At 43.8% G+C, this 59,659-nt stretch overlaps 3 protein-coding genes and 1 long non-coding RNA gene across 10 annotated transcripts; 2 read left to right on the top strand and 2 right to left on the bottom strand.

Annotated features, from left to right (window-relative positions):
* The first annotated feature begins 21,163 nt into the window (after positions 1–21,163).
* Positions 21,164–25,713, top strand: LOC103699387 (probable alpha,alpha-trehalose-phosphate synthase [UDP-forming] 9). The gene is made up of 3 exons (XM_008781408.4): positions 21,164–23,488; positions 24,285–24,558; positions 24,979–25,713. Exons 1-3 carry the CDS (start codon positions 21,504–21,506, stop codon positions 25,297–25,299), a joined length of 2,580 nt encoding a protein of 859 aa, XP_008779630.2. The 5' UTR covers positions 21,164–21,503; the 3' UTR covers positions 25,300–25,713.
* Positions 25,714–32,191: 6,478 nt separating this feature from the next.
* LOC103699398 (protein transport protein Sec61 subunit gamma-like) lies at positions 32,192–36,796 on the bottom strand. 2 transcript variants are annotated; one of them, XM_008781420.4, is made up of 3 exons: positions 36,597–36,796; positions 36,337–36,452; positions 32,192–32,517 (listed from the first exon to the last, which is right to left on the bottom strand). In XM_008781420.4, the coding sequence occupies exons 1-2, from the start codon at positions 36,688–36,690 to the stop codon at positions 36,337–36,339; spliced, it is 210 nt and encodes a 69-aa protein (XP_008779642.1). In that variant the 5' UTR covers positions 36,691–36,796; the 3' UTR covers positions 32,192–32,517. The 2 variants fall into 2 exon arrangements, with proteins under 2 accessions (XP_008779642.1, XP_008779648.1); XM_008781426.4 differs by lacking the exon at positions 32,192–32,517 and adding an exon at positions 32,647–33,055.
* A 9,673-nt stretch (positions 36,797–46,469) lies between these two features.
* LOC103699372 (serine/arginine-rich splicing factor RSZ21A) lies at positions 46,470–54,256 on the top strand. 6 transcript variants are annotated; one of them, XM_039125548.1, is made up of 8 exons: positions 46,486–46,769; positions 46,878–47,109; positions 47,207–47,296; positions 49,201–49,289; positions 51,606–51,822; positions 53,162–53,278; positions 53,393–53,920; positions 53,997–54,241. In XM_039125548.1, exons 3-7 carry the CDS (start codon positions 47,208–47,210, stop codon positions 53,430–53,432), a joined length of 552 nt encoding a protein of 183 aa, XP_038981476.1. In that variant the 5' UTR covers positions 46,486–46,769; positions 46,878–47,109; position 47,207; the 3' UTR covers positions 53,433–53,920; positions 53,997–54,241. The 6 variants fall into 6 exon arrangements, with proteins under 6 accessions (XP_038981471.1, XP_038981476.1, XP_038981480.1 ...); XM_039125543.1 differs by lacking the exon at positions 46,878–47,109 and having other exon boundaries at positions 46,470–46,612; XM_039125552.1 differs by having other exon boundaries at positions 46,486–47,296; positions 53,393–53,550; positions 53,701–53,920; positions 53,997–54,256.
* Positions 54,257–56,513: 2,257 nt separating this feature from the next.
* LOC120104036 lies at positions 56,514–59,195 on the bottom strand. The gene is made up of 2 exons (XR_005506425.1): positions 58,915–59,195; positions 56,514–57,631 (listed from the first exon to the last, which is right to left on the bottom strand). It is a non-coding gene; the product is annotated as an uncharacterized LOC120104036 (long non-coding RNA).
* Positions 59,196–59,659: the final 464 nt, after the last annotated feature.

The raw sequence follows: 59,659 nt of genomic DNA, 5'->3' as shown, positions 1-59,659 counted from the left end.
AAGGATAGAACTTTTTATTAAGTGTATTTGTCAATCATGTAGTTAAAAAAAATAAATAAATATGTTGAGAGAGATCATCTGCATTTTTTTTCTCATCAAATTTTTCCATCTATTCTCTTTCTTCTTTTTCCAAGTTCTTTTCTCTTCCTTCAAATTCTCTTCTATTTTTTAAGATTTGTGCATCTAAGAGTTTAGCAAAATCTAAAAAATAGTATGTATATTATTTCTTATATAAGACAAAGCTAGAAAATTATATACTGGTGTTGATGAACACTATGTTCTGAAAACTATATATCGATTTATCTAGAGTTATATATTAGCTTGCTAGATAACTAATTTGTTGGTGTTGATCGTCTGTCTATATGGTGTATACTTATAGAAAGCATATTCTAGAAATTATATATCAATTTATTTGGAGGCGTGCATTGGATCACTACTAGGTATGCATCAAATAAGTTTGCGGAATGTATCAAAAAGTCGACGAGTATGTATCAGTGGCCATATAGCTGATGAATATAATGTTCTGAAAATTATTTATCAATTTGCTTGGAGGTATATATTGGGTTCTAGATGACTAATTTACTAAATGGTATCATTTGGCCGTGTACTGTATATTGATGAATATTGTTTTAGAAACTGTGCATTGATTTATTAGATGTGTATTGACTTGCTATATGACTAATTTGCTTGGTGTGTATTACTTAGTCATGTAGTATGTATCCATAAGAAAAAGCATATTTTAGAAATGAGAAAAAAGAAATGTAATGCGCAATTTTGTTTTTATATTTTTTTTAATCATGGGACTAAAGATTCTGTTAATAGAAGGAGTTTTTAACTTTTAGGTTTCTTCTTTAAGATGGGTACTAGAGAAAACATGGTAAAATTGAAAGATATAAAGGCGCTGGCCGGGGGTTATGGGACACTTATGCAGAGCTAAGATAGGATAGATTCTACTATTCTCGTCCTAATGGCAGCAGCCCGGAGCAGCTCTTCATGGAAAATTATCTGGAGTGGACTGTCGATCTCTATCAGTTCCAAACTTGTTGGGCGTCGGGCAAGAGTTCGTCTTTTGCCGCGAGGCCTTTGGCAATAGGATCTTATAGCTTCTTTTGGAAATATCCATACCCTCGAATCGTGCAATGACCTTTGGCAAGTGTTCTCCAATTTGTCTGGATAAGTCCCATACCCTCGACTGACGTAGCCACTGGATGACGGACTCCCGAACTGGATCGGTGGCATGGTAGCTCGAACAGCTTCTTCCCTTGTCCTGTGGGAAGTTGGAACTTGCCGACATAAGATTCTACGGAAAACACGGTAAGGTTAGACACTCCTAACAAAGTGCCTCTCTCACCGTTCTCCCTTCTTCGTTATTGGATACCCATAAAGATGCTTATCTTTTTATTATTTTTTTTTTTTTACTAGGATGAGTAGATCATATCTGACGAATACGAATGCACCTAATAAAATTAAAAAATAAAATATTTTGGAGTGCCAGAAGCATTTTTTCATCTCCAATTCATAAAATGCTATCGGAGTGACTGAAACCATCCAATCCGCAGAGCTATTAAGCCGGTTGTTGCTTTGGCTTCAAGGCCATGGTTCTGGATTGGAGAGGAGGAGAAATCCCACATTGTCTCGGGCAGGGCCCCACAACCACTCGATTTGCCACTCTGTCCCTGCCACTGTCTGCCACCACATGGGTCTCTCTGGCGATTGGTTAGTCTGGCCTTCGGCTGGAAAGTGGGAGGAAACGTCTTGTTATTGCGCTGGAAGGGTAAAGACCTTGGATATCGGTATGGATAGGGAACCCCCAATCGCATTCTTTTCATGGTTTTTTCTTTTTTTAATCTCAAATGGATGGCAAAACGAGTGGGTCCTTATCATCTGGCTTTTCTAAGGCTTTGCAATTGCTTATTTTCCTGTATGGAGGATGGAACGTGATGAGTACTTCCATATATCATGATCTTTTACTTTGGTGGGCAAAATTTCTACCATACCAAAATCCATGGCACAATCAAGGCAAAGATCTTGTTAGGCTGCCGGCCCACTAATTGACTTGGATAGCTGATAATGAAATCCATCCACTCCTATGAGGATTTTTCCCACTCTGGATTGGATCGTTATCCTGCATCCCTTAGTCTATGGTCAATTGATTTACTTTTCCAATCTTGAAGCAAGTGCGACCTGGTTCATGTTTCATCCATAGTGTCACCTCATAAAGTGGATTGGCTTGAAACCGCAGCATCTTGTTCATGGAAACGGTGCAAAAGTGCTTGCTCTGCCTTGGGAAAGCAGGCGAGGCATGGTCGTTACCACCTCAAATCAGGGGATCATTTGCAGTTCAAGGCAAGAATTCCATGCAACCGACGACACATGATTCGACCAATCACGATGATCGTGCACCCATCGCTCTCGTGTCATTAACCAAATCCACTGGCTAATCATAAACTATTACAGAAAATGTGGCACTCTACCCTTTACCCTCAATGCAAGCTTTCTTCCTATTTCTCACTTCCCACTCAATTAAAGCCCCTTTCCCACGCATTACACTTAAGAAAGTTGCATTAGGTCTAGAAACAAGTTTGCAAACTAGAACTAATAATAAAATAAAATAAAAAGACAGTGCTTTTTCCTAAAAGCTCCTAATTTTTTACTCATATTATATAATTTAAAAAAAGGCAATCAGAAGGATTTAAATTAATAGATCCATGTAAACCTTTACTAGTATCCTATTTGGATGATACCAGCCCCACCTCCATGCTTTTGAAATGCATGCCTGCACTTATTTAAGCTTATCCCTAGTTTTGGGTCTTAAATATTTTTACTTGGATTAGCTGCATGGAGAGCATGATACCTACTTTGAACACTCCTAACACCCCACATCTACAGGTTGGACTAATAGGATCGCACCATGATCTTAATTTATAGGATCACCAACCCACCAATTCCCCTATGAAAAACCCCAATTATTTCCTTTGGATTCCACTTTGAAAAGTATGAAATCAAATCAGACGGCTGCGATCTTCTGGACCACCGTCTTAATGGTGGACCCGCACAAAGCCTGACTCTTATCCAAACCCCACCCTTGTCGAATTACATTAATGGCTTCCACCTAAATCTAGGAGCCTACGCCTAATCCTCGTCCTCGAAGAATAGAGTGGATTGGATACCTTGCTTGTCCTCTTCAGCCCGGCGGAACACCGTTGGATCCTAGTTGCGTTGCCAGAGCGAACCGTTGCTCCCAAGTTCGGATAAGTCTGCGTTGTGGGGAACGTAGACCCTGGGATCCTAGTTAGCCTTATGGATCCCTGGGAGTAGCATATCGCCAGAGCGAACCGTTGCTCCCAAGTTCGGATAAGTCTACGTTGTGGGGAACGGTGGACCCGCACGCGGGATGGGGCGAGGGGTTTGGTTTGGTTTCGGATAGCCATCCGCGCTTCGGGCCCCACCCCCGCCCGCGGCCGAAGCGGTCAAAAGGCAACGCGCCGAGTGCCACGTGTGAGTCTTACGTCATCCCACGTCACCCCAAACTGGTCGGTGACGTGTCCTACGTCCGAGTAGGGAGGGGGGGAATGTTGCGGAGTTGGCTAACTTCCGGCAAAAACCCTATCCAGAAACGTTGACCGCATAGATCTCTCCATGCGGACAGAGTAGCCATCGAGCGGAACGAGAGGGGGAAATCACGATCTACGGTCAAAATCCGGGCGGGTCACGCCCGTCGCACGCGCCGGGCGGACCACGGCTTCCGGGAGGATGGCGCGGCGGAGTGCCGGCGACACGTGGCGGGATCGTGGAGGTCGGCGGGAAGGGGATGGGAGGGGATATGCTTTCGTCTCGTGGAGTAGTTACTCCGTCCAGCTGGAGCTTATCCTGGGTCACTTGACCGGGAGTACTGCCACGTGTCTGACGGGCTTGGTTCGAGGAAGTTTCAAAAGCCTTTTATATGACAAAAGTACCCATCGTACCTGAACAGTGGAGCACTCCTCCTCTTCCTCCTGGTTTCTACTTTTTCTGGCATTAATTTGAAAAGTCATGGGTAGGATCACCTACGGCAAAATTATTTGAGCTCCAAAGCTCTAACTTGAGTCAAAAAGCCAATAACCAAGATAAATCCTACCACTCGCCTCCGCAAGGGAAGGAGCTTGCTACCAAATTTCCCCAATGTAATACCAAATATAGATTTAAAAAACTTACTGTTGCTGGAAATTGGACCCGGGGGCAATCTTCGGCCGAGGAGAGGGAACGACTGTTAGTCCTCACGGCGGGGCGGCGGTCTGTCGGCGGGCGGCGTCCTCCGTCCGGGGCGGTCGGAGAGAAGGAACAGCAGGTCCTCGCAGCGGGGCGGCGATCCGTTGGCTGGCGGCGTCCTCCGTCCGGGGCGGTCGGAGAGAAGGAACAGCAGGTCCTCGCAGCGGGGCGGCGATCCGTTGGCTGGCGGCGTACTCTGTCCGGGTGCCTGCACACGAACCGGTGGCCGGGTTCTCCGGCGCCGGCCCTCCGACGCTCAAGTCAGGGAGGGGGCAAATAGTGGGGAGAAGGAGATAAACAGTGATTTTTGGGTGTATGAATGTTCCGATCCTCTCTTGGGAGGCCAAGGCTCCCTTTTATATGCGGGGGTCGGTTTACCAGTGATGTAACAGGGTGAGGCCGTAGTACGGCTTGGCATGTTGTTCAGGTCGGCGCTCGGTCAGGCGAATCATTGCACTGATGTCGGCGGTATGGCCGAGATCAGAGACTTATCATAGTCGACTAGACCCTGCTGGGTCGATTTGCCGTGAAGAGCTAGGGATCCGTAGATGTCAGGAGCCATGCGCATTTATTGTGGAGTAAGTCGGAGACCCGCATTTATTATGGAGTAAGCCGGAGATCCGCATTATTGGTGGAGTAAGCCGGAGATCCGCATTTATTATGGAGTAAGCCGGAGATCCGCATTTATTATGGAGTAAGCCGGAGATCCGCATTTATTGTTGAGTGTGCCGGAAGATTACAGCGGCCATGCGCAATAAATGCCGGAGGGGTGTTAGAGTACGGTCCTCGGACATCGGGGTTTCTCTTAGGTCGGAGGTTTCGGGGTCGGTCGTCTTGTGGCCGAGCGTTCCGAGGTCGGACGCTGACTTCGGCTGTCCGGGGTCGGAGGTTGTACGGCTTCTTAGGGGCATTTATGTCATTTGGAGAAAAACTTTATTCCCCCCAACACTACCCCCCGACTTTCGAGTTCGAGCGGCTTGTGGGGCTCGGACGTGGGAAGTAAAGTCTGTCACTAAGGTTGGGGGGAAGGTCTCGCCCGCCCCCTTGTGCTTTCCGGAGCTTTTATGGTGAGATATGCGCCCTTTGGCGTCTCGAGGCTGCTTTATTCGGTGAGCTAATGATGGAGCTCGTATCATCATGCTTCTTGAATCGCCAGGATCATTTTACGGCGGATTAATGATGGGGGACCTCGAGCTCGTCGAGGCGGTGTCTCGATTCCGTAATCGACGTTTCTGGCTCATTAATGAGTGTGCCGTTACGGGGTTTGAAACGGACACGCGGCGCGACCCGAGGTCGGACGCTTTCGATTTCATGTTACTGGATCATAATTCCGAAGAAGTGGAGGCCTCATCGGGGCTCCACGTGTCCCAGATCTTATTAACCGAGGGGAGCGGGGGTTACGTCCGCTCGTTCCTCAAGACGATTTGATTCTGTGGACCCATGATGAGGCCCCGAGATCCGATGGGACAACGCTTCGATTTCGTATCCGATTTATTAAACCGGAGTGAATACGGTGCCTCGGCTTCCGAGGTCGACACGTGGCGCAACCCGGTCGGGGGGACGGGAACCGACCCCGTCGATCTGGGCCGTCAGGGGGGTCTATATAAACCCCACGAGTCTGCCCTAAAGGTCTTGTTTGGCTGCCTCTTATTTTCGTCGTCTTTCCCCCCTGCTTCCTCCCTCAGCTGAATCTTGCTGGTGGTGCCCGGAGCGATTTCCGGCAATGTCCAGTAGGTTTTCTTCCCGTTTTCACTAGGGTTTCCTCTTTTCTCCTCCTCGTCAACCTCCATTTTCTACTCTTAACTTTTGCTCCACTCTTCCGTGAGAATGGGTTCCGGTCCCGAAGAGGTTGGGTCGAGTCTGTCGGAAGAGGAACTGGAGTTAATCCGCTCCCGTTTCTTCTTCCAGCCCGGGTTTCGCCTTGAAACCGCAGGGCCGGAAGACAGGGTGACGCAGCCGCCCCCAGGTCGGATCGCGGTTTACCGCGAGACACTTTGGGCGGGCCTGCGTTTTCCCGCCCATGAGTTCGTGAGCAACTTGCTGGCCGAGTACCAACTCGTCCCGGCGCAGTTGGCTCCGAACTCATGGAGGACCATAATTGGGTTTTTATCCCTGTGCCTCGGGCACGGAATCCCGATTTCGGTAGGCCTTTTTCGCCGGTGTTTTCTGTTAAAGAAAAATTCGGCGGACGTAGGGTGGTTATATTTCGCCTTTCGGGGCGGTATGTCACTCTTCCGGGGCGCCCCTTCCTCGATTCACGAGTGGAAGAGGAAGTTTTTCTTTCTGGCGTCTGCGGCGCCTTGGGGGTTCGAGCCAAGGTGGGGACACCCTCGGCTGAAGGCCCTCAACAAACTCTCCGAGCCCACGGGGAGGGAGCTGAGGACCCTGGACTCTTTGCGAGCCCTCGGGAGGGGCAACGACCTGACCGAGCTCCTGCGGGAGGACGCCCTGGCGAGCGTGGGTCTGAGCTCGGCGCGCCCCGAGGGTAAGGGCAGTTGCATTATTCTATTTATTTATTTCTTGTTCTCCGTCTTTACGGTCACTGGTCTGACTCTTAACAAAATTCTTGATTTCAGATATTCCACGCATGCCGACCAGCAACACATCACTTTTCTCTCGCCTGAGGAGGCGAGAGGCCGAGGCCGGGGGTGTTGTGCCCCAGCCTCGGAAGAGGGCGAGGACGGACGGCGCTTCTTCGTCGGCCGGGACGAGTGGCCCCGAGGCGGGGGCCCCTGCAGCCGACCCGAGGCGGGAGCGGGTTGTTGGTGATGCGGGCCCGTCGGCCCCTCCTTGCCCTACCCCCCTTTCCCAGCGGGGGGAGCCGTCCGTGGTCCGGCCGCAGCAGCCAGGACCCGGGCTTACCCGAGACACCGAGGCGAGTGGCTCCGGGACCTCGGGTTCGATCGTGCCGAGCTCTTCTCGGGCTTTCCGAGAAGAGTCGGCCGAGCCGGACTCTTCTATTCCCGAGGGGCGCTCGGCCTTTCAAGATGCCGAGGTCGCACGCTCCATGTTGCGGCGTGCGGTGCTTCCAGCGGACCGGGCCGTGTTCCGGGGTATTTCGCTGGAGGAGGTCGTCGGCAGTGCTTACTGCAACACTGCCCGGGTAAGCTTTCTTCTTAATTTCCCCGAGTTTTTAGCGTACATATGTGCTTTTCAACTCACAATACCCTCGTTTCTTTCTTTTTAGCATATTCTCGAGCTCGACACCATGGCGTTCATCGCCCATGGGAAGAAGTTCAACAGCTCGGCCAGCAACTGGAGCCGGCCAAGAAAAGAGTCGCCGAGCTGGAGGCGGCGTTGGCCGCGGCCGAGGCTCGGTGGACAGCCACCGAGGCTGAGCGCCTTGCCATGGTGGGGGCGCTCGAGGAGGAGAAGGCGGCTCATGCCCTGACCAGGGCAACCATGCGCGGCACGGAGGCGCGCTTAGGGGAGGTCCAGGCCAGGGTCGCGGCCCTCGAGTATGAGGAGGGGGTCTTGCGCCTCCGACTCGGGCAACTTGAGGCCCGGGAGAGAGGGCCCTCGAACGAGCCGAGCATGCTGTGGAACTCTTCAAAGAGTCGCAAGAGTTCCGCGACATGTTGGAGGAGGAGACGGTCGACGGTTTCCTTCGAGGCTTCGAGAACTTCCGGGAGCAGGTGCGCCGGTACTGCCCTCAGTACGACTTCTCGACGGTCCGTCCGAGGGAGGACCGGGGCTGGGGGTCCGACGTGCAAGCCCTTCCTGCCATCCTGACGTCCGAGGCGGGAATATACGAGCAAGACCCCGCCGAGCCTTCGACGGGGGTAGCCGAGGCGGACGGTGTCATGGAGGCGGCTCCGGCGGCCGAGATCGATGCTGTCCCGGAGGCGGCGCCCGAAGCTTCTGCTCCCGGCCCCGAGCCTGTTCCGGAGGAAGACCATGAGGTCATCAATGTGCCGGATGACCCCCCGGATGTGGCTCCCGCCGCTTAGGACTTAAGCATATTTTTCTTTTCTTTTTCATTGTATCCGGGGTCGGCCCTTGAGTGGCCGACTTCCAATTTTGTAATTGGCCTTCCGGCCCTTTGTTAATGAAGAAATGTTTGTCATTCTGTGTTCATCTTTCCCTCTGTTGTCGTGGATGAGGCTAGAGCCTTGGCTAACCGCCTCGACGACCTCTAACTTCGTATTTTAATCTTTGGGCTGCTTAACGAAGCTGCCCTTTTCCCTGGCTATATCTTAGCCTTCTCGGATCCCAGTCGTCTCGACCAAAGGGAGCTCCGAGCTTAGGTTTCTAGAAAATTTCTCTAAGTCCTATAACTCGGATCTTAGAGTCGTGGGAGTTGCCACGTTTGGCCTTTAGGAAAATCTTAAGGCACCGAGGTCGGGCCTTAGCCCTTCAAGTGGGACCGGAATAGGTCTATTCGTGCCGCTATTCGGGGAGTTTAGTCGGGTTTCCGAACTCAACTCCGAACCTCTCATAGGGAGCGCGGGCTAATAAACAAGTTATTGCCGAAGGTTTTCATAGTTATCGTCTTCGGACCCTGCCGAGATTTCGGTGAACAAGGCTGGGATTCCCAAAGATCGCCTTGGTACCTGTGCTTGGCTGGTACATTCGTGGTCGGGACCACTTTTCCAGCTGGACGTCGGAGTTTACTTAGAAGAGCCGAGTTGGGCCCTACTTTATGAAGCCTTAGTACGGATTACGGGGACTTGACGAACAGAGCAGGCATAATGAGGTTGGGAGGTCGGTCTTAAGCCGACCCAGCGAAGAAGCCCGGCTTTGGGGCAAAATAAGACTCCAACATTGGACGAGATCCCGCTCGGCAATATGTAGATAAAATTTGACAAGGAGGGCATCTAGTTGGGTGTACCTCTTGCATTCTCGGGGTCATGCTTCGCATGGTGGAGTAGGTCGCTTCCCTTCCTCGTCGACCTCCGGGGTCATTTTTGACTTGTAAAAGGGGCTCGGGCTTCCCATGGACCCGGCGACTCCTGCCGGAGTTGAGAGGATCTGGGGAGGCTCTGTTGATTTGTAGCCCTTTTTGAGATCGAGGGGGCTTAAGATCCTATGGTCGGACCTCGGAGCGCCTCAACCTTGGTCGAGGGATCTCACATCAGGTCGGCGGGTTCGTGGACGCTTTGCTGACCTGTGATACCTCCCGAGGTCGAGGGAGTCTGGTTCTCTACGGTCGACCCTCGGAGCATCCCGACCTTAGTCGAGGGATCGTTCGTCAGGTCGGCTGGTCTGGGCACGCTCTACCGACCGGCGACGCTTTCCGAGGTCGAGGGAGTCTGGTTCTCTACGGTCGACCCTCGGGGCATCCCGACCTTAGTCGAGGGATCGCTCGCTTCGGGGATCGTCGACCGCTCCCGGGGGTCCACTTTGTGGCGCCCCGGGTGGAACCACCCTTTCCACCCTCACGGCGCCTTCTCGAGGTCGAGGGAGTCTGGTTCTCTACGGTCGACCCTCGGGGCATCCCGACCTTAGTCGAGGGATCGTTCGTCAGGTCGGCTGGTCTGGGCACGCTTTACCGACCGGCGACGCTTCCCGAGGTCGAGGGAGTCTGGTTCGCTACGGTCGACCCTCGGGGCATCCCGACCTTAGTCGAGGGATCGCTCGCTTCGGGGATCGGGGATCGTCGACCGCTCCCGGGGGTCCACTTTGTGGCGCCCCGGGTGGAGCCACCCTTTCCACCCCTCACGGCGCCTTCCCGAGGTCGAGGGAGTCTGGTTCTCTACGGTCGACCCTTGGGGCATCCCGACCTTAGTCGAGGGATCGCTCGCTTCGGGGATCGGGGATCGTCGACCGCTCCCGGGGGTCCACTTTGTGGCGCCCCGGGTGGAGCCACCCTTTCCACCCCTTACGGCGCCTTCCCGAGGTCGAGGGAGTCTGGTTCTCTACGGTCGACCCTCGGGGCATCCCGACCTTAGTCGAGGGATCGTTCGTCAGGTCGGCTGGTCTGGGCACGCTCTACCGACCGGCGACGCTTCCCGAGGTCGAGGGAGTCTGGTTCTCTACGGTCGACCCTCGGGGCATCCCGACCTTAGTCGAGGGATCGCTCGCTTCGGGGATCGGGGATCGTCGACCGCTCCCGGGGGTCCACTTTGTGGCGCCCCCGGTGGAGCCACCCTTTCCACCCCTCACGGCACCTTTCCGAGGTCGAGGGAGTCTGGTTCTCTACGGTCGACCCTCGGGGCATCCCGACCTTAGTCGAGGAGGCGCTACGGGGGGCCGCGAAGGTACTACCCCGTTGTTGGTGTCGAGCGCCACGGGGGACTGCGAAGGTACTACCCCGTCTTCCCGAAGTGTCGAGGGGTCTGGGCACGCACTGTCGACACTCGGGGCATCTCGACCTTAGTCGAGGAATCTTGCACCAGTCGACGTTTCACCGTCCTGCGATTCTTCCCGAGGTCGAGGGAGTTTGGGACTCTACGGTCGAGCCTCGAGGCATCCCGATTTTGGCCGGGAAATCTGAGGATCACAGACGACCCAATATTAGAAGAGGATTACAGTCATCAAAATGAGAGAAATATTTGCAGAAAAAGGAGCTGAGTCCATTATCCTGATTATCTTGAACCCCTTGGGGTTTCACTGGTAGTACATTCGTAAATTCTCGGAGTTCCAGCTTCGTGGGATCAGAGTCCCTTTCAGGGACTTCAATTTGTACGCCCCTGGCCGTTGTACCAGGGCGATTTGATACGGTCCTTCCCAGTTTGGGGCGAGCTTTCCTTGCTCGGTTGGTTGAGAAGCCTCGGCTTTCCTGAGGACGAGGTCTCCTACTTTGAAGAGCTTGGGCTTAACTCTGGAGTTGTAGTATTGGGCCGTTCGCTGTTGATATCTCGCCATGCGCACCCGGGCGACCTCTCTTGTCTCTTCGACGAGGTCCAAATTGCTCCTGAGCTGGGAGGAATTGGTATCGGGGTCGTAATGCTCCACCCTCAGAGAAGGCAAGCCGATCTCCAATGGGATGACGGCCTCAGTGCCGTATGCTAGGTTGAAGGGGGTCTCTCCCGTGGGCAGTCGGAACGTGGTCCGGTACGCCCAAAGGACATTGTACAAGTCCTCGACCCACTGTCCTTTGGACCGATCAAGCCTAGCTTTGAGTCCCTGCAAAATAGTTCGGTTAGTTACCTCAGTTTCCCCGTTTGTCTGGGGATGGGCAGCCGAGGTGAAGCGATGATCAATGCCGAGCTCAGAGCAAAACTCCCTGAAATGAACATTGTCAAATTGTCGACCATTGTCAGATATAAGGATACGGGGTAGTCCGAATCGGCAGATTATAGACTTCCACACGAAGTCCCGCATCTTTTGCTCGGTGATCCGGGCAACAGGTTCGGCCTCGACCCATTTGGTGAAGTAGTCGATGGAGACGACCAGGAACTTTCTCTGTCCGGTGGCCAGGGGAAAGGGCCCCAGGATGTCGATCCCCCATTGGGCAAACGGCCAGGGGGCGATGATGGAGGTCAGCAGAGCTGAAGGTCGGCGCTGGATATTGGCGTTTCGTTGGCACCGATCGCACTTGCGGACGAAATCCGTTGCGTCCTTCTGGAGTGTGGGCCAGTAGTATCCCTGCCGCAGGATCTTATGGGCCAAGGCTCGACCCCCCAGGTGATTTCCGCAGATCCCTTCATGGACCTCTCGGAGGGCGTAGTCCGCCTCGGAGGGGCGGAGGCATCTGAGAAGGGGAGAAGTAAATGATTGTCGATAGAGTTTATTCTCGTACAAGACATACCGGGGAGCCTGGCGCTTGATTCGGTGAGCCTCCGTCTCGTCATGAGGTAGAGTTCCGTCCTGAAGATAGCAGACGAGCCCGTCGATCCAGCTTGGCTCGGAGTCGATGCACATAGTGGGCTCGGGTTCCTTCGTGCTGGGGACCCGAAGATACTCGAGCGCTGTTCCCTTGGGAAGCTCGCTCATGCGGGAGGTGGCCAGTTTGGATAGCTGGTCTGCCCTGAGGTTTTCCGCTCTGGGAATATACTGAATATTGAAAGAATTCAGGGCAGATGTGAGTTCCCGCACCTTTTGGAGATACTTTTGCATGGATGGCTCTTTAGCTTCAAAATCTCCTTGGACCTGGTTCACCACCAGCTGGGAGTCGCTAAAGGCCGTCAGGTCTCCCACTTTTAGTTCTTTCGCCAGCTTGAGCCCGGCGATGAGAGCCTCATACTCGGCCTCATTGTTCGAGGCCGGAAACTCGAGGCGCAGAGCTTGCTCGGCCACCACTCCATCTGGACTGGTGAGGATAAGTCCAGCCCCGCTGCCCCCCGGGGTCGAAGACCCATCCGAGTGCAGGACCCATGGCTGTTTCGGGGTCTCCTCCACGGACTCAGATGGCGGCTCGGGGTCGTCCGGAAGGGTGCACTCCACGATGAAATCGGCGAGTATCTGAGCTTTGATAGCCGGCCTGGGCCGATATTCTAGGTCGAATTCCCCGAGCTCGACCGCCCATTTGGCGATCCTCCCCGCACGATCCGACCTCTGCAATATCTGCTTCATAGGCTGGTCGGTTAATATAGCTATCGTGTGGGCTTGGAAGTAAGGCCTGAGTCTCCGAGCCGAGATGATGAGAGCGAAGATGGTCTTCTCAAGTTTAGAATATCGGGTCTCAGCATCCCTGAGAACCCGGCTGGTGTAATAGACCGGCTTTTGGAGCTTGTCTTCTTCCCGGACGAGGACCGAGCTTACTGCAGCTGGGGAGACGGCCAGATATAAGTAAAGAATTTCGCCCTTCTGGGGCTTGGTGAGCAGCGGGGGAGAGGCCAGAAGGCTCCGAAGCTCTTCAAAGGCTTGCTGGTATTCTTCTGTCCACCGGAAGTCTTTCGGCCGTTTGAGGCTCTTGAAGAAGGGGAGGCAACGCTCGGCTGATCGAGAAACAAACCTTCCCAGGGCAGCTACCCGCCCCGCGAGCCGCTGCACCTCCTTAACTGTCTTTGGAGGCGACATCTCTTGCAGTGCCCGGATTTTCTCCGGGTTGGCTTCAATTCCGCGTTGGGTCACTATGAAACCCAGGAACTTGCCCGAGGTGACTCCGAACGCGCACTTCGCCGGATTGAGTTTCATTTGGTATTTTCTGAGCTTGGCGAATGTCTCGCTGAGATCGGCTATGTGGTGTTCCGCCGCTTGGCTCTTTACCAGCATGTCGTCCACATAGACTTCCATGTTCCGGCCGATCTGGTCTTTAAAGATTTGGCTGACCAGTCTCTGATAGGTGGCCCCAGCGTTTTTCAGGCCAAAGGGCATCACCTTGTAGCAGTAGGTGCCCTTGTCGGTGATGAAGGCCGTCTTCTCCTCGTCTTCTGGCGCCATTCGGATTTGGTTGTATCCTGAAAAGGCGTCCATAAAAGTTAGCAGTTGGTGTCCTGAAGTGGAGTCGACGAGCTGGTCGATACTCGGGAGAGGGAAGCTGTCTTTTGGGCAGGCCTTGTTCAGGTCGGTGTAGTCCACGCACATACGCCATTTTTCGTTGGCCTTCTTTACGAGGACTACATTGGCGAGCCAATCCGGGTAGGAGACCTCCCGGATGAAGCCGGCTCCGAGGAGTTTGTCCACCTCCTCGGCCGCAGCTCGTTGTCGCTCAGGGGCGGAGCCTCTTTTCTTCTGCTTTATAGGCCTGCTGGTTGGCCTCACCTGGAGTCAGTGGACCATGACCTCGGGGTCAATTCCTGGCACGTCCGCGGGCGACCAGGCGAAGACGTCAGCGTTGTCCCGTAGGAAGCTGACGAGGCGATTCCTCTCATGGGCGCCGAGGCCGGAGCCAACCCGCACGGTTAGCTCGGGAACATTTTCTTGTAGTGGGATTTGAATAAGGAGCTCACCGGGCTCTACTTGCTTCTTCCAGAGGGTGTCCCTCGCATCGAGGGTTTCTATGGGCAGTGAAGGGCCCATCGGGCGGTCTGGTGCCTCGGCTGGTTGCTTTACTGTGTGGGCCGCCATGTAGCATTGCTTGGCGACCAGTTGGTCTCCGCGGACCTCGCCCACTCCTTGGCCGGTGGGGAACCGCATGAGCAAATGGCGAGTTGAAACCACGGCTCGAAGGGCGTTTAACCCTGGGCGCCCAAGGATGGCGTTGTAGACCGAGGGCAGACGGACCACCAGGAAGTCCGTCCTCACAGTGCTCTCCCGGGGGGCGAGGCCAACTGTGACAAGGAAGCTAGCCTCACCTTCAACCGGGACCGCATCTCCGGTAAACCCGACCAGCGGGGCATTGATTCTCCGGAGGTGTCCTTCTGTCAAACCCATTTTTTGGTAGGCATGGTAGTACAAAATGTTGGCTGAGCTTCCATTGTCAACTAGGACACGCTTTACATCAAACCTATTTACAATCATTGAGATGACCACAGCGTCATCGTGAGGGGTCTTGACCCCTTCTAAGTCCTCGTCCGAGAACGAGATGACTTCATCAGTGCGCGGGCGCTTCGGGGGTGCTCCCTGGGCGGCTGTTCCTGCCGAGGTCCGCCCAATCATGTTGATGGTGCCGGCGATAGGCCTGTTGCCGCCAGGATTTTCGGTTGGTGCGACATTCTCCGCCGGCCTCCTTTCCTCATGTCGGTTCCTCACGAACCGGTTGAGTACTCCCCGTCTGATGAGCGCTTCTATCTCGTCCCGGAGTTGGAAGCAGTCCTCCGTGTCGTGCCCGCGATCTCGGTGGAAGCGGCAGTACTTCCTGGAATTTCGGGGAAATCCCGTGTCTCGCATAGGAGGCGGGGGTCGGAAGAAGTCCCGACCCTCAATTTCCATCAGGATCTCGGCCCGAGGAGCATTGACGGGTGTATAGTTCTCGTACCTCGCCTGGTACGTCCGGGGCCGTGGTGGAGACCTCGGACGAGGAGGTGTCCTCTGCTGAGGTCGCCCCTGCTGAAGGGGCGGGCTCCTCAGTCTGGGGAGATTCTTCTCTCGGCGGGGAGACCAGCTCCTTTGTCGACCGCGCTCCTCGCGGCGCTTCTTCCGCTTCTTCGAGGTGGGCTCGATTGCCCCCCGCCTGGAGGCGACTGCCTCCTCGGCCTTGGCATACTTCCGGGCTCGGGCCAGCATTTCGGTGAAGTTGGCCGGGAAGCTCTTCTCGATGGAGAAGAGGAATCGGTAGGAGCGGACCCCAGTCTTCAGAGCCGACATGGCTATCGACTGGTCTAGCTCGCGAACCTCCCATGTGGTGGCGGTAAAGCGGTCCAGGTACTCTTTGAGGGATTCCCCCTCCTTCTGCTTGATGTCCAGGAGGGAGTCTGATGTCCGTCGCTGGCGCCGGCTGGCAGCAAAGTTGGTGGCGAACTGCCTGCCGAGCTGCTCAAAAGAGGACACCGTGTTCGGCTTCAGACCAGAGAACCAAAGCCGAGCGGTCCCTCGGAGGGTTGCTGGGAAGGCCTTGCAGAGTATGGCCTCCGAGGACCCTTGTAGGGCCATGAGGGCCCGATAACTCTCCAAGTGGTCGAGGGGGTCGGTGATTCCGCTGTAGGGCTCCACCTGAGGCATTTTGAACCTCGCGGGAACTGGCTCGTCCTCGATCTGGCGGGAGAAGGGGGACTTGGTAGTGAACTCAAAGTCCCCTTCCTGTCTTGCCTTCTTGCTGTGGAGTGCCGCAATCTGGCGCTCCAGATGCTCGACTTTTCGGTCGAGCTCCCCCACCCGTGGGATTGTCGCTGTGGTTTGCGCCAGCTCACGGTGATCCGGGGCTGACTCCGCCTCAGAAAGTTGGGGTCTCCGGTCGAAACCTTCTCCCGGTAACTCTCTCCGGGGAGAAGCTCGTTCTCCATTGTTGGCTCTGGAGGAGTCATGCAAATTTTGGCTGGGGAGAACCGGGTCGTTGGGGAGACACTCCGGCAGGGCCTGGGCCTGCGGGGGAAGTGCCGGTAAAGCCTCCACGCGCCGCAGGCCCTGAACGGCGGCGGCCAGGGCCTGGACTTGCTGTGCCAGGGCATTGAACTGTTCCGGCTGGACCTGAGGAGCTGGGTCAGCCGGAGTTGGAGAATTCTGGACGGAGTGTCCAGGACTTTGCGGGGGACGCCGGAAGACGTTAGAGGTTCCCTTACTTCTCAACTTCATGACTGCTACTCGGTGCCCTCCTTCTAGCGCCAACTGTTGCTGGAAATTGGACCCGGGGGCAATCTTCGGCCGAGGAGAGGGAACGACTGTTAGTCCTCACGGCGGGGCGGCGGTCTGTCGGCGGGCGGCGTCCTCCGTCCGGGGCGGTCGGAGAGAAGGAACAGCAGGTCCTCGCAGCGGGGCGGCGATCCGTTGGCTGGCGGCGTCCTCCGTCCGGGGCGGTCGGAGAGAAGGAACAGCAGGTCCTCGCAGCGGGGCGGCGATCCGTTGGCTGGCGGCGTCCTCCGTCCGGGTGCCTGCACACGAACCGGTGGCCGGTTTCTCCGGCGCCGGCCCTCCGACGCTCAAGTCAGGGAGGGGGCAAATAGTGGGGAGAAGGAGATAAACAGTGATTTTTGGGTGTATGAATGTTCCAATCCTCTCTTGGGAGGCCAAGGCTCCCTTTTATATGCGGGGGTCGGTTTACCTGTGATGTAACAGGGCGAGGCCGTAGTACGGCTTGGCATGTTGTTCAGGTCGGCGCTCGGTCAGGCGAATCATTGCACTGATGTCGGCGGTATGGCCGAGATCAGAGACTTATCATAGTCGACTAGACCCTGCTGGGTCGATTTGCCGTGGAGAGCTAGGGATCCGTAGATGTCAGGAGCCATGCGCATTTATTGTGGAGTAAGTCGGAGACCCGCATTTATTATGGAGTAAGCCGGAGATCCGCATTATTGGTGGAGTAAGCCGGAGATCCGCATTTATTATGGAGTAAGTCGGAGATCCGCATTTATTATTGAGTAAGCCGGAGATCCGCATTTATTGTTGAGTGTGCCGGAAGATTACAGCGGCCATGCGCAATAAATGCCGGAGGGGTGTTAGAGTACGGTCCTCGGACATCGGGGTTTCTCTTAGGTCGGAGGTTTCGGGGTCGGTCGTCTTGTGGCCGAGCGTTCCGAGGTCGGACGCTGATTTCGGCTGTCCGGGGTCGGAGGTTGTACGGCTTCCTAGGGGCATTTATGTCATTTGGGGGGAAACTTTATTCCCCCCCAACACTTACCAAACATAACATAAAAAAATCTCAAAAATTGCGTTTCTACGACGACTTTCATGTTGACTGGATCTCAGTTTAAATCCGGCGAGTATTCATCCCGCTTGAGTCAGAGATGGGCACTGGGCCGGGCCGCCCACGGCCCGGCACGGCACGGCACGAAGCGGGCCGTGCCTGGCACGGCCCGCCAGCTACAGTGACGGGCCGTGCCTGGCACGGCCCCTTTGATAGGGCCGTGCTGGGCTAGCGAATCCTGGCCAGCGGGCTGTGCCAGGCACGGCCCGCTTCGGGCCTGGGCCGGCACGGCCCGGTCTAGGCACGCGGGCCAAGCACGGCACGGCCCGCGTGCCAGCACGGCACGGCCCATAAGGGCCTGGGCCGGGCTGGCACGCGGGCCTGGCACGGTCCGGGCCTGGGCCCGGCTCGGCCCGATAAAATTTTTTTAATACATTAATAAATTATGAACACTAAGAAATCTTGATTTATGAATATAAAGCCACCTTAATGGTGGGGGGTTTGGCATAGACCCCTACCAGTTTATTAATTTCAATCAAAATGGTACATGAAGGGAGGTTTGGACCTTGGTCTGACCTCTAGATTCTAGAATACAATAAGAAACTAAGAAAGGGCCGAGGTTTGGACCTTGGTCTGACCTCCAGAATACAATAAAAATGTACAATTATAAAAAATTAAGAAATCTTACTAATCATCAGTGATTCAGTGAATCAGTATTCACTCTTCAGTCTTCAGTCTTCAGTCTTCAGTAGTGTTTGTATCATCATCATCAGAGGATGTTGTATTATGTCCACCTTTATCTTGAAGTCTTGCCTCAGCATCCAGCCAATCCTTGAAGCAGAGAAGCATCTCCACCGTTTCGCCCGTCATCCTACTTCTCTTTTCGTCAAGAACACGCCGACCTGCACTAAAAGCGGATTCCGATGCTACCGTGGACATCGGCACAGCTAAAATATCGCGTGCAATTGCAGACATAACAGGATATTGATTTCTAACACTCTTCCACCAAGATAATACATCTAGATTCTCTATTTGATTTTCATCATATGCAGACTGAAGATCATTTCGTAAATAAAATTCTAGTTCACTACTTAAAGATGAAGAAGATGAAGAGGAACTTGAAGCATGTGTGTGTCTTCTCTGTGCAATGAATGAAAAAATAGATGACGAACGAGAACTACTAGAAGGAGGAATAGAGGTTTGTATTTGTGTTCTAGATCCACGAATTTTTTCATCATATATAGCATAAATATCATAAAGAAGTTGTCTTACCTCATCTTTAGCAGATTCAGCATCTTGATTCATATTTTCAGCGTATGCATTAAGTAAAATTAGCACGCCATTTAATTTAACTCTAGGATCAAATACAGCAGCTAAGTTATGCATAGGACATATCCTGTCCCAATACTCATTCCATTTAGATTCCATTAGGTGAATAATAGGCATTAAAACATCATCATATCTATGTTCTGCAAATTTTTGACTAATTATATATGCTTGTTGTAAAAATGAACATGAAGTAGGGTAATAAATACCAGAAAGAACATTGGTAGCATTATAAAAACTAAGCAAAAAATCTTCCAAAATTTTTCCTTTATTCCAATCAGTTTCAGTCAATGTAAATCCTAATCCACGATCATTAATATATGCACTTAATAAATTTTTATATGGGTATGCATCATGTATCATGCTATATGTGGAGTTCCAACGAGTAATTACATCAAGTTTAAATTTTTTAAAACGTTTACCATGATTTATGCATAATTCCTTAAATTCTTGAAGTCTTGATCTAGAAGCATGAATAAAAGAAACTGCATTTCTAATTTTTGAAATCACATCTTGAATCATGCCCATGCCAGCTTGAACAGAAAGATTTAAGATATGACATGCACATCTAATATGCAGTAAATTTCCATCTAATATGGGATGCAATGAGTCTCTTAATAATACAACAGCAGAATTATTATTAGATGCATTATCAAAAGTAATAGACATAATTTTATCATTAATATTATATGAACATGCAGTTTGATAAATTATATTTGAAATTTGTTGCCCAGAATGTGGAAAATCAAAAGCACGAAAAGCAAGAATACGTTTATTTAATTGCCAATCATTATCAATATAATGAGCAGTAATGGCAATAAAAGAATTACTACCTACAGATGCTGACCAAATATCAGAAGTTAATGAAATTTTTACATTTAAAGTAGAAAGTGTTTCAATTAAATTTTGTTTCATTGCTAAAAAATTGGTCATAGCTACTCTTCTAAATGTACGCCTACTAGTTCTTTTGTAAGCAGGTTGTAGGTTTAATTGAACATATTCTTCAAAATTAAAAGATTCACATAAACTAAAAGGTAATTCATCCTTGACTATCCATTTTACAAGTGCTTTTCTTTGATTTTCATGATTATTTGCAAAATTACCTACAAGTAATCCCCCTTGTATATTAAGGCTACTTTGAGTTTGAGCATGAGAATCATGCATCCTATGACTCTCTTGATGTCTTTTTAAATGCCCTGTTCCCCCACTACTACTACAACTATAAAGTTTGGCACATTTTTTACATTTAGCTTTCCAGACTCCCTCAACCATAACTCTATCAAATTCATTCCATACAGTACTAGTCCTCTTACGAGAAGAGGTTTGACCTTCACTCGGTTCACCAGTTCTAGAGGAACTAGGAACAGGGGGTTGGGGATTAGTTTCTTCCCCCTCAGAAACAGGAATGCCAAACTGACTTTCCTCAAAAGATGACATATCTATGATTAATTCAAAAAATAAAAACTAACCGCAAGGAGGAATTGAGTAGAGGGTCGGAGGGCAGAGGCAGCGCCGAGATTCCGTGCTTCCTCTTGTGCTCTCAACAGAAGCGACCTTCTCTTCTCAACAGGAACCTCCTCTTGTGTAGCACTTGAACAAACTAAAAATTAAATTGCTAGAAGAGCACTTTAGAAGAGAGAAATAATAGCAGTAGAGAAGGAGAGAATGAGAGGTTTGGTGTGGTGAGAATGAGGGAGGAATGGGCTATTTATAGAAGCCCAAAAAAAATTTTTCCCAAAATACCCCTCAATTCAGCCGTATAGGACTGTTGGGAGGGGCAAAACCGTCTTTTTTCCGAAAATAGCCGTTGGAAACGGCTATTTTCTTCCCCCCTCTCCAGACGGGCCGTGCCAGGCACGGCCCGTCTGGAGCCGTTACGGGCCGTGCCAGGCACGGCCCGTTTAGAGACGTTGCGGGCCGTGCCTGGCACGGCCCATTACCGCCCGTTACGGGCCGTGCCTGGCACGGCCCGTGCCGTGCCGTGCCCGGCCCGGCCCACCAATAGAGGGGCCGGGGGCCGGGCCGGGCTTGCCTTCCGTGCCTCACGGCACGGCCCGCTTCATAAGCGGGCCGTGCCAGGCACGGCCCGTTTAGAGTTTTGGCCCGGGGGGCCTGGGCCGGGCCGGCCCGGCACGGCCCGTTACCCAACTCTACGCTTGACGGCTGTCTAACTTTTTGATCTGCATACAAGTTTATATGCGGCCGAGGCGCCAGTCAAGCGTCGGAGGAGAAAAACGCCCCGTTCCCACTCCACTTATTGACGGGCAGGATGCAATTAAAAGATCCGAGCAACGGCAGATCAGAGTGATAGCGCATAAAAATTTTATGCGCGCGTGAAAAGATGGTAGAGACCAAATAAAAAAAAATAATTGCACGTGATTTGAATGGAACATTCAATCACGGAGTCCGCGCGGACCAACTTCAAACCCGCCAACCACAAATCTCATGAATTCCTAAAATACCCCTTCCTTCCGATGGCAGTTTCGTCATTTCGGAAATATAAATCTAAAAGCCCACTGCCTAGCGCCGGTAGCCAACCTCGTAAGGCTATGTACCCCGACGTTATCCCCTTTCCTTCTTCATCCATTCCTCTTCTTTTTATCCTCGCTATCTTCCTCTCCGACGAGGAGCTCGTTTTCGTGTGGAAGACGGAAAAGAAGGAAGAAAACCGAGAATTCTCCTCTGGTTCTCCGATCGCTGCACAGAAGCAAAAAGAGACCAAGATAAAGATGACCGCATTTTGAACCCTCGCCGGATGAACCCGTCTCCTTCGTCGTCGTCGTCTGCAACACCCACCGATAGCCGGAACCTACCCCTGACTCTAATTCCCAACCCATAACAACAAGAACGAGAGGGAAGAAGGACGAGGTTAGGAGAGGAGGAGATGCCTTCTCGGTCCTACCCGAACCTTCTGGAGCTGGCCCCCGCCGACTCCGACTTCCCGTCGCCGCCCCGACACCCGGCCCGCCTCCCCCGCGTCATGGCGGACCCCGGCATCCTCTCCTCCGCTGGTGCCGCCACCGACGAGTCACCGCCGGCGTCGCCGTCGCCGCTGCCGGAGCGCCGGATCATCGTCTCCCACCACCTCCCCCTCCGCGCGACTCCTGACCCCGCCTCCCCCTCTGGCTGGTCGTTCTCCTACGATCCGGACGCCTTGGTCCTCCAGCTCCGCTCCGGCCTCCCCCCTGGCGTAGATGTCCTCCACGTCGGCACCCTCCGCGGCCTTCCCGACGGCCTCGACCCAGCTCACCACGACGCCGTCGCCGCCCAGCTCCGCCGCGAGTTCCGCTGCGTCCCCGTCCTCCTCCCCCCGGACCTCCACGCCCGCTTCTACCACGGCTTCTGCAAGCACTACCTCTGGCCCCTCCTCCACTACCTCCTCCCCATCTCCCCCTCCTCCCTTGGCGGCCTCCGCTTCGATCTATCCCTCTGGCGCTCCTATCTCTCGGCCAACAAGCTCTTCGCCGACCGCCTAACCGAGGTCCTCAACCCCGACGACGACTTCGTCTGGATCCAAGACTACCACCTCCTCGCCCTCCCCACCTTCCTCCGCAAGCGCTTCCCCAGGGTAAAGCTCGGATTTTTCCTCCATTCCCCTTTCCCAACCTCCGAGATCTTCCGCACCATCCCCGTCCGGGACGACCTCCTCCGCGCCCTCCTCAACGCTGACCTCGTCGGCTTCCACACCTTCGACTACGCCCGCCACTTCCTCTCCGTCTGCTCCCGCTCGCTCGGCCTCGATTACCAGTCGAAACGAGGGTACATGGGCATCGAGTACTACGGCCGCACCGTCACCATCAAGATCCTCCCCGTCGGGGTCGACATGGGCCAGCTCCGCTCCGTCATGGCGTCGCCGGAGGCGGCCGACAAGGTCCAGGAGCTCACGGGGAGGTACAAGGACAAGACCTTGCTGCTTGGCGTGGACGACGTTGACCTGTTCAAAGGGATCGGGTTGAAGTTTCTGGCGATGGAGCGGCTGCTGGAGGAGCACCAGGAGCTGCGCGGCCGGGTGGTTCTGGTCCAGATCTTCAACCCGGCGAGGAGCCAGGGGAGGGACGTGCAGGAGGTGGAGGACGAGACCCGGTCGATCACGAAGAGGATCAACGACAGGTTTGGCCGCCCTGGCTACGAGCCCATCGTCGTGATCGACCGCCCGGTACCCACCTACGAGAAGGTTGCCTTCTACGCCGTGTCCGAGTGCTGCGTGGTGAATCCGGTGCGGGACGGGATGAACCTCGTCCCTTACGAGTACACCGTGTGCCGTCAGGGGAGCCTGGCATTGGAGGGATCTCCCAAGAAGAGCATGCTCGTGGTGTCGGAGTTCATCGGTTGCTCCCCATCCCTCAGTGGGGCAATTCGGGTCAATCCATGGAATGTGGATGCTGTGGCAGAGGCCATGAATTTGGCTATCACAACACTGGAGGCCGAGAAGCAGCTGCGGCACGAGAAGCACTATAAGTATGTCAGCTCTCATGATGTCGCCTACTGGGCGAGGTCATTCGATCAGGACTTGCAGCGGGCATGCAAGGACCATTTCCTCAGGAGGTGTTGGGGGATTGGATTTGGGATGAGCTTCCGCGTGGTTGCTCTTGGTCCTAATTTCAGAAGGCTTTCGGTGGAGCATATAGCCCCCGCGTACAGGAGGACAAACAGCAGGCTCATATTACTAGATTACGACGGGACAATGATGCCGCAGTCTTCGATCGACAAAACACCAAGCAATGAAGTTACTTCAATCTTGAATAGTTTGTGCTCAGACCCAAAGAATGTAGTTTTTGTTGTCAGCGGCAGAGGGAAGGACGAGTTGAGCAAGTGGTTCGCTCCATGCGAGAAGTTAGGAATCTCTGCTGAGCATGGATATTTCACAAGGTAAGAATTTGTGTTTAAGTTCTTTGATTCTGGCATTTGCTTTGATACTCTGTTATATAATCTTAGTTACCGTAGAAGACTTATAACCAAATGAAACAATTATCTCGATATTGGTAGGGTGTGGAAATATGAACTGCTCTACTACGAGATTATTCAGACATACCATTTTAGAGCCCCTTCGTGATAAGTTGTAAAATTTTTAAGTACATGCGCATATGTAATTAAATGAAGCTATGTGGCAGTATCGACCTTTCAGTTTAGGGTTTTTGCAAAGCACAGAGAAAAGATTAATACATCTGAATTAGGATCTTGCATGCAAAGTGCATTTATAAGAAGATGAGAGAGGGAATGTGTGAATCCTACAAATAGAGACAGAAGTAGCACGAGTCACATTGGTGATCACAGCAGTTCTCAGCTTTCTGATAATTGAACTATACGAAGATTGATTTGGTATTTTACCGAAGTGTTTCGAATGTCAAATTGGATTCAATTGGATCATGGGATGTAATCTTAGTTTGGCATTTTAGTTGTTGTTACAGTATAGAAATACAGCAAATCCAAGCTCATTATTGAGGAGCAGGGATGAGGTGTATCATACTTTGTAGTTTGTAACTATTTCCAATTAGAAATGTAATAGTCTGTAATCTATTATTTTTGTTGCAATTCATAACATGTATGTGTAAATAAGTGATGGCATCTCTATTTCTTATCATTTGAACGGAAGGGAGGATCATGGATTTTGTATGGCTGACAACTAACAACAAGCCTGTCTTGAATTGTTTTTCCTTTGCTGTAGGTGGAGTCGGGATACTCCTTGGGAGTCATGCATGTTAACAGCTGACTTTGATTGGAAAAAGATTGCAGAACCTGTAATGAGGCTCTACATGGAGGCAACCGATGGATCTTACATTGAACATAAAGAAAGTGCGCTAGTCTGGCATCATCAAGAGGCTGATCCTGATTTTGGGTCGTGCCAGGCAAAAGAACTCCTTGATCATCTAGAGAATGTGCTTGCCAACGAACCTGTGTCTGTGAAAAGGGGCCAGCATATTGTAGAAGTAAACCCTCAGGTAAGAAGAAGAACTACTGTGGCTTTTATGCTTTCAGCACCTTTTCTGAATTGTTTAGTTTGAATTCAGACAAAAGAATGACTTTATCTTATATCCATGATGGATCATGATCAATTGAGTGTAGCTTTCAAACTAAAGGTGCATTGATTAGGATTGACTTCTAGTGAATCTCTGCCTACCTCATATTTTGCTAGCCCTATCTCTTAACCACAGATAAGAGCTTGTCCCCACATGCTCTGATTTGGATTTCGTAAACAAGTCTCCGTATCTGCATGGGCCATGCCTTCAAATTGTCCGACCTGCATTCTAATGGTGTTTTTCGTTTTGAAAGAAAACTATGTTTCCCTCTCTGTTTTGCCTTCAGCTATTAAATTAGAACGGAGAAAACTTGTCGGCTTATATACGTGGGATCATGTGCAGGGTATAAGCAAAGGTGTGGTGGTGGAAAATCTTATTGCGACCATGTTGAGTGGAGGAAAACCACCGGACTTTGTATTATGCATCGGAGATGATCGATCTGATGAAGACATGTTTGAGAGCATCATGAGTTCCATGAATAATCCATCACTGCCAGCAATTGCTGAAGTCTTTGCATGCACCGTTGGTAAGAAACCAAGCAAGGCTAAGTACTATCTTGATGATACGGTCGACGTCGTAAAGATGCTCCAAGGTCTGGCCAATGCATCATCGCAGCTACCCAGACCAGCACAACGTCAAGTCTCATTCGAAGGATCTCTCTGAGCGAAACGAAGGGTTTCTTCTTCGTCTGTCAGACCTGGTCCATTAAAACATCTGGTTTTGAGGTCCAATTAAGTATAATAAGTTTTTAAGGTTGGTCATCACTTGGTTGGTGGAGACACTCATAATTCATGGAGCAGGAAGCTATTAAAGCCATTTTATTCGATATTGTGGATTTGGTAGCCCGGTGGAGGATTTGTTGCATTGAGGAATGCTTTGGATCTACCTGAAGGAACAAAATAAGCTGATTTCTTTCGGATTATTTAGCCAAGCCATTATACTGGAGCTGTGGCTGGTATTCAAAATCCAGTTCATCCTATCTATTGTATATATCACAGAAAAAGTTTTTTCTTTCTTCAGCTTTTCTTTGTAGGTGCAGATTACAGATATATATATATATATATATATATGATCTCACTCATCTCACGTTTCTTTCATATCTTGTGAGGCACTGTTCTACGTTTACTGTATGTTGTTATATGGGCATTGCTTCCTTAATAATAAGTCTACCCTTCAAACTGCTTCTGACGCAGTCATTAACATGGTTTGAATGAAATTAATCTCTTTGTGGTTACCTTAACATTATCAAGAAATTTTCTTCTATCAATCAATTTCTAGGCGCTTTCCACTTCTGTGGACCACTTGTTGATACAAACAGCTTGACGTTCACGTCTATCCAAATGAAACCATATGGAGGTGGACCTTACCTTGGGCGGTGCCATGTGGAAGCAATGTTCTGAGAGAACAATGATGTGACGATGGACTGTGCAGCCAACCAGAGTTGGACAGGCATGAAGCATGACTGGTTCAAGTTGAAAGGATAAAATCTGATCGACTAATGGCGAGTTTGAAATGCTTTCTTTGAAGAAAAAAAAATTTGAATGTGATAAGACATATTTCCCATGGTAGGTACATGTACCAACAGAGGCTGGGAGGACAAAGTCTAGAGAGCCAGATTTGCTTAACCTCGTGTTAATTTTGGGCACTTTTACGGTTTATAAAATGGGAACTATTTTATACTAGCACTTTAAAGCATGTATCTTCAAAAAAAAAAAAAAGGTATTTTTAATTATGCAAATGAAAGAATCACACAAGTAAGAGTTTAGGTTAATTGAAGAATTTAGCAAAGTCTATCTCTATATTATTTTTTTCGTAATTTGGATAGATTCAATCATTTCGAGTCTACTAGATATGTCCATGAAATTCAGTAAAGAAAATATTTGAGCATTAAGATGGTATCTGAATCAGTAGTCTGAAAGCTATCTAATGGGTGCGATCATCATACTAGCACTAATGCGTCGAACCTCATCAGAACTCTGCAGTTAAGCATGCATGAGGGTGACCTTCTGAAAAGTCCTCATCTCGCAGAATGCCACGATCCCAACATTGTACCCAGTCAAATACGTAACACCCCAACCCCGTCCACGCGGATGAGGGCAGTAGGTGACTCCCGGCGGGAAACCCGGACGCAGGCGTTTACGTGCCGTGTGCCGCAGCGCTGCATCAGATATGGGCACAGCTGCGTGGCTGCAAAAGAAAAGGAAAGAGTAGAAAAAAAGGCTTCTTATCTTGTTTGTTCCAAGTCAAAATAATGCCATTGTGGGCGGTCGTGCTGGCTTTGCTGTTTTAGATAGAAGATGCTGGTCTCGGCCACTGGATTGGTCATTAGAGGAGTCAAATTCTCCACATTGGCGTCCGGTACAGCTGCTTCCCCTTTATGGGTTTGGAATGGGTTAATATCGGCACTACTTTAGCTTTCTTTATTAACTTTATTGGATGATTGGATAAGCGTGAGGAACGTAGACTCTTTTATTCCTCCTCTTTTGGACCTTTTCTTCGGCCTTGGACTGCCCTCTTGGTAAGGTAAGAAGGGAGAATTAGACTGGTGAGGTTGGGGAAGAAAACCGTATGAGACCAGGCTGCTGGTTGCGAGGAAAGTACTCAAAAATGGATTGAGGCGACACATGGAATTTCAGATGATGGGTAATAAGACAGTCAGTATGCATCTGTTTGGAAGAACATTCAATCATAGCTGGGAATAATGGCAGATTAAGTGGTGCTGTCATTTTTTTTTTGTGTGTGTCATTGTTAGGTGATTTGGACATTCTTGACCGATATACTGCTGAAATAGGATGGTTTCTATCATCGCATAGAATCTTTCAGAGAATATTTGAAGGAAATTTATGTTATTTGAGAAGATTGGGAAATTTGAAGCAGGCCAACAAGTTGCTTATTTTGATAGATTTTTTTTTTATACATATCGGAGCCAAAAATTTGTTAATATTGCATAGGTCCCCTTTTTTTAAACCTATTTACCAACTGATTCAAATAAATTTATTTTTATATACAAAATGGCCCTTCTGTTAGTCTTTTATCACTTGGGCCATGTTTGGAGAAGCTGTTGGCAGTAAAGCTTTTGAAAGTAGAGCTTTCTGAAGAACCGCATTCTCTACGCTAATCCTTAGAGGAGGATCGAATCCTCGCATCCTATATGAAGTCCCATGGTGCCGGAAAATGGTCCAGCGTTCCTAAAGAACCGCGTGTCGTGGTCCAGGCTCAATAGGTCCACGCTTGAGCCTGAACCGTGACACCGCTTGAGCATGGACCGCGATGCCGCGGTCCACACTTGAGCTTGAACCGCGATCCCGGTCCATATTTTCTAATGCGTGGACCGCAATGTCGGGGTCCATGCTCAAAGGAGGACCGCAGTATCGCGGTCCCGACTTGAGCCTGGACCGCGATGTCGCGGTCTAGCTCTTCTTTGCGTGGACCACGATGTCGCGGTTCATAACCTCCTGATGCATCACGGTCTGAGGAAGACCTCACCGTGGATCGTGAATTCGATAAAAAAACGATGGATTTCGGAAGGAATGGAGAAGAAATTATAAATTTTTTCTCCTAAAACATGATTCAAAAGGATGGATACAAAAATAGAAAAGAAGAATACATTTTCCGTATGGAAAAGGATCTTATCCACGGCTAGAATTTTTTTGTTAGAACTCCAGCAGATTTTTAGGATTATAAAAGGACAAAGTGTATAATTGTTATATTTTATTAGAGATATTTTGGTAAAAAAAAATAGCCTCCTAATGGAGCCTAAAAGTATTTTTTCGGAAAACTCCAAAGTAGAGCTTCTCTCAAAAAGCTGCTTTTAGTTTTCTAAAAAAGCTAAAACAGCTTTTCAAAATTTTTACCAAACATCCTTTTTTATTTAAAAGTGTTGTTGTAGGGCCAAAAAGTATTTTTTGGCCCTCCAAAGACTCTCCCAAATGGGGCCTTACACTAACCAAGTGCTTATTTAGTTCACAAGAAGAATTTCACCCCATTAGAATATTTTTCCTAGGAAGGCAGGTATATAATATATAGAAAGTGACTTTTGTATGTTTAGTTGAATATAAAAAAGTGATATGAATTAGAGTAGCTTATATTTGGTTGAGCATTAACTTTTTTAGAAAAGTTGTAGAAAAAATGTTATATTCTTAATAAAATAAAATAACTCGTTATTCTCTCTAAAAATTTTAGGGCACTTTTGAAAAAAAAAATACCTAAATTTTTAAGTGATAGGAATTGGACTTTTTCATATTTTTTATAATTTTTTTTTCCATGAAATGTGTAAATCTTATTTTTATAAAAAAAACTATTTTTTTTATTTTTCTCTTTTGAAAACTCTAACTAAATATAAGGTGTTTCTTTATTTTTTTTGTGGACCATAACTTTCCTTCTGTTCTTGTCACAAACCAAATAAGTCCTAAAAGATTTCTGGTTAAGTAACAAGAGAGAGAGAAAATAACAACTATCTTACTCTTAGTACCAAAACCTGGGGGTCTCTCATCGATTTGCCTTACTTGTTCCTCTCTGCCCATCGAGCAATGAGGTCTTCACAATGAGGTCTTTTCCCCCCATCGAGCGACAAAATGCTACCGATCTTCTTCAACGACAAGAGCGAGCTAGCGTGAAGGAGTCTGCTACCTTTCTTTTCCATTTCGGATGCACCACGGAACTCGGGGTTTTCAGAAAATTCGATAGGTTGGGGAAGAAAACCCGCCGCCAAGTTTGTCTGGGTAAAGCTTGGATGTGTACGCGGGCATGCCACGGGAGTTGGGCTACCTAGAAACAGGTAGGTTGAAGAAAAGATAAAAAGCAGTGGGGATCTAGGGCCTTAATCTTTGTAAACTTTCGCCACCATTATACGATTATTTGGAAAAGATGAAACTTGATAGGGGTGTGGCATTGAACTATAGCAGAAGGGTATAACACTAGGCTACAGTAAGGGTGTAGCTCTAGAAAACAATAGAGATTTTAAGTTACATCTATTCTTAGAGTAAAAATCTAAGGTAAAGATAAATTGATTAGATTGATTATCGAATGAGTCCTTTTTACAAAGTACAATTCCATTGTTTATGCTCATACAAAATAACTGCCCTCAAATATAATAACTATTCAGTGCAACGATTGCTTTCCATATCTGGCCTCCACTCAATGGCTTTGGTAAGTGCTGCCAACCGTCTCCGCAAAATACATGGATACAAGCACGATCATTCTGTAACTACCAGATTGATAGTCCTGTTTTATCAGTCTTTAACTTATCTTACCATAGCTTGCATCGGCCGTCTCTCCTCATTCGGTCTAACGCTATAATCCTCTATTTTTGGGAATCTGAGATCGGTATGACCATCTTGATCTTCTACCAATCATCTTTCATGGCAAAAACTTGATCGTTTCAGTCTGCTTATTCACATTATGATCGAATTCTATCTGTTCAATTTGAGTGCCAAGTTAGTGTAATTTTAATAACTAAACTGTATTTCGTCTCGACAAAAGTCATGTGATTCTCGTATGTTTTGATTCTATCAACTTTAATCTATATGGTGCTTGCTCCTAGCTGTCAACTAAACTATTGAGATATGGTTTAAATAAGCATGATAGCCCTAATAGCGAGGGACATATGACAAAGGCAGACATGGTTAGATTGGACAAAGTTTGGGCATAGCGACCCCTGAAGGGGCTCTAATTGAATCCTCTTCTATTTTCAATGCAGAGCGAGTTCTCCTCCGCAAGGAACCAGCCTAAGAGCATCTCCACCTCCACACCCCACTACCACAAACCCTGGAATCGGTCACATCGCAAAAACTACTCCTATATTATCATCGCTAGGGCTGTTAACGAGCCGAACTGCTCGGGCTCGGCTCGGCCCATTAGTCAAACGAGCCCGAGCTAAAATGAGGCTTGTTTAAATTCGAGCCCGAGCAGCTCACGAGCTCATAACTTAACACGTCCAAATGAGTTCGAAATTCAACGGTCGAGATCATTTGGAAATCTTGCATCTAACAGGCCAAGGCCCTCCTCTCCAGCTCTCCTAGTCTCCCAGCAGCAGAGGAAACGAGTCCACTGTAGCCCTTGTTGGCTGGGTCACCCTTATAGGTCTCCACGACAGGGCTGCCCTTTCATCTTGGTCCAAAAGGAGAAAGGAGGTGAGGAGGGAGGAGCGTGGGATGGGGACCGGGGAGGGCTGGGTTAGTTATGGGGCCAAGGTTTTTTTATTTATTTATTTATATATATTTTTAAAAACCCATTTTATATATTTTTTTCTACAAATAATTTAATTTAAAAACTTCCAACACTTCGCCCCTTGCTACGCGTGTTCAAAGAGGCTAATGGAACTGCAGACTGGGTGACCCCATATGTAGCCCCTCACTCCGAGGGTGGTCTGTGGGTTGAAAAAAAAAAGTTGCCTAGGGCGCTCCGGAACTTATTGTTTTCTGACTTTATTGGATGTATTCATATTAGAATTGTATGAATCATCCATTTTAGCCCCAAAAGAAAAATCACTTTTGCATCTAGTAATCCTTTATTTAGTTGGTGGGACTCACATTTCCTTCTTGAGTCTTCACTCGATGTATGCGCTTTCCATTCACAAGAAGAATGTGTGCATGTACCATTCAACTCTGTTTAAACATATTGGTGGAGTGTATCCATTAGGGTCAATAATAAGAACATATGAGACGTGGAATCGCACCATCCTATTTGGATGGAGAAAGAAACTTGTTCTTGCTTGAAAAACTAGGAAAAACGGCTAATGATGATTGCCGGTTTGGTTTTCGTTTTCACGCGGAAGGTCACACTAGATGCCAACGCAAGCGATCAATATCTCACCGGTTCGACTACAAACAGCATAACGTCCCTTTTACAGGTCTTGGATTCCAAAAAGCTCGCTCAGATAGCGCATGATTTTGTTAAGTGGCTTACCCGTAAACAATACCAGTCATTTTAAAGAAAAGTATGCAAGAATTACCTCCTTCCGTCTGCCGAAAAAGACCTCCAAAAAAGTTTAGAACTCGAAACAGGGTGCAACCACTCAACTCTAGCCGAAGTTTGCTGCAACCTTAAAACATTGCAATCATCGTGGAAAAAACATCAGTACATAAGCATATTTGTTACCTAATAAAAAACATTTTATTTCACGTTTGAAGAAAACATTACATTTCAATATTCAAAATCAAATCCCTCCAACAGTTCAAAAAATAATATTTTATTATCTCGATTAAGGCAGTACCAGGCAGTAAGTTTTATCGTTCTTTTCCATTATTTTTCGTCATAATGACCTTTCTGTGCTTAATATTAAGGATTTGTAGATATCACTGTTACCGGTGCCTCCTCTGATCTTCTTTTCAACAATTTCTTAAAATTCAGGTGTATCAGATTAAAGCTAAAGTGCATTATCTCATGCAAGATGCAACCACCAAGCTCTAATCATTTTTTCTTCCTGGGCTGCCTCCTTTACAGATAACCAAACATGATCAACTGGTTATATAACATTATCCACATGAATCCTCTAGCCATTTCTTTAAAGATAAGACCCGTTAGTTCTTCGAGAGAGAGCACAAGGAAATAGCCATTGATGCTGAGAAAGTATGTCATAAATCAACAATCAGCAACAGGCAGATGCCTGAGGAATTGTTAAGATTTTAACACGGCCTGCTGCCAGATTAAATTCAATGAAAATGAGTCCACCACAAAATTGTTGTATATAGCAAGCTCAATTTTTTTGTAAAAAAAAATCTAAGAAAGTTGACCACAAAACCAATCTGCTTAAACTAAATGTCTAATACGAATAATGGATTCTTAGTATAAAAATTGTCCTTCGGAGAGTCAAAAGAGGCTGGAGGTTATATATTGGTAATGTGCCATTTCTCCTTGTCTCTTCTTCGAACAACTCATTCTCTGCAAGCAAAAGCGCACACGGCAGAGTTAGATGAACATGTATATTGTGAAGCCGTGCAGCATACCAACATGAATATGATGCAATGCAAAGATCTAAATTACAGAATGTGGATGGATAGCTGCATGACATCAGTTCAACAACTCCTTTCAAATACTACATTGCTGTGTCTCATGTAATTGAAGAAAGCATCCTTAAAATGTATGGGAACAGAAATGCAAGTTTATCAACCTTCATGAGAAAAGTAGAAAACATGTTTTACTAATTACAAAGTGAAGAAAGCAAGTGGTGATCTCATCAACCATCCAGTACATAATGCCAATAATGGATTGAAGGCCTTCTGAAGGTAATATTTTTAGCAAGTGTTAGTCATAGGTCAGGATTGACATTGGCTTGCCAGCCAACAAAAGAAATCACCCATCATGGAGCCTACGCATTGATGCTTGAAGCTGAGCTAGAGGACTCTTTGAAGTTTTTCCCCTAACCTTTTAGACTTGGAAGAGAAAGATCTGGCAAATCCTGGACCCATGCATATCCTACCTAAATCAACAAATATAAACTTCATTTAATTACATTGGACCAATCAAGTGAATAACTTTTTCCTACTCAATTCTTCAATGGCAAGTTCCCAGATGAAATCATTAGTGAGTTTCTCATAAGAGTTCATAAAGACTAAATAAACAAGATAACTATGGCATCCTCCAGAGTTCGCACAAGCTTTTTAAATGGTAGCATCCATTCAAAATTTTTTCCCCTTTCCGAAATGAAGCCTGCCCTCCCATGGTCCTGCCATGCGCACTCTTCAGTCTTACAAGCATCACCCCATAAAGCAGATTGAAGATACTTCTTGCTAAAATGATTTGCCTAACTTTCTAACAAATGTAACACTCCCGGCCCAAAATTGTCATATTCATCAGAAGCAAGAGCCAAATTTCAATTTATCAATCTCTCAGATGATCGCAAAGAAAATTTTTACATCACTTCTTTTTGTTAGTATTCACAAAGAAAGTTATCTTATAATCTCTCTACATCTGCAAAATTAGCTAGGAGCATTTGGAGGGAAAAAAAGAGAGTAAAACAGTAAGGAAGAGAAGATTAAAAGCTTGATTCCTCCTCTTAATGAGAAAAACATCTTCCTCTCCCAAGAGGCAAGCATAACCATGCCGAACATGGATAATGAGAATTGAGAGAGCTAAGAAAAATTGCTGTGAAACAGAGGGACTTATTACAGCAGGTGAAACGGAGGGACTTCCTACAAACAGTTCCTTGACAAGATGTTCTGATGAAAAATGAACAGAATTATGTAAAAGAGAATAAAGAAGGGAAGGGAGTTTTGTTGACTTGGAAAAAACATGATAGATAGACAAATACAAAGAGATCAAGGAACAAAAAGATAAATGTCAATTTGCTAGGAAACAAAGACCTAGCAAAATAGAAATTAGCATAGAATAAGTAGGAACGAGAGGAGAGAGGAGGCATTCATAAGGCTTATCAAGAGAAAGATTGTTCCCAAGAAAACTCAAAAGGAGGATTGTTCACAAGAAAAATCAGAATGAAAGCATTCTATACTCCCAATGTAAAACCTATGCATACACAACGCAATCATTAGCATCTGAATATTATACACAAAAATTGAATTATAGACTTGTTCAAGCTTTACGGCATGTACATCATCAATAGGAGATGTTGTATTTGGTAATATAAATGATGCCTCGCATGGACAAGATGCTTAAGGGCCCTCATATGGTTAACTTAGTAGCTAGAATCTTCCGGTTAAGATGTTGTACTTGCTCCAAAATCTTGCCCTTATTCCTGTACGATCAGCTTCATGCTAACAACTTTTGTTGTAATATATTTTAATGAAGTTAATTCCAGCATAGTACCAATATTAACGTTTACTATAATAAGAATCTTTATATCATGAATTTCATAGAAAAAACAACAAATTGGATTTTTTTGTATTATTTTGTAACATTTTGCATTTTTTTTTTACATGAATACTTCTAAGCACTTCCACATGCTGAGTATTTTGAGAGCTCCACCTCATTGATTCCACACACGAATGTGTTCCAACACCTAGTCAAGACTCAAACCAGAAACTCCATATAAGTCCATCTTCTAGTCATTCTGCTGCAGCACAAGGATGAGTTACACTAATAAATCATTCAAGCTATTACCAGAAAGTTTCTCATGGCTACAGACATTTTTGAGTATGGTCACAACTGAAAATGCAGAATAGGCCACTTGCAAAATACACACTGAATGCAAGAATATTTTTTCTTGACCAAAAAGTAGCCTCGGTCTCCATCTATGGTGTAGCTCTAGTGTCTGTCCAAGTAATGCAAAATCCTTCCTCCAGAAGTAGCCCTCCTTAGCATTTTACGACATTCAAAAGAGGGAGGGGGAATTAAATAAATACAGGAAGTTAACTGATTTACCTTCTACCTAAGAAACAATACAAAACTGCCACAAAGTGTTTAACTTCTTGCTGTAACACTTACCATGCTTAAGAGAGAGAAAGATATTCAACAAGCCTAAAAATGCATGGCCTTATTTCTTTCCAAGAAGTGGAAGCTTGTGTATTTGCATAATTTTTAAGCAAAATTTTATCGACAAGAAGTTTGCTAATCCTAATCATTATTCAATCCCTTCTATTTTCATCATATCATGATAATTTTTTTCACAGAGAATAATACTATATAGCACCAGTGAGATCATCTGCCAGTTGCTTGTCTGAATGAAACAAGGGGATCACAGCCTTTTTTTCTGGGGTAATAGTTCCTACTATGGAATGGGAATGGGCAATCTGGCAAGTGCTCAATGGCCTTTTCCTTTCACAAATAACAATGTTTACCAAATAGCAAAATTCATCTGCACTCTGGATTCACCCAAGCTAATCTCCTAAGGGCAGGCAAGTCCTTTATTTGATAAATTATGTAACCTATGTAAGCACTGATTAACTTTCTACAATGTCCATAACTGATAGCTCCTTGTCCATAAGGAAAATGATATAACATGTGATGGGTTTGATCCGCCATTTCCAATGTAAATCAACCCTTCCATGTATTCACACAAGGTGCTGAGACAAGATATCAACTTAATCGACGACTCCTTACAGTTATTTGTATCACAAGTTGAACATGTAAAACAAATATAAACATACCAACAAGCAGTAGTCATTATTCATGTCAATGGTGTAGAAATACTATAAGCTCTGAAAAGACATCAAAAATTTGACCAGCTGCAAAAACTGTTAACTAAATCTACAGGAACCAAAGCAATAGCAATTATTTTTCATATCTAAAGGGCAATTTTGCCCGAAATTTCATGTCAATGGTGTAGAAATCCTATAAGCTTTGAGAAGACAACAAATATTTGACCAGCTGCAAAAATTGTTAATTAGATCTAGAGGAACCAAAGCAAAGGCAATTATTTTTCATATCTAAAGGGCATAAGTTTAGCACGAAATTTCATGTCAACGGTGTAGAAATCCTATAATCTCTGAACATACATCAAATATTGACGAGCTGCAAAAAATGTCCACTAAATCTACAGGAACCAAAGCAAAAGCAATTATTTTTCACATCCAAAGGGCATAAGATGATAACAAGCAAAAAGAAAGAAAATCTTGACTTTTTCAGAGAAAGATTACCGCGATTTAACAGCAAGGATCCTGACTGCAGAAAACGGACGAAAAAATATGATCGTAATGACCAATAATTCACCAAAATCAAATTTTTCTACGAAGACTAACAATAGTTGGAAATTATTTACGGTAAAACTAAATCTTAGGGGTCTCCCTCGCGTACGGATCGCATTACCTAACCGGATCCGACGATGATATTGTTGATCGGGATAAAGATCAGCTTCACGAAGAACCCCACGAATCCCATCACCACGAATCCAATCGCCGTGCGCACCGCCACCTTCGTGAATTCTACAGGCCCGATCCGTTAGAAACCCGCAAGATCCAAAGGAAAGAATCAAAAATCCGACGGAAGACAGAAATTCTAAGCGATATAACGCATCACATCGCACAGATCGATCAAATCGGAATGGGAGATCCGGAATCGGGACTTACCCTTGCGATCGGGCTTGTGGCATCTTTTGACGAGACGGGCGCTGTCCTTGGCGAACTCCCGCAAGGGATCGACGACGGAATCTAGGCCATCCATCGATCAAAAGAAAGTAGAAAGCGATCCGAATTCGAAACCCTAGGATCGAAATCAAGGGAAGAGACAAGGAGGGGGGGGTGACCGGGCGCAGAAGACGAAAGGTCAAACAAATATGACCTCCACCCTTTTTAAGGAGGGCGGGCGTTGACAGCGGGCCCCACAACCAAGTACTTGACACGCGCTCGTATCTGACGCGGTGCGTATATCTCAAGCATCCGACGGGTACTGTATTTGATCGGTACTGGCTCGGGAGTGACGATGCGATTGTAAGGATTAACGCATGGATGGTCATATGCGGTTGCAAGATATGAAGAGAAGGCAACCCCACTGCCAACTTCTCTGAAGCAACTTGGCGACCAGCCATGCCGGGTCGTTAGAATTCTTCTTTTTGGTACAAGAGAAAGGGCAAAGCCAAACTGAAACCTTTGATGAGTTACACCACTCATATCAGCAAGCAAAATGTAAACAAACTCAGACCGATGAAACCATTCAAGGCTCTCGCAGCTACCCAATCTGCCGTCTTATTGTCTTCTCTGTAGATGCGGGTAGCCTAAAATAAAAAGACTCTTTTTCTGCAGGATATCTTTCAAAAGGGGGTTAGTTATCTCCTCTGTTGAATAAGTTGCAAAAATCCAAGTCATAATTGTTGAAGAGTGCACACTTTATACTAGGTTGTTACTCATTAGTTGAATGATGGATGAATGTGCTTAAGATAAGCCAAAGGTCCACCACCATGCATGAGATTTGCTTTTTCATGCAAGTCCATTTCTTTTATCCATCATTCATCAGCATGCATCTAGATTGGGCAATGGATGATCTATGCTTACAAATTGATGCGCATTCCAGTGACAATCAAAGTTAAATAAGCCCATTTTTTTCCGAATCCAGCTTGGGTTAGATGACACTTAACTAAGACTACAACTTATCTCGATATGCCTATTAAATGAAAGAAGAAAGAAACCTCTTATTTGTCTAGAAATTCACTAAAATCTCAAAATAACCAAAAAAAAATAACATCCTTGTCATGTTATCAAGAAAGCATGTTATTCGCCATTTTAGGAGTGCAATTCTGAAATTTAAAATTTTCTGCCTATTAAGAACTTTCCAAATAGATATAAGTGAAAAAGTTGGCATTGGTTAGAAAGGAAAGATTTATTATTTCTCAACTAATTGGGATTCTTTTTAACTAAAATCAATTAAAAAAGTGAAAATAGATATGAGTGAAAAAAAATCAAAATTGATTAAATAGGAAGGATTTAACATTTCTTAACTAATTAGAATTCTTCTTAATTAAAATCAATTAAAAATCCTCGCCTCCATTTCTCTTCATCGTTGTCAACCAAGCAAGATGAAGATATGGGTTTCGTTGGCATCTAAAGGGACATCGACAAGAAGAAGGTAAAATTTCTCGATCAAATCAATGCGAATTGGATTAAATCAAATTGGCATCCACTTTATTTATCTTTATCTATTTAAAAATTTATTTATTGATGGTTTTTTTAACGTATTCCCTTGCCCATCAAATGAGCCGATCTCCAAAATTGAAAGCAGTGCAGGCTCGATACATGGTGAGAGCAATGGCTTTGTCAAGGTACAATTTTTAGTTTATTATATCTTCTTTTTAGCCTTTCTTCTTTTTCCAATATTTTAAATCTCAGATTTTGAAGCATTTGCTAAATAAATTCGAATGCCAAACTTTACTTTTTTGTTTAATTTTGTTTAAAACTTTTTCTTTTTGATTTCTGATTTGGAGATGGGTGTTTGCACATATTTATTTCCAAGATTGCATTTTCCACCTCATCTTGATCAAAAAAATGATCTTTTTTGCTTGGGGTTGGTTCTTTTGCTTATATTTATTTTCAAGAGTTGAGTTTTTTTGGTTTTCTTCTTGCACAAGAATGAAAAATAATCATTTTGGTTTTAAGGCACGGGTGATGGTTGATTGGGCATTTGCAGTTGAACAAGGGTTGCAAGACATCAACATTTCACCTATTTCTCCCCTCCTCATCCCTTGCTATCCCTTCCTTGAACCAACTGAAATAGTATTTATTGTTACATATAATGCAACCATTTGTTTGCATAATATGTTTGTCAAGAAATATTATCACTTGTCCAATAATTAAGATTTAAAATTTAAAACCTATCTCTTTATGTTTTATTTTCTTTAATATTTCTTTGTATGTATTTTTTTTACCTCCCCTGCACCATAGAGGTATTTTGCTTATTAATTAAAGGACTCTGTCTTTACCTTGTTACAAGGAATATAGGCTTCAAGTAAATGATTTAGATGTTCTATCATTATTTATCTGATTATTTATTAATTTGATTACATGTTGATTAATTTATCATTATCTATCCGACCTAACTCACATAGAATCATTAGTATCATGCACTTCTTCTTTTTGCGTGTGTGTGTGTGTGTGTGTGTGTGTGTGTATGTAGAAGCGGGGGTACCCCATTATATTGCAGGAAAACCATAAAAATTAGCATTACCATTTGCAAGAAGAATAAGATTTGGATCAAAGTTGGATGACCAGAACCAAGGCCTAAAGGGTGCGAAAGCACAGCTTGCTAAAAACTTCTACAAGTTAATTCTCCTTGTGGCTGGTGTCACTTCGAAATCAGCAATATTACTACTCAGAATACTTAATAGGAGTTATCCTAAAAATAACTGCTGCCAAGTTGCCTTCCAAATAGATTCTTTGACAGTGTGGATCCTAGAAGGTTGCTTTCATACCAAGCCATGTCTACAAGGCTGCCATTGGTTACTATTGCTAATGGAATGCAAAAAAATATTCATCTGCTAGTAGTAATGCTTGATACGTTCATGCAAAAAAAGCTAGTTTGAAGTTGTTATTTAGGTGTTTCTGATCCCGTATAGGTACCAAAATCTATCTGGTGCATAATTGATATGAAACTAAATACATGCTCACACGAATCCTCACAATATGACCGATTTGGAATAGTATATTTTTCATAGAATACTTGATCATTTGTTGATTTCCAAATTTGCCAAAGATCATAGAGGAGTTTAGTCTGAGAGTTACCATTTGAGCACTACTTTGAACACTAGTAAGAAACATGCTGGAAAAAAAAGTTGTCATCAACCAAGTCCATTCCATTCCAAACAATGCTGACAAATGGCATGCCCCATTTGTTGGGATTTGATGCTGGTAACAAATTCCTGTTCACTTGCTGAGCCAAATTAGTTTCTATAGTTGTCACCACAATACACAATACCCTAATATATTACATTCCATCCTCCATTTGCATCAATAAAATGATATACAGTAGGAATCTGAATCACTAGTTGGGTAACATATTCCTGCAAATTTGCCTGAGCTACGAGTTTACTCCTATAGTTGTCATCCCAAGATAGAATATTATCATCATCAGCTATCGCTTTGGGTTTTGTAAGGACCATATAAGCAATATATGAAGCCAAGCATTGCCTAACCAAGGTGGCATTCAATCCTACCATTTGCATCAATATAATTATCTATGCTAAGAATCTGGGATATCAGCTCCGCATTAGTGATGAGTATTTAGCTTGGCTAAAGCTATTCAAATAGGTGAACCAGATCTTGAACCACTGAAAATATATTTGTTTTTGAGTATTCTAGCTGGCATCATATCGTAAGACGTAGAACAATTCTCCCAGCCGCCTTCCAGAGTACTGCCTCTTGCCATTTGGAACAACGAGCCCCTAAGTAAGGATGAAAGTGGATCCGATAATATCTGTCCGGATCTATTTACATATCCAAATCTATTCGAGAATATATAGAAATTTAAGTATCCTACTAATATCTGTATTCGTATATATTTTAACTATTCGATTCAAATCGGAATATCCGATTCTATTTGTAATCCTATTCATTTTTATATGGCACTCTAAACTTTAAGAAAAATAAATAACTACATTAATATGTAATTAACTTAATTTATCATCCACTTAATAATATCTATAATTCTGAGATCATAAAGTTTAATTATCCGACTTATATCCATATTTTTGGTATTCGATTTGTATCCGTATCTGATTAAAACAGATATGGATATAAATTTTTGCATCTGGCTGACATCCATATCTATATTTGTATTCGACAAATAAAATAAATATGAATATGGATATGCTAACCAATTGCCGGACGAATTACAGACCGTCCAAGTTTGCCATGCACCATAGAAATGCATGGTTTTACAAGAAGACCATAATAACAATGGTCCATCTGTTACTATCAACTAAAATCTATAATCTTTAGAGATAATGATGAAGAAATAAATATGCAGATACCCTTAAAAATAGCAATAAAATAATTTGAAAAAAAAATGGTTTGTTGAACTTTCAAGCAAATAATAGTCCACTAAATTGCTATAATGGCTAATTATGGTTTCAAACAATCGTCATGCATATACCTAAAATGGCATTCATTAAACCAAAATCATAATTTACTATAATTCAAATATGTGTATATTAAGGAAATCTATGAGGATCCTTGCGAGCACGTATTTAATCCCAAATTTGGTTATATACTAGGAAGACTTTGGGTACTTATACAAGGCTAAGTAATGCAAGTTTTTTTTTTGATTAGCTTTTTTTGCATTCTAGGTCATTACAAATGGTATCAGATCCAACTTGGCTCATGTCCCATGTGGACTAAGGAACAGTATAGTATGAGTTCTTTTAGCCTAACCACGGACCGATCGTGCCGTTTATATGAGAATCCGTGCGGGCGTATGTTTAGTCCTACATCGGTTATTCGCTGGGTAGATCTTGGGTACTTATACAGGATCAAGTAACCGAAATAATACCTTTTGGCTAGTCATTTTGGATGAGGTCCTGGGTTATTATAAATGGTATCAGAGCAAACCCGCCTCATAATCTATATGGACTAGGGGAGGCTGCAGCACAGATCTGTTGGAGCTGACCATGGGCCAATCGTGTTGTTTGTGATTAGATTTGAATTGATTTGGATTCTTAGCCTGACGAGGGCATCAAGGTTTAAATAGGGGAAGTATGTGAAGACCTATGCAGGCGTGTATTTAGTTCCATATCAATTATTTACTGGGTAAATCTTGGGTACTTATACAGGGTCAAGGAACCCAAATAATACCTTCTGGCTAGCCATTTTGGGTGAGGTCTTGGGTTGTTACTGTTTATGATTGAATTTGAAATTTTAGCTTAACAAGAATGCCCAAGGTTTATATGAGGGGAGTATGCGAGGATTCAAGTGGGCGTGTATTAACTCTACATTAATTATGGTCTGAAAAGATCTTGAGTATTTATGCATGGCCGAACAATCCTAGGTTGTTACAAAAACATTCATGCATAATTGTCATGTTATTTGAAGCGTCAAACATGGGCCGTGTAGAGTTTTGCGGGCCAGGCTAAGGTGAGGCCGACGAACAAGGTCTGACAAGATTTATAAGAAAGGCCCAGAGCAAGGCCGCCTGCTAATGCCCTTACTAATCCTATCAGTGGTGTTTGGATTTTAAAACGCGTGGAAACAGCAGTGGCTTAACAAGAGTCTGAAAAACACGTGGAAACGGGAGTGGTTTAACAAGACTTTGGAAAATAATCGGGATAAAGGAATCTCAGATACTCCTCAAACCGTCTCTATTTCATCAATCATGGACTGGACTAAAGTTTCATGTTGAATAAAAAATAATCGGCATATTAGTTGTTCCCGAAAAAAAACCCAATCTATCAAACGAAGATGCATTGTGAATCAATTAGGGGACATTTGGTATGGATGATCATCCCAAGATCAAAAACGATGTGGCTGAAGATAATAAAATCATCGCATTTGGTTGCACCATAGTGATCCTACGTAACAGTAATTCTAAATCATCCCTAGACCCACTGATGGAATATCCGTCTTTGAGGTTAGGAATCCAAGATCATTCTAATATCATATACCTATATATAATTTTATAATATACCATTCACTACACTCCACCATAGTCGATTCTGGCACAAGCTCACTGACTTGTGACATGAGATGTATATTCAGAACTGATTTTTTTTTCTCAGCTCCTTTCTCGTGGTCGCAGAAGAGCTGGAATTAAGGTTCTACAGCCTCTCCTTCAATCAGTTGTCTTCTCAAAAAGGTCCAATTCTTTTCTCCGGCCTGGACGGCATACCTGTTCATCCGCACGAGTGTTCCTGGTTCGGAAGATTAGCCTTTCTTTTGAGCAGTTCTTGGCGTGCCTGTTTAGTCTGAAAGAATTGTCTTCTGATTGTCCCTCTGTTTGCTGTTTCCTGCTCTCCGTGTTGAGTGAAACAAGACCTGAGCGTATAGTCAAGTTGATGTGCTTCTGGTTCACCATTTGTCATTTTTTGATCTTCTTTTCCTCATAAACAAAAGCTGGGTGGTATTTCACCCCCCTTTTCCCTCAGAAAAGTATAATGCAGCAGCTTAGATCTTGAAATAGGAGAGCAACACTTCCCACAACAATTGCGAGATTGCTTTCCATGGATCTTTTCGCATGTGTTTACTTATAAATCATCCAATTTACAGTAAGAAAAGAAAGAAAAAAGAGAGAAAAAAATAAAAAAGAAAAAACTAACCCAGCTTGATGAATCAAACCCATTGTATAAATTGATTGAACGCAATGAATCCAATCTATATAACATCCAGGAGTAGACCACTACGTCCCTTGTGAATTCTTTTCCATCCAGATATTGAGTTTTCCTCATGGAAGAATCAACTGACCAGTAAATTGACTCACATTTCCTGGTTGCTCAACCCATCATTGCACTCCACGTATGGCATGATTTCGAGGAAGCTATGATGCCTGCGGACATCATTCAGGATAACGGTATATTTTGATTTAAATCAATAAGCGCATTCAGGTCTCATGTTAATAGAGTGAGAAATAGCGAGTAGATCAAGACCAACGGCAAACCAAAATTAAAGTAGGTAGTTTGTCACAAAACTCCATAAATCGGTGATCATAAGAATAGACTTGCAGGTTAAAATATTTAGGATCTCCTCTAGACCGAACATGGACAGGAAGGATCAGTGTTCCAAGATACAGCATGGGGCTTATCCAGTTGCAACCGTCGCACTAATCATGAATGGTTCTGTATTGGAAAACCAGACCTCTCCAGTTTAGGGCCTATATTCATTAGTAACCATGAATAGCTTTGGAATCGAACGATCTGAATCTCATAAGGAGAAAAGGCAAAAAAAAAAAACAAAAGCTATAATTTTGCTGGCCGTACTGGCCCAATCTATGAATCTAATAAAATTTTCAGCCTAATCATACGCTTAAAAGCTGTCCAAGTAGTATTAGCTTTAGAACGAAAATACGATCTGAATTACCAGACCAAAAAGCTCATGGAATAATCAGTGGATGAATCTAATGACATGAGATACAAGACAAAAAGATATTTAAAAGTGGCAATTGATGTGAATAGGAAGATTTTAAATATTATCCCACATGTCTAATATAATACATACACACGCGCGCATGCATATAATAAAATTAAGGCTTTATTTGTGTTGAGCTCGCCATTCGCCACATGAACACTCATATTAATAACATTATCAATATAGCTCTTTATTTTAGATAATAAATAGAACTCTTGTTTAATACAATTCAAAAATATAATATAATTAATATATTAGAAGCTTATTAGCTTATTAAACTGTTATAGAAAATATAACTTGGATCATGATCTTATTATTTTATTATAATATATTATTTTATAGTATTGAAATATATACTAATAGAATTTTGTATAGTGATAGTATATCATAATATTAATATCAAAAATTTATTTTGAAAAATAATAAGACTCTTATATTTATTATATATTATTCTATTTCTACTATCTATTGTATTATATATATTCTATATTATATTTCAAAGTATAGTTGGAAAAAAGGAGAAAAATTGTACCTAAGGTATTGCGTAGGTTATATGCTAGTATATATCTAAAATGGAGGCTCATTATTTTTAGAGCTCTTTATGTGCCATGTGGATGTTAGTATTAATAATGCTACTACCGATATGCTTGACCATCATTAAAATTTATTACTTAATGTATAATAAATATTAATGACGGTGGTTTTAATATACTCGGTCATTATTTAAAGCTTATTTCTTATTTTAGAATAGAAATTTTATTATTGAAATCTTACATTTATTATAGTCTATTAAAATATTATATCGCAATTTAAGAAGAGTTGGAAAAAGAAAGAAAAACTGTACCTCATGCATCGGGTGAGACCATATTAATGATGAGAGTTTTGTATGGAGGTTTTTATACATAGTTTTCTGTGTGCCACGTGAACATTGATATTAATGACAAAAAAATCAACTTGTCCATTATTAAGCCTTTTATCTATTATAATTTGTTATACTATTATATTATATTTCAGGGACAACTTTAAAAAAAAAAAGGCAAAACCATACTTCTTGCATTGTGCATGGCCAGCATTCAGATATGGAAAATTTTTTCAGGGAAGCTTTAATATAGGTAGAGTTCTGCATTGCATGTGCATATAAATATTAATGATACCGATATTAATAATGCTAGTATTAATGATAAATTTGAAAAAATGAAGAAAATAACCCCATATCCAATGAGATATCTGCTACTGAATGAGGAATGCTAACGACACTCCAGAAATGATATGAGAATTCATCAAATTAGACGTATAGAAGACACCAGTGGTTATACATTTTTTTGCTTAATAATCAGATCTTCTGATTTGAATCTTCGACTATTTATTTTTAAATATTGGGATCTAAATAACTATAGGATGCGTTAGGTTCGAGACTACAATTAAAATCGGTGGGGATTTAAATATGAATTAAAATGGCCATATTCTTCGATGTGTTTGGTTTGTGATTGGAATCGTGATCAAAATATTTTAAAATAAATTTTAGATAATCAATTAAACATAGAAGTATTTTTGGAAAATCAATTTTTTCAGTAAACATAATGGAATAGGATTTGAATATTGAGGAGGGGAGAGCTAGAGATTGGATTTTGGGAGGATTGGGTGGGAGTCACTCATTCTTATTTCCATTCCAAAGTTTTACTCGCTCCAACCAAACATAACCGTTATAGAGATAAAATATAAACTCTAGATATTTCTCCAACAAACTATAACTTAGGGATGCAAATAAGCCGAGCAACTCACAAACTACTAGCAATTGACTTAGATCCAAGCTTGACTCGACTCGAATGTTACTGAGCTGGAGTAGTATTAATATTCAACCCGAAAGCTTGCAAGCCTAGTCGAATATATATATTTTTAATAATATTATTTTTATTTAAAATATATTATTAATTTAATACTTTAAAATATATTACATTATATTTACTTTAACCATAATTTTTTAATTATAACCAAGGATCGAATTCGAGCTCTAGTATGGCTCGGTTGATATTTGAGTCGAGCCGATTTAATCTCAAGTTTTTTTTTTGTGATCCAATCGAGTTTGAACTTGGATATTAAAGTTTAAACGCTCTTGAGTCGAGTTTTGAGCATAAGTATTTGGATTCAAGTCGAGCTCGAGTGTCTAGCTATTGCACCTTTACTGTAACCTAATTTTCTTTAATCTTACGTGGCGGTCTATTTGATGGCTTCGGCCGCCAACATAGAAGCCCCTAATTTCTCACCTGAATTACATGAGAGACGTGAAAGCCACCGGGTTAGGCCCACTTCTACGAAATCTGTACACAATCTGATTGCAGGCTGCGGTCAAGAGCATGGGTCCAAACCGGCTCGACTCCGGGTTTTCTCGACTCGTCCCGACCTTTAAAGGTGACCCGGGGTCGTTTCTTGGTCGGAGAGGCGACGCCAGCCAGAGTAGTGCTTCTTTCGGTAAGAGCAGAGCTTGTCGCCCTCGGCAGGATTTGGAGCGACCCCAAGAACTCCCGATCTCAGTCTCCTCCTCGCGAGTAAGCAACCATCTCTTCCCTATCCTCTCTCTATCTCTTCTCTCGATCTCAGCCTCTTCTCCTCGGCTTCGGGGTCCGGGCGATATGTCCTCGTGTCGAACCCTAGAATAATCTCGATCGATCCCTTCAGAAAACCTTCCCGGCACGCAGGAGGCAGGTATTCGTGCGATCTCAGTGTGCTTTTCGGATTTGTTAAATTTTAGCTATTTCTTCTGCAATTTCTTGATATTATTTCTGACGATCTTTTTAATTTTTTTTGTTAAAGAGAAACATACACCATGGATTGATCAATAGATATTATTATTTACACTTTAGACTTTTGTGAAAAAGGAACTTAGCGTTCTGGGTATTTCGTTGCAATCTAATACAAATTCTTGATCGGATTGGATTCAGCGATCTGCTGCTTCTTCCCTAAATCTTTACAGTCTTACCTATCTTTTCTTTTGGGTATCTTGGATGAAACTTGGTGTCTAATTTTTGGCAACTGTTGAATCTGGGTAATCGATCCTTTTTCCCTATATCCTGTTTCAAGAGTTAGGGGATGTGGCTGTTTATATATTATTTTGACTGATGCTAGTGGATATCCTTTCCCAGAATGGCTCGTGTTTATGTTGGCAATTTGGATCCGCGAGCTACTGCCCGGGAACTTGAAGACGAGTTTCGGGTGTTTGGGGTTTTACGAAGGTAATATGCTTATGGTCAAGATGGATATATATATATATATATATATATATATATATATATATATATATATATATATATATATATATATATATATATATATATATATATATATATATATATATATATATATAGGGCAGAATTAAACAGGGCTGTTATATTTTCCAGTGTTTGTAGTTTTTTGCTTGGAGGTTTACATTCCTTTTATTTGTTTAGATGCTAATTTTATATCTTATCTAACATGAGCATTAGCTGATGATCACCCTTTTTGAGCTCACATGTGCTTAAAGTTGTTTAATTACTGGATCTGTTTCATTTATGATCTATCTATATGTATCAACTTGAAATGCTTTCGTTTCTTGAATTGTGTTTTAGTAGTTGTGTTATGTGATGCCCCATAACCTTGAGCTAACATGAGGAGGGCCGGACATCCAGGGGAAGGAGGGGGATGTAGGGGTACAGAATTCCAGTTTATGTTCTGTAACCTGCACCTGCCTCTAAGTCATGCCCGCTTCATGGATTTGCTAAGAGCGTTGGTTGAAGCAATGCCCTTCAATGTCCAAGGCTTGGTGAAACCCGTTAAAAAATAAACTCCAGTGAAAAATAAACAAATCCCAAAAAAGAAAATATAAAATTCCATCAAGGAAAAAGAGAAGGAAACAAGGGAAGACCGGAGATGGATTGACCTCCGATCCATCAAGTAATGACCTGGTTGTGGATTATGTTCCAGGGTGCTGGAAGAAAGTTTCAGATTGGGCTCATGCAATTTGTCCATGGCAATGTTTCAATTGGGAACTACTAGATGCATGCTTAAGTTTAGATATACTTAGGTCCCTTTGAAATTTTTGAATCATGCGATGGTCTCTTGATCAAATAGTCCACTGTCCTTAGGTCTTGTAACAAAAATAGAACTCCTTTTGTCTCCTTAATTTTCACTTTATAGGGTAAACATCTCATGGAAAATTGCAGCAATCCTGCATTTCTCACTACATACACTTATTCATTATCACTTGTGGAAGAATGGCGACAATATTTCGTCATCCTCCTTTTGTTTGCATAATCTTCAACCTTGCTTCTAGCTCTATGATGATATTGTTTTCGTAAGCCTATGAATCATTTATCAGCGATGTTGGATAAATGGTATACACCATGCCACTTTATTCAATAGGACTGATTGGTTGTTTGTTTGTAAAGATTAACATTTTTATAAGAAAAACATATGATAATGGATAATGATGGATCTATACCAACAAGAGGGTTATGGATTTTAGCACACATGTTATGTTTACATCATATTGATCTATGACTCTTTAATACATAGTCTCCTTGGAGAACTGTAAGAGATATTTAACAGCAAGGACAATGCTGATTGGCAGATACATGATAAGGTATCTTTGGCGGTAGAGCATGCATGTATGGAAAGGCTAAATTTCCTTGTACTATTTACACTGCTTGTACATACAGAGGAAAAACTTCGCTTCTTTTTGTCCCTGACAAGTTGAGTTTTCTTCTTCCTCTTTCTTTTTTCTTTTAGAGAAAAGACTTATAATGATAAAACATATTCTGTCTTAGCTATTTATCTGATACAAGATATCCTGTATCAATGAAAGATGCTCCATTAACATATTGAACAGGATCCTATATTTTTATATGTGAGACAATCCCAAAAAAATATTTACTGTACACGTTTAACTGAAACATTTGTCAAAGGGAAGAATGTACCTAGAGAAATAAACAGTCTCTAAAAAGATACTTGGTTGAGACATTACTTGCTTCACATGATCTTCGTAGCATTCCACGTTCAGTAGAATGCCCTTCCTGTAACCTAGTAAGAGCACATTATATGCACATGGTATTCGACCCCTTAGAATCTATATTGTTTAAATAACTTTTATTTTTTGATGCAGTGTGTGGGTTGCCAGGAAACCACCAGGTTTTGCTTTCATTGATTTTGATGACCGCAGGGATGCTCAGGATGCAATTCGTGAATTGGATGGTATGTTGATAAATCATGTTTTTATTGACACGTATTTGAAACTTGTGCAAGGTCTTTAATTTTGATGAATTTGTTCATTGTTTTAGAAGCTTACCTAATTATATCCTTCTGAAATATTTATCTGGACAGGCTGTTTTTGATAAGTCATCGACCTTCATTCTTGTTAGCTATAGGCTAATAAAACATACATATTTGGTGGATGAATCAAATATATCTTGAATGGTTAGCATGGACTGACTTTTTGAAATTAGAAACACTGGACCACCAAAGCAGTCCAGTAAAATGGAACCAGGCAAACCTAATTCCAGAGTAGCAGAGGTAAAACGGATTACATAGCCACTCAAGTCCTGGATTGGTTCCAGGGAACCCTCTCCCCCAACCAAATATATCAAGAATACCACTCCAACGCTTGTCCAACACTGTGCTTCTACAAGAATTAAAGCACAACCTCACTTTTTCCCTCCTGTGTGTGCTTTATATGCACACAGATCATTATAAATTTTTCTGTTATTTTATTGTTATTCAGTATAGCCAACAATCGTATATCAACGTAGTGTGGTAATTTTGTAACTGTTATACTCTCCCCTTGCTATAACTCCATTCGCAATGGTTAGTATTTTGATACTAATTTGTCTTCAAACTTACAAGCTATAGAAGCAGTTTACACTGTTGAAATTCTTGGATTGTATTTCAAATTTACTCTTTTGCCGGTAGAATCCTCTTGTATGGTTAGTTTTTGAAGCATAAGCTTGAAACAGTCAATCATGAATCTTTGTTACTTAGTCATGTGTTTATTTCTCCTCGTGACTATGAATTTTTGCTTGTTCGACATTATAAAATGCACTACTATTCTGAATTTTAAAACCTGTATAACTCCCTGACTAAATGGGCATCACAATATCTAGCACTCCTTTTCATTTTTTCTCATTTTATCCCCATTCTATCAGTCCTGCTGCGTCTTAAAGGTCAACTTTTCTTCCCTGTTTCCACTGGCCTCATTTTTAAGTGCCACAATTGTTGCATGTGCTGATGTGATGCTAGTGATGCCTGGAGGCCCTTATTTGTAAGGTCATTACCCTATTGTGGTCTCAGCAGTCTGGGGTCCTAGAAGGGGCAGACTGGGGATAGGCCTAAATTTTGGCCTTTTCTTCACAAAATAGCTGTTTCAAGATTTGAACCCATGTTATTGCACTTGTCAGCTCAAGCTGTTTACCAACACACCAAGCAGTGCCCCTATTGTGTTACCCTCAGATCTTTTTAACCTAACTGGGTTGATATTTTTTATGTTGTATTATATGATTTTTTTAGCCTGAAGTGTCTGTTCTTCTGTTTCCTTTGTTCTTCAAGCATTCCATGCACCTTCTCCTTTTTCTCTTTGTTGCAAAAGGTAATGATAATTCAGAAAAGCTCTTAACTGTTTTCTTTGGTTGATTGCTGAATGCATTAAATAGGTAGTTGACCATTAAAGTTCATCATATTTCCTCTACAAGACATTCAGGTTATAAATGTGAAAGCATCCACTCTTAGTTTCCTGTTTAGTCTTTGAAATATTCGATTGGTCGTACTTATGAATAAAGAAATCAGAGCCTATGTGATTTTGGTTTTAGATGTTTTGGATGTTGATTGCGCATCCTTTCTTGCCCAATCTTTTCTGCTTGTAGTAGTTCACGTTTTCAGTCTGCCAAGCCTCTTGTTCCATGCCTGCCAGAACATTTTGGTTGTAGCAATTTTTTATCTAGTTGATTGTTGCTTGTTAGAAGCATTCTGCTGCTCAAGGTTTGTAGATGGTAAGGGGGAAGGAGGTACGCCCACCAACCATATTGAAGGGGGTTACAGCCATTGGCTTAGTGGGACCATTAAGGGTCAACTAAGATAAGTGGAAATAGTTTTGTTCACATGTATGTATAATCCAATAACTTTTCTGTTTGTGGTGGGCAGCAGTGTAAAATGTACACACTTTTGCAATGATGTCCCAAAGGAATAAGTCAGAGCCTGTGATATTGGATACAACATAGGAAGTTCTACATGCAAATGCCTAATACAAAGTTTTAAAGGTTCTGATATAATATATGCATTTTTAGTCAGTTAGCTTGAATTGATATATTATAATATTTATGAGCATGTGAATTGTATTTATATGTTTCTGCAATGTTAAGCTTTGATTCATTTCAATTGTGACAAATATCTTGCCAACTTTGCTTTATGTAGCAATAACCTTATGCTACTTCTGACTGAAGTTTATTTGATATTGTTAGAGCATTTTATGCAAACATCATCTTATGCTTAAAATTCATACTCTGGCTCCTTCTGTAATAGGTAAGAATGGATGGAGAGTTGAGCTGTCCCATAACTCAAGTGGTGGCAGCCGTGGGCGTGACCGTTATGGAGGTTCTGATATGAAGTGTTATGAGTGTGGCGAGCCTGGTCACTTTGCTCGTGAATGCCGTTTGCGAATTGGTTCTGGAGGGTTGGGCAGTGGAAGGCGTCGTAGCCGAAGTCCCAGATATCGTAGGAGCCCAAGCTATGGTAGAAGGTAAGAAAGAACAAAACCAGTGTCAGACATTTAACTGCCATTTGGAACAACAATTCAAATCACTATGCACCTATATTCATTATTTAGTAGTCTAATGTCTATAATTGCAAGATCAGTAACTTTTGTTGTTCATGTGATGAGGGGCAATAGGGTTCATGCTTGGTGCCAATTGTTATCAGCTGACAGAATTTCTGACAACTTTCCACATGCGACACACCTGTGTGTGGTAAATGTAAATCACATGCTAATATTCTATGCATCATACAAGCTGGAATTGCATCGGTTATTTCAATTGAAAAGATTTGGAATAGAAGATGCGGAAAAGGTGTTACAAGCATGTAGAAGCCATTTGCCTTGTCCCTTTGTTAACTGGGACTGTTCTTTTAGATTGTTCTTAAGTATTTTCTTGCTACTTAGGTGAATTTTTTTCCAACAGAATTCTGCTTCTGATTTTGAAAAATTATAAGAAACTCCCAAATCATGAATGGATATTTTTTAAATGAAATATTTGTATAGAAATATATATCCAGCAGTTCACTAGGTAGCGCATGTATGAAGTTTTCTTATTTTTCAGTCTCATCACTCTATATTCTCCAATGTCATCGGCATTCTCTCTCTTCTGTCACAAATCCTGACCTTGTTACATTAAATCATGTTACCATCTCTTTCTGGTGGGAGGGACTCATGATGTAAGCTTTTTGCTCAGTGGAACAATTCATAAAGAATGCTTAAAAGTATTTTACAACATATTCTATGATTGAAAAGTGCTCCTTAACTTGTATATTGGTAGGTTTACCAGAGATCGGAGTTAGCTATTGACGAGTTTGAAACTCTCTTATTTGCATGTTATCCTCAACTAACAGTTGTATTGAACTGTTCAATCTGATGGAGGGGATTAATTTATTTATATTTAGGATGAGGGGAAGTAAAGTAGTATGTTTATATTTGAAGAGACTTCAATATTGCAGACTTCAAGTAAAAACAGCCGTAGGCGCTTCAATCTTACTTCTAAAGGTTTCTTGCTGTATATATGCTATCCTGGACTCATAATTGGAATAATATTTTTGAGTTCGCCTACCAGATGTTAGGTAAAAACATATGCTGTGGTTTTTCTTTATATACCACTTTATGCACCGAGTTTTTTTGTTATGGGTGTAAATTTACCAGAATTTAATGGCAAGATACGTTTCTTCATTAGAGGATCAACCTATATTTATTCATTCAGTGTACTAAGTATGGGATAGCATATGTAATTCAAATATAACTATTCTCGCGGACATCACTTGGCAGATGGTCAGTATGATGTATTTAATGCTAATAACTAATTGGCCTTGAGCAGGAGCTACAGTCCTCATGACCGCTCTCCAAGGCGTCGCAGTGTGTCACCTCGTGGGCGCAGCTACAGCAAGTCGCCACCGCCTCGCCATGTTCGTGATGAGTCACCCTATGCTAATGGGTAAGCTTAAATTCTGTTGTTGCCTGCTTACTGTTGATTTATGAGAGACAATTGTTGGTATCGCTTATTTCGTGTGCCATGTGAAGTGACTTATGACTAGTGATTGTTGTGCAGAACTTCTGCTGCCAGATACAGGCGCCGCAGTAGGAGCTGAGAACTAATTCTAAGTTTAGATACTTCATCTGTTTCGACAATAGCTCCTTGGGCTTTGTTGGCTGTGAACTGTGTTCTATTTGAGCAACACTCAACGACGACTGCTTGAATTTGGATAAGTTACTTTTAACTTTAATTACCTTTCGATATATCTCTCCAATCATATGCCAAATAGTTTTGGTTTTGTAGTGTTAAGGAATAGGGACATTTATAATGGGTATGTGCAATGCAACTGAGATCCATATCTTCTTTTCTTTTGTGTTGAGGAGGTGTGGTCCTGCTTAACGACTCGCCTGACTTCGGCACCCATTGCTTTTGTGGTTCTACTCCCACGTGGTTTTGTTCTTCGCTTGCTCTGACCTGCTACCTTCGAACAAATTGCGATATCTTCCTTGCTTCTTGCTAGGTGCTTCTCCGTGCTTGATACTCTTCGGCTGTGATGCTGCTTCTGTCAAAACTTGTAACGACCCTCTCCTCCCTGATATAAAGGTTTGAGGAGTTACTAAACCACTATGTTTTCTTAAAAAAAGTAGGCAGTTCAGATTCTTACTTCCTAGACCTACAGGTCTGCTGGGTTGTTGCTCGCAATTTCGAAGGTGAGATAACCTAAAACTGCATCCTGTCTCGGAGGGTCAATCTGGCTTCTTCCTCTTTGGCTGCAAAATGTAGTTGAACATTTGGGAAGGGAAGGCCATACCTGGTTACTGGGTTGTATTGTCTTGTGTTTTCGTTTTTGAGTCATTAATCATCAATAGCCAAGAAGGATTTTTTCAGTTAACAAAAATAGCTGCCACCTTTGATGCACTTTTAGATGGTGATTTTGTTTGCATTCGAATTCAACATCACTCTGCTTTGTCTGCTTGAACCTCCAATTATACGTCCTACTTGTTAACCACTCGAACTAATGCACTGATGGAGCTTTGGGTGCTTCAATAGTCTATAGTTCATGGTGATTGAAACATCTAAATTAGAGGGGCATTACATAAATTTTACTTTGTTATGAAGTTATATGGGAGTCTATGCATGCTTTCAACCAACTTCAACATGCAAAACTAAATTACCTGATTTTGTGCATGCTTGGGTGGGTGCTTTTAATGCTTCGTGGAATAAATTTCTCTTCTGTTTGTGGTTATGGGTTTTTTTTTTTTGTTTTTTGTTTGGTAACAAGGAACTGAGAGCTATATTAGCAGAAGAAAACTAGTACAGGATAACACGGTACCATCAGTTGTAATATACCTACATCCCCAACAGCACAGTTAGAACAAAATTGCTGAGACCAGAAATAGCATTGATCATATCCCGAACCAAAATAAGTGGAGAAACCCAGGCTAGTGAAAATCCCAAGAGAACAATTGTAGGTCCAATAGCATCAGAATAGCACATGCCGATGGTAAGCACGGGTGAGTTGAAGAAGATAGGCGCCATAAAAAAGAGCTGGGTTATCCTATGACGGAGTCTCCACGGCAGATAAAACGGCACCCAAACGGACATCAACATACCGCTGGGCCCTGCAACATCATTGACCGCTGCCAAAAGCTAAGAAAGGGAAGATGTCTACTGCATTGAAAGCTCCAGGAGACCCAGCCTGTGAGACCAACAACAGTAGGCCAGAGCCTGCTGATGGCAAGCACATTTGAATCGAAAATGATAAGGCGCCATAATAGAAATCTGCGAGGCAAATGACTTGAAAACTGCACCGCAGCAACTACCGCGGTGGCCGTTGCCTCTGATAGCCTTATGCATAGAGTAAACTAAAGATAACCAGCAACAAGAACCAGAAGGACATAAAAGGGAGCTGTTAACAGCATATAGAGTAAACTAATAAATATACTATCCATGAAAAATCACTCAAAGAAATCCAGCAACTATGCATGGCGATCATAGATAACTCCATAAGCATCTGCAGCACAAATGAAGGCCCAGCTCCTGAGGCAAACTGGCATTAGCTGTAGTACTGAAAGATCCTTGGAGTGCTTGAGAGGCCAACCAATCTGCAGCCTGATTGGCCTCTCGATGCACATGAGATACCAGGGCAAGCCTGAGTAGCCACCCTCCAAGCAATGACATCCATCAGCAACAGCATATTACCATCCCTCGCTGACCTGACCATGGCTTAGAAATTCAGTGAATAGCTATTGAAGAATCACCCTCAACCCAAACTTGTTGTGCTTGAAGAGAAAAGATGGCCTCCCTAATAATGCTCATCCAGGCCTTGGTCTCATTGGATTGCGTGAAGGCGTGCTACACATGAATATCTTGCAAGCAAGATTTTTGATTCACTCTCGTGCCAACCAACTCAGCGATGGCACTGAAGAGGGTGATAAAACCCTTCCACCAGCCTGGAGAAGCTCACCCTCATGATCTCTAAGGACAAAAGCTGCTGCTGCTGCTGCATGATCAACCATTGTACCATCAAAATTCAGCTGTAATACTTCAAGGGAAGGGGGGTTGCCAAGAAACCGGAATGGAGGTATCTTGCCTCTGTTTAGAGATAAAACAACAACCCAATTCCTTGAATGAGCATAAAGGGACTGAAAAACCTGACATTGAAACACATTAGCAAGCATAAAAGACATCTTCCTAACCAATTAGTCCGGAGTACATGATATGTGCTGAAAAGTCCTTTCATTCCGAGTCTTCCAAATAAGCCAAGCCATACCTTTCTCTACCATGGCGTTGGCAAGAAATTCCGCCGGAGCTGGCAGAGAAGATGGGCAAAAAGACTGCCCACACATTGGCCAGCTTCATCCAGCAATCCATTGCAAAGTAACATAATATAATCAAATGATCACAGTCCTCTATATTCTAAGTGTTAGATATAATTTTAGGGATCATGTAACAACCTGCATCACTCATAATATTTTTCTTTATCAGCGTGATTCTGTGTCAATCTATATTAGTTTTCTTTGTTAGCATGATCTTGTTAGAGTGATTTTAGGGATCACATGACAATCTGTATCACCTATAATATTTTTTATTATTAGTGAGATCTTATATCGGCCTATATTATTTTTTATGTATGAAGTCTGTACACGAATATATATAACTCTTGAGATGTACCGAATATGGAGCAGCAGAAAAATAAATCACTTTTCGCTCTTTCTTTTTTTTCTTCTTTTGTCTTCCTCTTCTCCAAATATTTAAACACTGAGGACATAGATCACAACCCTGAACATCACGAGGCAAGTGCAACACTTGATTATAAGGCAATTTGCGCCAATAAAGGTGCCATCACAAGATTTTCACCCTCATGGGTACCTCCACAAGCTAAATCCATCCACATTTATTTGCTGAGTCTATAGCATGGGACTGAGGCAATACACAATACATATCTTTAACCGATACATGAACAACCCTATTCCTTCCCAAACACAGCTGATCAGACCACCGCACATAAGAAATAGGAATGCTTTCAATATGGGTCCTCTTCTCGGCAGAAAATAGGCCCCTTAATTCTTGTGAGCAGCAACAGCCATCATCAGATATAAGCTTATCCACATCCATATTTAAATAAGTTGGCCAAGGTCAAGCACTTAAAGGTCTAGGTTGGATCCAAGAGGCATGCAAAATATTAATAGAAGAACCATTTCTAATATACCAGACAAACTGATATTGAACCATAGGGCCGACTTTAGCAATGGACGGCCATATAGTAGAACAACCTTTCGGCTGTGCTTACTTGGGCCCATAAGGACTTCGAGTGAACAATCAAACGAGCAGCAAGTTTACACAGCAAGGATTGCCTCCTAATATGTAAGGGCTGCAAGCCTCAGCCTCCAGCATCTTTAGGCAAGCACACATGAGACCAAGAAATTAGATGGAGCCCTTGTTGATCATTTGCATGTCCACCCAAAAACACTCGAAAATCCCGATCCAATTTTTTTTTCAAAATTGACAAAGGCACTGGAATACATGACATACAATACAATGGAATAGATGCCAACATGGATTGGAGCAAGGTTGCTCTACCAGCTGCTAATGATAGAGCCTTCCATTTCCAACTCGCAATCCATGCCTGCACCTTATCCATTAGAAAATTAACATCAGAAACTGCTGGTTTCATACCTGAGAGAAGTATTCCCAAGTATTTACAAGTGCCTGCTCTCTCCTGTTTTTGAATGGTCTTTATCTGGCCCTTCTAGGTGCTTGGTGTAGATGGGCTGAACACAATATATGATTTAGCAAGATTGATAGGTTAACCTGAGAGAGAGTGAGAGAGAAAGCAATAAGTCTCAATTAGAACATTTAACCATATAGCATCCTGTATCATGGCGAGAGCCACTAGAAGACAATCATCAGCAAAAAAGATGCGTAAAATAGCACAGTCTGAATGTCTGATCTTCGGGTCGATACATGCGAAGCATATGATTTTGAGCTACCATATGCAATAATATAGAAAGTATTTCAGAACATAAGATAGATAGATAAGGTGACAATGGACAACCCTTCCATAATCCACACCCCGGCTGAAGCCAACACTGCAAACTAGGGATTACATACGCAGGCCATTTACCTATTCAATAAACTTAGGATGAAAGCCAAATGCATGTAACACTCTAAGAAGATGGACCCGGTCATATGTTTTCTCCATATCAAGTTTTAAGAGTAATTAAGCTTCTGGTAGAAGGATCTTTAAGAAGGGAGTACATGATTTCTAAAAGGATATTTTCAGCAATGTTTCGGCCCAGCACAAAACCACCTTGCTCTTCAGACACTAAAGAAGGAAGGATGACCATCAACCTATTGACCATGATTTTAGCAACCAGTTTATAAATTGTATTACATAGACTAATAGGTATATGATCATTTAACTACTGGGGATTATGTTTCTTGGGCAGCAAGGTTATGAAAGCCCGTTTTCAAGCTATAGGCATCCGTGAATATCTAAAGAAATATTTGACAGCCTGAATAACATTTTTATTAATGATCTGCCAAAATTCTGTGAAGAAGAAGAGGGCTTGAAATCCATCAGGTCCCAGAGCTTTATCAGGGTGGATACTTTGAATGGCCTCCTCCACCTCTTACTCTGTAAATACTTGAATTAATATCTCAGATGAAAGAACGTAGTATTGGCATCACCATCTTTTAGCCATGTAACTTAGGATTTTTGTCTTCTGAAAGGAGCGCAAGAGTGTCAAGAGACGCAAATGGTCCGAGTTAATCAGAGATCCCTATTGAGCTTCTTGTACCTGAAGATCATATAACTCCTTGTTAATAATCTCACCCCACCTGAATATGAAACCAACATTGGTCCTGTTCCACCTTCTAAGAGCCCTCCTGGTATTAGATAATAACAAAGAAAGCCTAACCTCCGGAGAATGATTACCATTACAAGTCCAAGCATGATGGACAACCTCATTAATCCCTCGGCACGAGAGCCAAAATTTCTCAAACCACAAGGAAGATGGACCTCTATGTCTAGCATGCACAGCAAATAATAACAAGGGACAATGATCTGATGCAAAGCGGGTTAAATGGCTTACCATGGAATTCGGAAACATATCCAACCATGCATCCAATGCGAATGCCTGATCCAACCTCTCCCAAACCCTGGCCAAGCCTTGCTGGTTATTGCACCAAGTATATTGGGGACCTTGGAAACATAGATCAAAAAGACCAGTATGTTGAAGAATGCCCTGAACTCTCTAATGTCCCTATCCAATCAAAAAGGTCTACCCCACTTTTTATCTTCTGCATTCAAAATGCAATTGAAATCGCCAATCACCACAAGAGGTATGCCAAGAGATTACAAAGTGATCTCTCTTTTTTTATTTTTTTTATTTTAAGTACAACGACGCCTCACACATGATGGGTATGAGTACAACCAACAAAATCAGAAAAAAAAAATAATGAGCTGCATAGAAGGCAACTTAGTCAACAACACTGTTTGCCTTCCAGTAAACATAGGACACCGATCTCCTTTTGGATGCCACAAGTGCTAACATAAAGAACTTCCAAAATCCAAGGCGATGAATCATGTTGTGAAATAAGACCAAACACTACAGATCCTTGCGCCATGCCACAACAATCCCTCCAAACAGCGCTAACGCTGGGACCATTTAAACATCCCAAACGGACCCCATCACTCTATGGGTTCAAGGCAAAGACTCCTCCAAGAGTCTTGGTATCATTTACAAAGAAAGTCTTCACCGGCCCTCTACATTCAAAGTCTTTTTTGATGAAGACCCCTCTACATTCAAAGTCAAAGCCTTCATTTAGATTGACAAG

This window comes from Phoenix dactylifera, chromosome 1 (genome assembly GCF_009389715.1).
Source record: "Phoenix dactylifera cultivar Barhee BC4 chromosome 1, palm_55x_up_171113_PBpolish2nd_filt_p, whole genome shotgun sequence".
Taxonomy (NCBI): domain Eukaryota; kingdom Viridiplantae; phylum Streptophyta; class Magnoliopsida; order Arecales; family Arecaceae; genus Phoenix; species Phoenix dactylifera.
Note: the sequence above shows the minus strand (reverse complement) of the source record. Positions and strands in the feature narration are given on the sequence as shown.

Excerpts from the sequence above, each read along its gene's own strand:
- LOC103699398 (XM_008781420.4), bottom strand. The coding sequence starts at position 36,690 with ATGGATGGCCTAGATTCCGTCGTCGATCCCTTGCGGGAGTTCGCCAAG. Across the intron at positions 36,453-36,596 it reads CCACAAGCCCGATCGCAAGG|AATTCACGAAGGTGGCGGTG; the intron begins GTAAGTCCCGAT and ends TCGGGCCTGTAG.
- LOC103699387 (XM_008781408.4), top strand. The coding sequence starts at position 21,504 with ATGCCTTCTCGGTCCTACCCGAACCTTCTGGAGCTGGCCCCCGCCGAC. Across the intron at positions 23,489-24,284 it reads GAGCATGGATATTTCACAAG|GTGGAGTCGGGATACTCCTT; the intron begins GTAAGAATTTGT and ends CCTTTGCTGTAG. Across the intron at positions 24,559-24,978 it reads TTGTAGAAGTAAACCCTCAG|GGTATAAGCAAAGGTGTGGT; the intron begins GTAAGAAGAAGA and ends GATCATGTGCAG.
- LOC103699372 (XM_039125552.1), top strand. The coding sequence starts at position 47,208 with ATGGCTCGTGTTTATGTTGGCAATTTGGATCCGCGAGCTACTGCCCGG. Across the intron at positions 47,297-49,200 it reads GTGTTTGGGGTTTTACGAAG|TGTGTGGGTTGCCAGGAAAC; the intron begins GTAATATGCTTA and ends TTTTTGATGCAG. Across the intron at positions 49,290-51,605 it reads TGCAATTCGTGAATTGGATG|GTAAGAATGGATGGAGAGTT; the intron begins GTATGTTGATAA and ends CTTCTGTAATAG.